The following is a 71,371-nucleotide window of genomic DNA, read 5'->3' as shown; positions in this document are numbered from 1 at the left end:
TGCTAGTAGGAAGTAACCTGCTTGCCAACGCAGGAGACATAAGAGACCCGGCTTCGATCCCTAGGTCTGGAAGATCCCCTGGAGGAGGGCATGGCAACCCACTCCAGTATCCTCGCCTGGAGAGTCCCGTGGACAGAGGAGCCTGGTGGGCTACAGTCCACAGTGTCACAGAGTCGGACACAACTGAAGCGGCTTAGCCCACACGCCTGGAGACAGTTAACTACAAATAAGGGTTTAGAGAGTCTCAGTTTAGTTCAGTTTAGTCGCTCAGTCGTGTCTGACTCTTGGTGACCACATGGACTGCAGCACACGAGGCCTTCCCTGTCCATCACCAACTCCCGGAGTTTACTCAAACTCATGTCCATCGAATCAGTGATGCCATCCAGCCATCTCATCCTCTGTCAGCCCCTTCTCCTGCCTTCAATCTTTCCCAGCACATCGGGGTCTTTTCCAGTGAGTCAGTTCTTCACATCAGGTGGCCGAAGTATTGGAGTTTCAGCTTCAGCATCAGTCCTTCCAATGAATATTCAGGACTGATTTCCTTTAGGATGCACTGGTTGGATCTCCTTGCAGTCCAAGGGACTCTCAAGAGTCTTCTCCAACACCACAGTTCAAAAGCATCAATTTTTCGGCACGCAGCTTTGTTTATAGTCCAACTCTCACATCCATACATGACTCTGGAAAAACCATAGCTACGTAGGGTCCATAGTCCATAGGGTCACAAAGAGTCGGACACAACTGAAGCACCTGAGCATGCGTGCATGGAGACAGTTAACAACAAATAAGGGTTTAGAGATTCTGGGTTGGCCCTATTACCTGTGGGCCTGTGTAAGTGGAGCAGGGTGTGGGGAAGGGACCCAGGACACTTGGTCCCTTCTGAGGAAAGCCCTGTGGCTTCAGGGCAGGAATTCTGCTTTTACTCTGCCCTTCACCCCTGTGACCCTAAATGAGTTCCTTAGCTGCTTGGTTTTGATTTCCTCATCTATTCAATGAGAATAATACTCCTGCCTTTTCCAAATACTCTCTGGTAATGCTTAAAAGCATGACCTTTGCAGCCAACTATTGGGATTCAAATCCAACTCCATCAGTTAGTATAGGCTTGGGCAAGTTTTCCTAAGCTGTCCCTGCTTCAGTGTCTTATCTGTGAAAAGTGAACGTGAAAGTCACAGAGCTGTTTCTTACTCTTTGCAACCCAGGCCAGAAAACTGGAGTGGGTAGCCTTTCCCTTCTCCAAGGGATCTTCCCAACCCAGGGATCAAACCCCAGGTCTCCAACATTGCAGGCGGGTTCTTTACCCGCTGAGCCACCAGGGAAGCCCATCTGTAGAAGGACGTAAATGATCATATCTACCTCAAAAGGGTATTGTGAGTATTCAAAAAATTACTTCATATAAAGTGCTTGGAATGATATTTGGCACTTCCCAACTGCAGTTGGGAATACCATTTTTATTGATGTGAAGATAAAAAGTACCATAAAGGCAGTGCCTCACAGAATAAACAGACCTCTCCTACTATTGATGTTTATTTATTCATTTTAAAATGCCCATTTTCATTTATTTATTATGAATAATTATTATAAGCTACCATAAATGGTTCATTTATCATAAGTTGTTTCTTTTATCCATGTGCAGCGCTGGGCTTCTTCGCTGCACGTGGGCTTTCTCTAGTTGCGAGCAGGGGCTACTCATCATTCAGCGTGTGGGCTCCTCACTGTGGTGGCTTCTCATTGCGGAGCACAGGCCCTGGAGCGCGGGCTTCAGTAATTGCGGTGTATGGGCTCAGTAGCGTTGGCATCCAGGCTTAGTTACTCCAGGGCATGTGGGATCTCCCCAGACCAGGGATCAAAGCCGAGTCCCCTGCATGGGCAGGTGGATTCTTAACCACTGGACCACCAGCAGACATCTCATACTATTACCTGAAATTCAAGGCCTGTATGTCCCCTAATGGGTGCCTGGTGAATGCCCTCTCACCTTTCCCACTGCAGAGAACCTCAGTCCATATAGAGTGCGTGCGTACAGTGAGCTGAGTACCAGCGCGTGGGATGCTGCAGCACTGGGCTGTCCCCAGTGAGAAGGCGCACAACCAGGGTGCTTAGGTTTTGGAGTTTAAAGCAGTGAAGTAGTGTTAGGGACTGAACTGTGTCCCCTAAATCCAGATGTTGAGATCCGACAACCCCTCGTGTCTCTGAATGTGCTCTGACTTGGAGATAGGGTCTTCACAGAGTTAAGCAAGTTAAACTGCAGTTATTAGAATGGGCCCTAATCAGGTATGACTGGTGTCCTTATATAAAAGGGAAATTTGGACATAGAGATGAATAGACACTGAGGGAAGAGGATGTGAAGAGACACAGCGAGGAGACATCCATCTGCGAGCCAAGGAGAGAAACCTGGGACAGACCCTTCCCTCCCTCGAAGGCCTCAGAAGGAACCAACCTTGCTGAGACCCTGATTTTGAACTTCTGGCCTCCCAAATTGTGAGATAATACATTTCTGTGGTTTAAGCCTCCCAGTCTGTGCTCCATTGTTCCAAATGCAAACTAATTTGGAAACTAGCAAGCTAATATGGCTAGGTTGGAGAGCTCCAGATTGGTAATAATGCCGACTGGATTCCTAGTCCCAGTTCAGCCTAGGGACACGGCCAGCAAAGGCCTGGAAAGGCAGCGAGGTCCAGAGCCTGAATCAGCCACTGCTTGTGGCCACTCTTGCCTTCATGCAGGAAAAGGGGAGGGCTATGTCTTCAGCACAGCCAGCCCATTACCGCTGATGAGCTCACTGGACAAGCTGTGTCTTCCATCTGGCCCAGCGCTGGGCTCCTGAGAGCAAACAAATAGTCCCCTGCTGGTGTGTAAGCGGGCTGCGGGGGAAGACCACCAGAAGTGTGTCATTTGAGGGGAACCAAAAGCTGAAAGCATGAGCCCACACACAGACGCTCACTTTTGCAGTAGCTGAAATTAACATAACTAAGGTGATTTCTTAGTGATCTTCTCTGGAAGACACTTTCTTTTTTTTCTTTTTTCTGGCTCCTTTGCGTGGCCTGCAGGGTCTTGTTCCCTGACCAGGGATTGAACATCTGAGGACACAGCAGTGACAGTTTCGAGTCCTAACCACTGGACCACCAGGGAATTCCCTGGAAGACGTATATTCTAGAAGCAGAAAATTTGAGTTGGGAGGGCCCTTCAAATCCTCTAGTCTGGGGGGAATTAAAGATGTTGTTTGACCCACAGAATTGTTTAAACATCAGGAGATTTCACGAAACATCCAGATCCTTAGCATCTCTTGAAGAGTTGAACGCCTGGGACAGCTTGGGTCGGGTCGGCAGCTCCATCAGGCAACAGCTGCCCATTTAGAGGGAGTCTGCATGTAACAGGACAACCCCGCCCTACTGAATTAACTCCTTTACTTTAATTGCCTGATCCTGTTGGCATACGACTTTGCAACCTGTAGTCCAGATATCCCTTTTTTAAAGGTGATAAAACTGAGGTCCCGAGAGGTCAAGTGGTTTGCTTGAGGTCACACAGTAAGTTAGCCACAGAGCCAAGACTAGAACTCAAGCCCAGAGCTCCTTCCTCCTGGATCCTGTGGAGCACCCCAGCCAGAGGCCATTCTGACGGCGCTGCGCTGGTTGCTAAATTTTGTTTTAAGTTACCCACGCATCGAGACACTGTTGGTACCATGGCAAACACAGCACAGTCCCAACTCTTGGGTCCCCCTACTGAAGAACCGATGAGAGGGGATGAAGCAGGAAGAATCAAGGCAGAGATCAGGAGGAACTTCCTGGCTCTTCAAATGAGAGCTGGCAAGAGGCCACCCTGAGGTCTCTTTTGCTTGAGACATACCTTATCTGCTTGGTCTGAGGAATCAGAACATCTTGTGAGTCCCTGTGACGGCACTTTGAAGCTGAAATGCCAATGCTTTGATCACCTGATGTGAAGAGCTGACTCATGTGAAAAGACCCTGATGCTGGGAAAGATTGAAGGCAGGAGGAGAAGGGGACGACAGAGGGATGAGACGGTTGGATGGGTATCACTGACTCAATGGACATGAGTTTGAGTAAACTCCAGGAGTTGGTGTTGGACAGGGAGGCCTGGCATGCTGCGATTCATGGGGTCGCAAAGAGTCGAACATGACTGAGCGACTGAACTGAACTGTGAGGGCTCTAGAGGAATCTGCTCTATGATCTCAAAAGAGCACTCTCAGGATTCAAACATTCCCCACGTGGCTTGAGCCTGCAGTGTTCCCAGCCTTTTGCCCTCTGTCCCCCCTCAGGTGAGGCACTGCTGAGTCACTCGTGAGTCTGAGTTTCAGGCAGTGGGATGTATGTTTCAGCACAGGCGCCCTGATTCACACCTATAGGAAACTGGGGAATTTCCCTCTCTGGCTCCCAGGCAGCTCTTAGCTGGTAGTGTTTAGTGGCTAAGTCGTGTCCAGTTCTTTTGCAACTCCAGGGACTGTAGCCCACCAGCCTCCTCTGCCCATAGGATTTTCCAGGCAAGAATACTGGTGTGGGTTGCCATTTCCTCCTCCAGGGGATCTTCCTGCCCCACGGATCGAATGCACAACTCTGCACTGCAGGCAGATTCTTTACTACTGAGCCATCAGGGAAGCCCTGAGCTGGTGAGGTGGGTTCTTTTTCACAACCCTGAAGCTTTAGCCTCTACAGTGTGAAGTACATGACAGTAAAGCCATGTGACCCAAATCCTCCTCACTTCTTGGTCAGGTAGAGGGCATGGCAACTGGCCTGGCACCTTTCCCAATGGCTCAGTACAGTGGGGAGTGTTCCTGGAAGCAGTGACAGCAAATAAGCTCTGAGACGAGCCTGAACATCAAGGGGGCTTCTAAAGAAGGGGTGGGGACTGCAAGCTAAACAGTCCGATTCTCTGCTCTGTCCGAGGAACTCAGACCCCAGCCAGCCTCTGGAAAGCAATTCTGGAGCCCATCAGGTCTATCCCAGGTCCTTTCTGTGGTCTGGTTTATCTCTGCCTCCATCAAGGGTTTCAAGGGACTAGGGCTCCGGGGAGCCTAACACACTGTCTGAACCACAGCCTAAATTGTAATGCATTTTGGTGTTGCCTCTTCCTCGTCCCCTTTCCCTCCATAGACTGCACCCCAGAATGCCATCCAAATCCTAGAGGCACTAAGATTTCTGCAGCAGAAATAAATCCATAAATGAATCTCACGTTCCAGCCTAGACAACGACATAGACTTTGGCTCAAGACTTGAGTAGAATTCCCAAGAAAGTGTTCACAGTTATTTGTTTCTGACTCTCTTTTATCCACGGACCAAGATGAGCCCTGGTAAGTGTTCTCAGAGAAGCAGCTTTCTTTATTCCAAACTTGGGTCTGTATGAGAGGAGGAGGAGGAGGAAAAACAAGACTCAGTAACTCCCTTGGAAGTACAAGAGTCCACTTCCATCTCCCCTGGCAAAGGAAGCTTTAGACCTGCAGACAAAAGAACCAAATAACAAGTTACAAGCACCTTGAACATGAGGGTTCATAGTCCCCACTTCAGATACGCTGCTCTACTGGGATAGAGCGGTGTTGTGATTCTAACTTCATGGTCAGCACCGAGCAACTGATCCTGTGCTTATCAGCAGCTGTGAAAGAGATCCTGGATATGAAAGCTCTCTGAAATTGATAAGTGGGTGGGAGGGCTTCTTATTGCCATTATCTACTTTTTGTTTCCTCCTGTAAATCATTCTCTGAAAGCCTCAGTCAAGTCCTTGGGGGCAGCAAGGCACAGGCCAGACAGAAACTCTCGTAAGCCATGAGCTCCCAGCACAGGGCCAGGCGGAGGGCAAACTCCAGGAACACGGAACAGTGTGTTGACTTCAGAAAAATGAGTTGTCTGGGGATACAGGATCTTTGGGGGGCAGTGTGGTGAGAAACTGGATTTTTTTTGTTGTTGTTCAACAAGACTGATTGACTGAATGTGTTTTATCATGTCTCCCTCCCCAGGCCATTCCAGTAAAATGACAATGAAGGATTAAAAAAAAGGGGTATTAACTCACAAGGTTAAGAGAGGACAAAAGCACAAGCAGGGAGATAAGATGGGATGAAAGATTTCAACAGAAAATATTAGGAGATGAAATATTGTTTCAACAAAAACAAGGAGTGGGGAGGGCTGATATTTTTATTATAAAGCTTTCAGTACTATTTGATTTTAAAGCAGATAGACATAAAATTTAAGAAAAGTTTTTTTATGAGGACTTCTTTGGAAAGACAGGAGAAGGGCCCCAGGGAGTCAGGAGACACCTGGGTGTCAAATCTTTCTTTGGTACTTCGTGAGAGCAGAGCTTATCACTGTTACTGTCTGAGCCCAAGCCCCTTCCTCTGAAGGAGCTGAACAAATCCCACAGTTGCCTTCTAGTCCTAACAATTCCCACTTCTTCTTCTTCTTCTTCTTTTTTTTTTTTAACAATTCCCACTTCTACAGGTAAGTTCTATGGGCATAACTGTTGTCCCCAGAAAAACCTGAACTTTGGAGTTAGTCCAAACTTGTCTCGAATTTCCCTTCTTGCAACTCCTAGCTGTGTGAACTGGCTGGGCTTCGGTTTACTCAGCTCACACACGAGGATACTGCCCATGTCTCGGAACTGGCAAGAGGATTCAATGACAGAAGTCAAGCAGCAAGTGTTCCTTTTCTCCACTGCTGCACCTCCCACCTTTAGGCAGGGATTCTGGCACCAGGCATTGACTTAGTTAAAACCCAGAGGGTTCAGAAATGAATTTGGTTTCGTTTTGGTTTAGTTGCTAAGTCGTGTCTGACTCTTTGCAACCCCGTGAACTGTAGCCTGCCAGGCTCCTCTGTCCATGGGATTCTCCAGGCAAGAACACTGGAGGGGGTTGCTATTTCCTTCTCCAGGGGATCTTCCTGACCCAGGAATCGAACCCCAGTCTCCTGCATTGCAGGCAGATTCTTCACCGACTGAGCTATGACAGAAATGAGTTACAGTGTATTCATTCTTGGGGCAGAGAGAACAGTGAAGCACCTCATTTCTGTTGATTGGATTATAGGCAAGGTCCAAGCGTGGATGTCAGAGCCTAGTGAATAATTCCTTTGGGGAGATGTCCTTAACTAAAGTGCAGACAAGGGAGAGCATTAATGAGAAGTTCTTTGACCTGGCATCTGCCCCACCTTCGCCCTCCATCCCTCCACCCCTCCTCTGTGGGAATCTCTTAGCAGAGTCCACATACCCAGCCCCAATCTAGAGTAGCCTCCTATTCAATTACTTGTGGTTCTGCTGAAAAGGTAAAGATGTTGTCCACAGGGATTTCCACTCTCTCGAGTGTCTCTGGACTTGCGCACTGATTTCCACACTATGGGCTCCCTTCCACACTAATTTTTTTTACATCACTTGAAACTTTAGCTGTATAGCATTCAAAAAAGTCATCCTTTTTGAATCTGGAGGCTGTCCCTGGGCACTTACAGCCGGAACCACATCTCAGTTCTCACAGCCTGATTCCCAATTTGTCTGAGCTAAGCAGAGGCCTATGAGGTGACTAAACAAGATAGAGGGTTAACCCAATCCAGGAAGAAAGAGAAGATTCACACATGAACATAGGAGTTCGGCATTGATCTTGACCTGAGAGTCAAGATCAAAAAAGGATCCAAATCTTTTCTAAGACGGACCCAAACCAGAGCCCTGGGTCCATCCCACGTGAGCCACAAGCATCATTCCTTCATTCATCCTTCAGTAAATATTTATTCAGTGCCTCCTATTCGCCAGACAAAATCCCCACCGTCAGGAAACTTACTGCCTCCCACTGTCTTCCTCTACGCCTACTGAAGCCCTCTGTTTAAACTTTCACTTATATATCCTTCTACTATTGTGCCCCCCACCCTTCCCCCCAGCCTCCACCCCCACCCTAATCTCTCCTAAGGCCCTTTGTGAGCTCCCATAGGTTTACTTTCCTGGTCGAAAGCATTCTGTGAGACTTAGAGGAGGAACTTACCGTTGCCAGGGGGAAGGAATAGTTAGGAAGTTTGGGATGGACATGTACACGCTGCTATGTGTAACATAGATAATCAGCAAGGACCGACTGTACAGCACAAGAAACTCTGCCCAATGTTATGTGGCAGCCTGGATGGGAGGGGAGTTTGGGGGAGAATGGAAACATGTACAAGTCCCTTCACTGTTCACCTGAAACTCTCCCGATACTGCTAATCGGCCATACTCCAATATAAAATTAAAAGTTTAAAAAAATTTCTGTGACTCCTCAATGTTTGTTGAGTCAAGAACCTTGATTCACTCATCGAACAAATGTTTACTGTGTATCTGCTGTGTGCCCAGCTCTGTTCTAGGTGCTAGGGATACATCACTGAGCAAGAGAAATAAAATCTTCTGTTCTCCTAGTGCTTATATTCCAGAGAGAAGATGACAGTCTGAGTAAAGATCTAAGATCGTGAACCCTGGGGATAGCAGAGGGAAGGCGGTTCCAGAAAGAGGGGCTGGCAAGTGCAGAGGCCCTGGGGTGAGAGCGCACTTGCCCAATAAGGGATGAGCAGAGAGGTCAGAATGAAGCCCAGTGGCTGGCGGAGAGTGAGGAGAGAATAGGGTTTGTTGGGATGTGAGATTTGAGATCTGATCGCTGCAGCTTTCTCTGGGTGGGGGGCCACTAGGGGTTTTTGAGCAGAAGAGTGACAAAGGGTGACTTGTTTTGCAGGATCACTCTGGCTGCTGTGTTTCAGGTGGAGAGAAAGGAGAAAGGGGCCAAGCAGAAGGATGAGTTGAAAGGCTCCTTGCTGGCCCTCATCTATCTGTCCAGTCGCATCTCTTACTATTCCATGCCCTGCCGCCCTAATCAACACTTCTTCCCTGAACATACTTTGCAGCTGCTGACCTATCACCCTTGATGAAGCGGCCTCTCCTTGAAATAATTGTCACAACCGGAATAATAGCTGCTGCTTATCCAGCATCCGTAATTCCATTCGATTTAAGTCTTGTCTAATTTCACTTACAGGCATGGTTTCATTTAATGTTTCTATTTTGTCCCTATTTATTGGGAAAGGTAAGGCTTTGTACAAGTAGTTACCAATGGGAAGGTCCCTGGGCCCAATTATAACATACAGAACCACTGACGCCCCTTTGTTCTCAAGTGAACCATTTGATTTCTTTGTGGGTCTCCAGAACGTGTGACCCTCTGAGCAATTCCTCACAGGAATGACGCACAAAGGGAAAGGAGGATGTTTAAGATGACCCTTCAAGATCAACATCAAATATCTGCATAGATAATCCAAAGCAAAAGACATTTTAGGCAAAGAGAATAGCACTGCAAAGTACCACACAGAATGGTCAGGAAGTTGCAGTTTGCTGGCATGTTTATAGGGAGGCATTAGGCAGGAAGCCATGACCAACCTAGACAGCATATTAAAAAGCACAGACATTACTTTACCAACAAAGGTCTGTCTAGTCAAGGCTATGGTTTTTCCAGTAGTCATGTAGGGATGTGAGGGTTGGACTATAAAAGAAAGCTGAGTGCCAAAGAATTGATGCTTTTGAACTGTGGTGTTGGAGAAGCTCTTGAGAGTCCCTTGGACTGCAAGGAGACCCAACCAGTCCACCCTAAAGGAGATCAGTCCTGGGTGTTCATTGGGAGGACTGATGCTGAAGCTGAAACTCCAATGCTTTGACCACCTGATGCAAAGAACTGACTCATTGGAAAAGCCCCTGATGCTGGGAAAGACTGAAGGTGGGAGAAGGGGACGACAGAGGATGAGATGGTTGGATGGCATCACCGACGCAATGGACATGAGTTTGAGCAAACTCTGGGAGTTGGTGATGGACAGGGAGGCTTGGAATGCTGCAGCCCATGGGGTCGCAAAGAGTCAGACACGACTGAGCGACTGAAATGAACTGAACTGAACTGAACTGATTAGGCAGGAAACAGAACTGAAAGGCCTTGAAGGTTATAGCAAACAGCTGGACTTTCTCTTGTTTACAGTGAGGGAGCATCAAAAGGTTTCGATAAACAAAAATATCATTTAATTTCTAGCAAGGTGGGAATGTAAAGGATGGTGGCGACCTGGAGAGCATGATTTCCTTTTAAAGGAAGCAGCCCAAGTCTAGCTGATGGTTGCTATACAGAAAGGCAGGCCCAGTTTTGCCCACTGGGAAATCCAGATGTGTACACAAAATCTTCCAACATTTTATATGTTTGCAACAAGGTTTTCAAAAATCTTAATTGCGTATAAACCGCCCCACGGGAGCTGCCCTTTGGGGACTACTGCCTGGAGTGTGAATACACTCCGCAGTGTTCTCAGTGCTTGCCACAGGGCCTGGCACACAGTCAGTGTTCAAACATTTGCTAAATGCGTGTGCATGGGTTACTTATTAGGATTCCCATTTTACACTTAGGAAACTGAGGCTCGTGGAGGGTAATAGATGACGTGGGAAAGGGCCACAGTCACATCCAAGTTCAAATCTCTGAACTTGGAAATCGACAGAATGTCTTGTAAGAAAGACGGCTTAAGAGTAGAAGAGTAGAAACAGCTCTTCATCAGACCCCTCCACCAGCTGCCAGCCCCTATCCAGGACGTGGGGACAGCTCCATGTCCTACGCGCACCTCCGCCTGGTTTCCACCCCCTGGGGAACTTCCCATCCCACTCTCTGGGGCTGTTTTCCCTCTTTTCTTGTTCAGACCTAGGAATCGGAGATGAGGCAGCCCACTCACCACCTGTGCCTCCTCAGCCCACTGACATCTGTAAAACATTGAGCTGCTAGCAGTAACAGTCTCTTTGGGGCCTTTCAGATCCAAACAAGGACCCATCAGATCTTGCTGGCCAGGGGTCTGGCCGACTAAATCTCTAGGGGTACCAGGTAGCCCCAAGGCTTTTCCTGCTCTCGTTCACTATTTACAAGCATTGACAGCAGAGCTGGGCATAACTGCTGCATACACAGAAATGAAAGTAGGTGGGGAAACAGGAGAGCCAGGGAAGGGGAATTTGGGGAAAGAGAATGTCAGTGTTGCAGGCTTCTAAAATCAGAGTCAGGATTTCTGCTGAGATGCGCTCAATTGACATAAAATCAATCCTCCCTTCCTTCCCTTCTTTCTTCCTCTCTTCCTCCCTCATCAGATCAGACCACAGGTTGGTTAGTCAATCAAAGAACATTTATTGTTCAGTGTTCAACAAATTCCCGTAATTGGCAGGTAATCATTTGAATGATGCCTATGACCTAAGTGTCACACTTTATTCACTTTTAATTTACTAAGAACGGATAACGTGAGAAGGAAACACTAGCATGTTTTACCAACTATTTCAGTTGGCGGGGGAAAGCTGTTGTTGTTCCCCTATGCGATTCTTAGACTAACCCGCCAGTTTCTGGACTCCTTCCAGAATCTCCTCTCTGAAGGCAGGGTCACGGCTCGGTGCTCTGCTTTCCCTACCAGAACCCCCTTCTGCTGCCTCGTTCGCCAGTCACTTCATCTTGCACACGTGCATTTTCCTTAAATGGATTTACTTTCAAGTCGGTCGGGGGGATTTTTCTTAAATTTAATTTTTAAAAGAGCCTTTCTTCTCCGAGGCCATTCAGCTGGGGTACATGGTGAGTAGGAAGCTGGCCAGGCCTGACCTGTCTGACCCCGTGCCCTTTCCATTAGGTCATGGAGGGGAGCCTGAGCTGCGGAATGTTAAATCTCGTCCTCAGGCCCGGAGTGATCTCCCGGACCATCTGTCTGTCCTGGGGGCGTGAAGAAGCCACGAGAGGCTCTGCCCTTGACCCAGAATGACTTGAACGCGGGGGCTGGGGCTGGGGCTTTTTAGGGGCCTGGGAACCTCTCTCTGAGGGTGTCAGTGTCTGCAGGCCCCGGGAGTTTCGGAGTTTCGGAGCGGGCCCGGCCGCCTCCCAGGTTCTCTCCTGCACTTGGCAAGTGCCAGCTCGCCTTCGGCTCCCGCCCAGCCCAGGAAACCAGAGGTATTTCTAGCTCAGGCCCAGACCCGTCCCGGCGGCCTGGATTCCACTGCCGAGGCAGGGCGCGCAGCAGTGCCCAGGGACCATCTCTCTCTGGTTTTTGTCACCGAGGAATTTCCATTCCAGCATTTCAGGGCGATGCAGGCAGCTGGGTGGCCACGGGGCTTCTCCCTCGAGCTACGGAGGGCTGGGGTGGACCGCAGGGCGACGAGACTTAAAGGGGAGGGAAGGGGAGCGCTAGACACTCCATTCCGGAGGCTGTTTCATCCCCAGGTCCAAGGCAAATAGAGGAGTCGGGAAGGCTGGACTGTCTGCCTGCCCCTCGGCCCAACCCTGAGTCTCGCCTCGGATCTGAAAGGAGGACCTTCCCACAGGAGGGTGGGAAAGAGGCTAGGTCTGGGCAGGTCCCGCGAGCCCCGATCCCATGGCCCGGGGGGAACACGCCCAGGCTCTCTGAGCTCTCTGGTAGAAGTCTCTGGGGGCAGGAAGCCCAGCCTCTGATATCACGGTGGGGGCGGAGTGGGGGGGGCGGTGGTGGTGCAAAGTTTGCATGTGCGCGTATGTGCACCTGTGAGTGTGTGTGTGTGTGTGTGTGTGTAAGCAACAGATAATCGGTTAGTGAATCCATGCACTTTTTGCTTGTCCGAAATTCATATTTAATTGAGTGTCCTCTACTTATCTGGCAACCCCAGTAGAGAGGGCAGGGTTCCGGAGAACTAGACTGAGACTGACACTCCATCCCCCTGGGTCTCCAATTTCAGGGAGGCAAAGGCCAGCGTCTGGACACATATCCCTGCCTTGACCTGCTCCCCACCCTGAAGCAAGAGAATTCCTTGGGCCCTGCCTTTCCCACAGGGCTGGGGCCCCTCGGACTTCAGACTACAGCTCTGCATCTACAGGGCCTTTCATGTCAGCTGGTATACAGCATCCTGGAGTCCCTTTGAAGATGAAAAGCTCTTCTGAGAAATGCACGGTTGTTGTAATTAATGTAATTAAAAGCAATTTTGCTCACAGCCCTGTAGGAAATTGGGGGACTTTGCTTTTCATAAGAAATACCTACCTCACTCTCCCAGGAGATGGCCAACCTCTTCTAATTCAGTGTTAGGGTAGATTTCCCCAGCCCCAGTCCCTGCTCCCACCTAACTTAATTTCATTGTTGTTTTGTTGCTCAGTCGTGTCAGCCTCTCTGTGACCGTATGGATTGTAGCCCGCCAGGCTACTCTGTCCATGGGATTCTCCAGGCAAGAATGCTGGAGTGGGTTGCCATTTCCTCTGCCAGGGGATCTTCCCAATCAAAAGATTGAAACTGCATCTTCTGCATTGGCAGGTGGGTGCTTTACCACTGAGCCACCAGGGAAGCCCCAACCTTTCTTAGACTGGTCTTTTACCTGTTCAGATGATTTTTCACTATAAGACACCTGACTGTCCGTGCACAGTAGCCAGCCTCTCTGTGGAGATATCTGTGCCTTTTTGATGATCGGTAAAGCCTGGAGCTAGCTACCCTAGCCCTGGACCAGAGAGAAGGGGTGCTAGCTGCTGCCATCTCTTTTCCCAACCCAAAAGCCCTGACCACTAGGAGCAGACTCTTCTTTGATTTCAGGAATTAGGTTCTTGCTGTGCCGCGTGACCATGCAGGAGGCGTGTAAGCATTTCCTTCTGAAGGAAACTAGTCATGCAATGGTAACCAGAGCAGCTAGAGGTCATGCCCAGAGTCTGTTGTCTTAATTATTTATTTCTAGAAGTGCATCCTTCTGCTTTCCCCAAGGAGGTGATCAACTCTTGCACAGGAAGAACCAGAGAGTTTCATCCCCTAAAGGTGTGGCATGGAGGAAAGACTCAGCATTACAAATTGGGTTGTGCCAAATGGAGGTTTGTGATAAACCAAAGGAGGGTGTCTGCCTCACTCTGAATTCCCAGGGCTCTTAGCAGCTAGCTTTGGGTTTCCTGGCATACCTACCGTATGATTTTTACCTGGCCTGTTGTATGATTGTAAAGACTTACAGAAATGTTTTCTGCTGTTACTGTTGACAGTGCAACCCTCTGCCCAAATTGGCTGAAGCTTCAAGAATTTAGACAGTCGACTCCGATGATGGCAAATTAGTGAGAGGTTATAAAATTCCCCTATCACCTCAAATCTGACTCCAACAGCTTCGTATTTGTCCTACGCCAGACTCTCTTAGGAGATCACAAGAAAGAAAACTACAGTCCTAGACCTCAGAGGAATATGGGGTCATTGCCTGGCCTTTACCGCCTGTTCCTCTCCCATATATGCACATACAGACAGACACACATGTACACACACAGACACGTGTACACACACAGAGACTCACATGTACACGCACACACACTCACCTGGGAGCAGCAGAGTCAACTCCTCCCTTCCCTTCCTGATTCACTCAGTTTAACACAGCGCTCAGCAACAGTGACGGCTCACTTTGAGCTTTGCAGATCTAGTCTCTGAGATTCAGAGTCCCAGGAGCATGTCGGGTGAATAAAGGGGAGCCTGAGGAGGCTCAGTGACAGATAGCTGTGGCAAGGCCACTGAAATGACCTTCACCATAAGGCAGTAGTGACCTAGGAGCCCATCAGAGGCAAGAGCTGGCTCTGGAAATAGCTTGAGGCTGATGCTGAAGCCTCCTTGCAACCCACCCACCTTGACTTATGGGCATGCCGAGGGAAATGACTATGCTCTTGTTAAGTGAAGAATTTGGGCCCTAAAGAGCTCCACTGGGAGCTAGTTGCATGCCTGAGAATGAGTATAAAAAATTGAGGGGAGCCGTGGGGAGGGCACAGGGAAGGCCAAGGAGAATGTCTGCACTTGTCCCCTGGAGCACAGCCAGGCTTTAGCAGTGACCGCTAATGAATGTAACCAGCAGTGTCTCTTCAGGCTGGGTCAGCATCATTGAGAGACTTGGTCATAACCAGGGGGAAGACTGGACTTCTTGTTAATCTGCTCATGGAGAAACTTGGTCTCTTAGTCCATCTGGGCTGCTACAACAGAATACCACAGACTGGCTGGCTTATAAAAAACAGACATTTATTTCTCATGGTTGAGACCTGGGAAGTCCAGGAAGATTTGGTGTCTCCTGAAGACTCTCTTCTAAGTTCTTAGAAGGCCATCTTCTTGCTGTGTCCTCCCATGGTGGAAGAGGTGAGGTCACTCTCTGAAGTTCCTTTTAAAATGGCACCAATCCCATTCATGAAGCCTCCACCATAAGGATCAAATCATTTCCCAGAGGCCCCAGTGCCTGCTAACATCATATTGCTGGTTAGGGTTTCAATGTATGGATTTGGTGGTGGTACTTCCCTTGTGGCTCAGCTGGTAAAGAATCTGCTTGCAATGTGGGAGACCTGGGTTTGATCCCTGGGTTGGGAAGATCCCCTGGAGGAGGGACTGGCTACCCACTCCAGTATTCTGGCCTGGAGAATTCCATGGACTGTAACAATCCATGGGGTCACAAAGAGTCAGACATGACTGAGTGACGTTCACTATCACTTTAGGTCCGGGGAGGGGGGGCGGTCAGTGCAGTGTGCAAGCGGGGACACAAACATTCAGTTCATTGTACTCAATGACTACGCTAAAGCCTTTGACTGTGTGGATCACAATCAACGGAAAATTCTGAAAGAGATGGGAATACCAGACCACCTTACCTGCCTCCTGAGAAACTTGCATGCAGGTCAAGAAGCAACACTTACAACTGGACTCAGAACAACAGAGTGGTTCCAAATTAGGAAAGGAGTACATCAAGGCTGTATATTGGCACATTACAACTGGACTCAGAACAACAGAGTGGTTCCAAATTAGGAAAGGAGTACATCAAGGCTGTATATTGGCACCTTGTTTATTTAACTTATATGCAGAGTACATCAGGTGAAATGCTGGACTGGATGAAGCACAAGCTGGAATCAAGATTGTTAAGAGAAATATCAGTAACCTCAGATATGCAGATGACACCACTCTTATGGCAGAAGGCAAAGAGGAACTAAAGAGCCTCTTGATGAAAGTTAAAAAGGAGAGTGAAAAATCTGGCTTAAAACTCAACGTTCAAAAAACTAAGATCATGGCACCTGTTCCCATCACTTCATGGCAAATAAATGGGAAAACAATGGAAACAGTGAGAGACTTTATTTTCTTGGGCTCCAAAATCACTGCAGATGGTGACTGTAGCCATGAAATTAAAAGACACTTGCTCCATGGAAGAAAGCTATGCCCAACCTAGACAGCATATTAAAAAGCAAAGACATTACTTTGCTGACAAAGGTCCATCTAGTCAAAGCTATGGTTTTTCCACTAGTCATGTATGGATGTGAGAGTTGGGCTATAAAGAAAGCTGAGTACTGAAGAATTGATGCTTTTGAAGTGTGGTGTTGGAGGAGACTCTTGAGAGTCACTTGGACAGCAAGGAGATCAAACTAGTCAATCAAAAAGGAAATCAGTCTTGAATATCCATTGAAAGGACAAATGCTGAAGCTGAAGCTCCAATATTTTGATCACCTGATGAGAAGAACAGACTCATTTGGAAAAGGCCCTGATGCTGGGAAAGATTGAAGGCGAGAGAAGAAGAGGATGAAAGAGGATGAGATGGTTGGATGGCATTACTGACTCAAAGGACATGAGTTTGAGTAAGCCCTGGGAGTTGGTGATGGACAGGGAAGCCTGAGGTGCTGCAGTCTATGGGGGTCACAAAGAGTCAGACATGACTGAGCGACTGAACTGAAATGACTCAGTGTCATCGGGAAACCTACTTTATAAGAGACTCAGTCCCTTTAGTTAAAGACAGAATCACAGGGACAACTTTGAAGAACAATTATTCTTCAGATTAGCATGTACCCTTTGTAGAAAATAAACCTTAACTATCTTTTCTAAAAGAAAAGGCTAGTATTTTCTTCATCTTTGAACAGGGCTACAAAACTCTCTAACTTTCTTTTCTTTTAATGATTCTTCATGGTCTTTTTGCTTTCAGAAGAACAAACACCGATTCCTGGGTGTATTCCTGGGAGAATGTCTTCTGTGGATCCTATCTGACAATGCTCAACACTTACCCATGTTGTCCTCATCTCCTTTCCTGCCTTATCCCAAATACAGTCATGTCATCCACCCCAGTCATCAAACGGACTGAAGTTACAGTCACTTTAGGCTTAGAGGACACAATGATCCAAAAGCGTTCATCTGGCTCAAAACAATCCCCTGTCCAGGCAGGGCTGGAGGAGCTCGAAGTTTGCAGAATGGGGATAGTCCCCCACTGTACTCGGTATTGGCTTACAAGCAGCTTTGCAATCTGCCTTTGTGGAATTTTCAGCGCAAGAATTTATGGTAAACTCATGAAGGACATATTTAGTTGCAAACCTTAAATTTTTTAGTTCTAGCCAGAATAAATGCACAGAGAGGAAAACAAGGACAAATAGAAAGCACAAGAAGATGCTAGAAAATCTTCTTCACGAAAAATGTATGGTGGTTAAATATGGGAAAGGCTAACATTCATGGGGCTTCACCATGTGAAGAAGAAAAGCTGCCCCTCAAATGAAAGGCAAATCATTGCCCAAGGAAAAAGATTAGGATCACTGAAGCCTCCCACACCAGACGTAATAGACTCCGCAGTTAAGCCTGTGATGGGAGGACCACACTGGGGAATGATTTGCTAACAGTCAAAGGTGGGACAACAAAGCAGCTGCTGTTGGTTTGGGCTAATAGGCAATTATAAACTCAATTTAATTCAAGATGGTTTTTTCATTTTTTTAAAGTAGGACCATAGCATATATCCCGAGGATTTTTCCCCACTTCTTTCCTTCTAAAAAAAAACATTCTCAAATTGTCATGTAGGTTAATTACCAGTGCTCAGAAGAGTTGTGAATTTCATGGGCAAAATGGCACATAAAAGATGAGCGAGAAAAAAAATGCATCACATTAAATCAGGCCATTGCCGGCTGGATTAATCATGCCTCTCTTCTCTCAGTGCATGGCTCATACTTTCATTTAAGAATTTATCATGTTGTGATGTCACAGAGAATCACTGGCTTCCAGACTTTGCCTTCCCTCTGGACTCCGAACTCCCTGAGGCCAGGGCCTTTGTTTCATTCTTTCTCATCAACTCCCTTGGCACTCAATTCATGCCCAGTGTGCAGGAGGGCACAATCAATGATTACTCAACAAATAAATACCCTCCAGGTCCTACACTAGCCCTATTGGCATATATGAAGCATAACCTTATTTTGTACTTACTATGTTACTGAGCTCCAAATCCAGATTCAGCTGAGTCCAATATCCTCGAGCTTAACCCCTTTGCAAACCTACCTTTCCTGAGAGGAATGGATCAGTAAGTGGGAGACAATATCAGCTTTCCTGTTCCCCCAATGGTTGCCCCGTCTCCATCACTTGCTGGATCCTCCTTATCTCCCCACCACCCCGAAATTTACAAGGCCCGAGGGCTCAGTTCTCAGGCTGTATTTACACAACGTGATCTCACTCGGTCTCATTCCCTTGCTGACCACTCCCATTTGGGTATCCTGGCATCCTGGACTCCCCCTCCCCCCCTGCCCCGCACCCTGAGTCCCAGATATGCACATATCCACCTCCTGAACTCTCCACTTGGACGTCTAATAGAAACCTCAAGCTTAATGTGTGACTTGAATGACATTTTTTTTTTGTCTACCAAGGTCATAGACGCTGTTTATGAAGTTTGCATACTGCTCCAGGATGTTAACACCCTACGAGCTTCAAAAAACCAAGTACGTTTACAGTAGGATTATTGGCCACTAAAATGATGGGAAAGGAAACTACAGTTGTGAGAATGCAAAAAAAACCATGTTCTCATCAAGGCAATATTGACCCAGACGGTCATTTAGTATCTGTCAGCATGGATACAGGGATCTCTGAGCCGCAGGAGCAAGCAGAGGGAGAACAGAAACAGTGATGGGGAGCAGGGCCCATTAGCTTGCACCCTAAGATCTCCTTATGGGGTATCCACGCCCTGCAAGGAACGAGCATGGATGGCGTGGATTTCATAGACTGAATTCACTTCAGTCTCAACTTAGGAGAGACGATCAGGAGAGACTAGAAATACTAGCTTCGAGAAACGTTGCCAAGTGGGAGGAAGCATTTTGGAGGTGGGCAGCATCAGGAGGGAACTAACTGGGACTTCCCCAGGAGTCCGGTGGTTAAGATTCCATCTGCCAGTGCAGGGGACACGGGTTCAATCCCTGGTCCGGGAAGATCCCACATGTTGCAGAGAGACCAAGCCCGTGACCCACAACGACTGAAGCCCCCGCACCTAGAGCCCGCCTGTGCAAGGAGAAGCCGCCGCAGTGAGAAGCCTGCGCACACAGCAAAGCGCAGCCCCTGCTCGCCGGAACTGGAGAAAGCCTGCACGCAGCAACGAGACCCCGCGCAGCCAAAAAGAAACTAACAAAATGTTGAGGAAAGACAGTGGACTAACTGCTCCAGGAAGGCGTCGGAAAGGAAGATTTAACATCTCGCCACCCGCACAGACATCATTGTGATTTCTCTAAAGTCCGCATCTGATCACAGAGCCCCCTTGCTTAAAATCCTTTAACAGTCCTTCACCTCTGCATAGAATTGGGCCTCAACTCCCCAGCAAGGAGTTTAGAAGACTGACTTCTCCCCTGCCCACGCCTCCCCTTCCACGCACCCACCTCAGCAACATGAACCACCAAGCAGTTCTCTAAACACATTTTCCCCACCTTGTTCATGCTGTTCCCTCTCCCTGGAACGTCCTTTCTCAGAATACTCTGACTCACTGCATCCTCTGTGCAACTCGCCATGACCTTTCCTCTTTCCTCCATGGCAAGATGAGCTTCCTTGTCTTCCGGATTCCTAAAAGCCTTTGCACAAGGGCATGGCAACCCACTCCAGTACTCTTGCTTGGAGAATCCCATGCACAGAGGAGCCCGGCGAGCTACAGTCCATGGGGTCACCAAGAGTCGGACACCACTGAGCGACTAACAGATCCCTTCGTACATACTTCTCATCCAGCTTTTAGTCCACGACAATATAATTATTTGCTAACTGCTTTGTCTCCCCCAACTAGACTATGAGGTCTTCAAGGGGAAAGTCCGAGGTCTGCCTCAATGCCTAATGTTGTAATAGGAACATGGTAACTGCTTAGAAAATGTTTGATTAATGAATGAATGTTTGCCTGCCGAGTCTTTGCCAGAAAATGTGAAAAACAAAAGTGTAGTTATACCATCGTTCCACTAGAGGGAGGGATAAAACTTTTATCCCCTCGAAGGATGAGAACTGAGTCTGTCCAGCTCTTTGCAACCCTCTGGACTATTGCCCTCCAGGTTCCTCTGTCCATGGAATTTTCAAGGCAGGAATGCTGGAGTGGGTTGCCATTTTCTACTCAAGGGATCTTTTTGACCCAGGAATTGAACCCATGTCTCTTGCATCTTCTTCACTGGCAGGCAGATTCTTTACCTCTGAGCCACCTGGGAAGTCCCTCCATCCCCTCTAGAGGAGCATTTTACCTTGTTCTCAATAAATGAATATAATCTGATTAAACATTTCGGTTTTAGGCTAGGTCTAATATAAACCAACCTCCGATAAGCTTGAGGAAGCATATTTAATAGTCATTCTGTGCCAGGCTCCGGGTTTGACAATGGTTAGTTATGGGAACAGATGAATAGAAAGGGTAGACACTACATACAGTGGTATTTTACATTTCCGAGTTATGTAGAGTGCACTGAAATGTGCTACAAAGCTTTCTCTTTTTTCAGAGATAATCTCGTTTTCTAAAATATGCTCCACCTAGAGAGCTCATTGCTCTTACACAATAAACGCTGAGGAATCCGATGACTACATAGCTTTCTAATTTCCTGTTGCCCTATATCCTTCATATCCTGTCTTAAACACACACACACATGCTGTTCATGAAGTCAGCAGAAGCAACTCCTACAGCCTAAGATTTAGAATCTAGAGTCATCTCAAGTTCAATACTGATGTTCAGTGAACGTGACAGATGGACAAATGCTCAACAGCCGCAGGTGACCCGCCGCCCCCGGCCCCCGACCCCCATGGGCCCCCGAACACCGACCTACCTGCTTCCTTAGCATCCAGCCTCTATCAGCATTTATCACGGTGTATCACAATGGTCTGCATACTTATCCATGCCTGGCTGAGGCTGAGAACTCCTTGAAGAGGCTGGCATGCACCCTCTTCTTTCTCCCAGCCTCAGCTGCTAGCCCAGCACCTGGTCCATGGTGTTTACTACTCTTTTTTAAATGAATAAACAAACTCATTTCATTAGAAGTGAGCACTTCTCAGGGAGAGGCTAGATTGTTTTCAGCTGTAAATAGACATGTGTGTGGACACGTGGTGGAGAAGCCAGTCTTATATGTAGAAAACTGTCTGGTTTGAGGCCTCTGGGAGGAGGCACACTCACCTTCTCCAGAATCCTCCCAAATCAGTAGCTGAGGTGTAAGAGTTTTCATCATTAGAGTCACACCTTTGGTATGGCTCCCTGTCAATACATCTTGAACCCATGTGCCTTTCTTATCACTGTGTTATCACGTACATTTCAAACCCCAAACATCCCCAGTATCTGATCTGTGTCCTCAAATTATGCTTCCCCAAGAGCTTTCCCTTCCTGCTCTGCTGAGCATCTCAGGTCGACTCCTGCTTACTTTTTGTGGTTTGCGTTAGAACATAGTTTGCCTTTTCAAATACATCACTATATATCAAATAAGCTCTTGTCAACCATATACACCACAATCTTTACAAGGGATTTAAACACATTGATTTGTGTAATTCCATGAGTTCACAATGATATTAAAAATTAAAAAAAAAAAAACTCGGTCAGCATTAGAAGATCTACAGAATTGATTCCTTACATTTGAAATTTGTGCAAGAAGGGAGGGAATCAAGCATTTTTCCTGCCTTTCCTATATAAACAGCTGTTGTTCAGTCGCCCAGTCATATCCAACTCTTTGCAACCCCACAGACTGCAGCACGCCAGGCTTCCCCCTCCCTCACCATCTCCCGCAGTTTGCCCAAGTTCATAGCCATTCCATCGGTGATGCCGTCCAGCCATCTCATCCTCTGATGCCAGCTTCTCTTTCTGCCCTCAATCTTTCCCAGCATCAGGGACCGTAAAGAAGGCAGAGTGCCAAAGAATTGATGGCTTCGGACTGTGGTGCTGGAGAAGACTCCCAAGAGTCCCTTGGACAGCAAGGAAATCAAACTAGTCAACCTTAAAGAAAATCAACTCTGAATATTCGTTGGAAGGACTGATGCTAAAGCTGAAGCTCCAGTATTTTGGTCATCTGATGTGAACAGTTGGCTCATTGGAGAAGTCCTGGATACAAACAGTACTGTTGGGTAAACAAAATTTAGGAGAAGGAAAAGCCCATTTTCAGAGAAATAGTGCAACAAGGAAGTGAAGAAGAAATGACAGAATTAGAATATCACCCCCTGTGATAGAATTAGAGTGCATCTCTAATGAATTAACAAATTTAAACACTGATTACCTACGACTGACACCATCATAAAATGAAAGACAGCCAGATGTTGTATGCCTCCTGATGGAAGTATAAAATACCAACTACAGTGAAGTGTGATCCAAATTCTAGATCCAACAATGTATTCATGAAAGAACATCAGAATACATTAATAGTGTAAAAAAAAAACATTTATGAGAAATTTGGACACTGAATATGTGATGATACTAAAAATTTTGGGAGTAAAATAGTACCATTGCGGCTATGTTAAAGAAAATAACTCTTATCTTTTAGATATTTAAAAATACATGTTTACAGATGGAATAATATGATGTCAGAGACTGGCTTTAAAAATAATACCATGTGGGGGTTGGAGGGGTCAGGGATAGAGGGTGGGTGATTGTATAAAACAAGATGGCCCTGTGTTGAAGCTGAGAGAAGGAAGCATGGGAGTGTATTATACTGTCTTGACTACTTTAGTATTTAATTGAAATTTTCCAAAGAAAAGGTTTTCAAACAAAGAAAAATGAACACCTTTCTGAGTATCCTAAGAATCTTGTCCTAAGGGGCAGTCATTCTTGTCTACCCCCAAGGATCAATATCCCAGGGAGTCTCCCCAGATGGAAAATACCCAGGGAACAGTACCACTGATTCATCAAGCTGGCTTTACAAACTAGTATAAAAGATTACTTCCTGCACTGTTTTCACCACTGAAAATACTGACTGCCTGAGGGGAAAGGTAAAAGAAAACCTTGGAGGAGGGGGAAGAAGAGACGGTGTGGGAAGAACACACTGCATTCATCACACTTCTCCCAGGGCCTTCACTAGTTGGCGCATTCATCTTCTTTGTGTGGGTTTTACTAAGAGAACTTTCACTGGGGGCAGGAAAAAAGTGTTTCAATTCTGAACTTTGGGGTTAAAACTGCACAAAGCACCCCCTTTTATGTTGTCAAAGGCTAATATAAATAAATATTTTCAGAAGCAACCTCACTGAGCCAACGATGAGACCGCTTGGGTGGAGCTAGGACACAGTTTTTTCTGGACCTGGGAACAGTCTGGACCTGCCCATAGGGCTACAATGACGTGGAAACCAGAATAGAGTAAGGAGTCACCTGAAGTGCTCAAGAGTATACCTTTTTATAGCAGATCTCTGGAAGAACACCAAGAAACTGGTTGCCTCTGGGGAGGGAAGCTGGGGCACTTGGAATAGGGTGGGAGGAAAAAAACAGTATGACTTTATTGTCATAGCCAGGTTATACTGTGGTTACTGCCTTAAAATATGTGATGACATTTTGCAAACAGCCTTTTGTTGACATAAGTGACTGTACTTTTTATCTTGGAATTAGACAGAAGACAGATGTCTGTTTGTTTATGGCTTCCTTGCCTGGGTCAGCTGCTGGCTTTACCTGCTGTTTGCATATTTTCTTGATTCTCCCTCCTCTCCCCACCCCTCTCACCCCAGCCTCCCAGAATTTAATTAGAAGTAGTAGATGGTCCCTAGAACCACAAGAATAGGATTCTAATAGTTCTGGTGCGACTTCCGTAGGTGTGACATGGAACTGTACAAAGTGCAAATGCTCCCACTGAAGCATCTGTAATAACAGAGTGAGTGAACACTGTCTTTAACGGCTCCTGTTTTACCTTAAATATTCAGGTGAATGCTGTGGTTTATAATTGATATGTTAAGTTACTATTAGGAAAAAAGTGTCTTTGTGTTTATCGAGCCATGTAGTTCTGCATATATGTTGCATGTCTCTTGAGTATTAAGTCCAGTTGCGTTTTTTGTTTTTTCCTCTGTTTATTGAGATTATTATTTACTTACATTAAAATGGACCCATTTTAAATGCACAGTTTGATAAATTTGGGTAATTGTATACAAGGTGTAACCAACCCCATGATCCAGGTGGAGAAAAGTCACTTCACCTTTAAAAATGTTCCGTCCTGCTTTGCCCCAGTTCGGTTTTGAGGCTCTTGATTTTTACTGCTTTCTCTATTATGATTCTCTGGGTGATTTAGGAAAGTCAGTTGACCTCTCTGGATGTTTCTGCTCTTGGAACATGAAAAAATATTGGAACAGATTTGTTACCAGGGGCCCTTGCAATACTTTCAGAAAATGAGGGGTAGGGTAAGGGCAAGGATCTCAGCCTTGTGTCCCCACTGTCCCTGTGTGAAGACACGGCGCAGGTATGTGACAGGTCTCGGTGGGAAAAGCCTGCGGTCTCATCAGACAGACTTCGGCTTCCATCTCCTCTCTTGTTAGTGTGCATGTAACCTTTTGAAAGCGTCAGCTTTCTCATCTCCAATATCAGGCTTATTAACAAGACGCATTTGTGTACCGTTATACGGATGAATCGAGACGAGCCAGCCCCCTTAAATGTTGGTTAGTATTTTTATTACGGCCTAATATAAAGCACTGCATTCACCCATCTCCGCTACTACACGTCCACGCAGGCTCATTCTCACAACCACAACGGATGCACAAAGTACAACCATCCATTGACCTATCTGGGGAAGCCCGCCTGCCTACTTTTGGCCGGTCTTCGTTTTACAGCCCAGAGATGGGCGTGCGAGCACGTGCTTCCAAAGACCCCCGCTAGGGGGCGAAACTGGAAACAGGAAATTCCAACGCCTGTCGCACAAGCGCGACGTAAAGCGGGTCTGCTTTATGGCACGCCCCTGCCGCCGTAAAGTGCTGCCGGCGGTCGCGCGTGAATGGGTCGACAGGTGTAGTTCCAGGCGTGAAGATAGTGGAAGTGGGCGGACTTGCGGTGCTCGCCATGGGCAAACGTGGGAGCCGGAGCCAGAGCCAGCTGCTCGGCTCCCTGACTAAAAAGCAGAAGAAGCATCTTCGGGATTTCGGCGAGGAGCACCCCTTCTATGACAGGTGTGGAGGGGCGCGGCGGGACCCACGCTGCCGGCCCCCTCTCCCAGAGGGAGCCCGCGTGTCCCGGCGTTGGGCCCGCGCGCGCCGCGGGGCAGTGACAGGGCGCCCCTGGCGCGTCCCCCGCTGCTCCGGGCTGGGCGTCCTGGCGACTTTCCCCCCGAGACGTGGTGTTCTCCGGTCTGCCTGCCTTTCGTTGAACCGGTCGCTTTCTGCCAGACCCCTACACCTTATGTGGGGGAGGGTGTTGGGCGGTGGTTTTTGTATGGTCAGGGATTTTTCTGAGATCGTTTTGTTTTTTATGGCTTTGAAGATTTGCTTGGGGCTACCCTGGTGGCTCAGACGGCAAAGAATCCGCCGGCAATGCGGGAGACCCGGGTTCCATCCCTGGGTCGGGAAGATCCCCTGGAGTAGGAAATGGCAACCCACTCTAGTACTCTTGCCTCAGAAGTCCCGTGGACGGAGGAGCCGGGGTGGGGCTACAGTCCAGGGGGTCGCAAAGAGTCGAGCACGACCGAGCGACTGACACACACATTTATGTTATAATGTATTTCTAGTCTGCCATGCTTATTTAAAGTTGTATCATTAGACTTTTTCCTAATTGGTGCCTACCAGTTAATTAGAGTTTAACATTACCTGTTTCTTCTCAGGGTTTCCAAAAAGGAAGCAAAACCACAGACTTGTCAACTGGTAATGCTTTATACCTTTCTTATTATAGTTGATTCTGGGCTGTTACTTCTCTGAGATTATATATAATAATAAAGTTTGGGTACATTTCCTCTCTTTTATTTTAGGTGTAAGCTATTATTTTCATAATATTGCTTAGTTCTGAATGTGGGTGTGTGTTTAAATTCCATTGTGATAACTAATACAGTACAGAGTTTGAAACTGTCCTGAGAGGTTAGCATTTTAGAACTTGTTAAGGAGGCATACCAGAGGGCTCTTGGTATTACTAAGAGGAAATATCTTGTGTGCTCAGCATAAAATAGAGTGGAAAATCATCAAAGGTCTTAAGTCATTAAAACAGACTCAGAAAAATTGCTACATTTTTTGTTGTTGTCGTTGCATTGTAGTTTTTTCTGTTGTTCCTTTAAAAGTGCCAAACGTCTGACAGGTGAGATTGCCTTATAACCTAAAGCTCAATGTCTGTAGTCGACTTTCTTCCCATATAGAAGATTAGCAGTTCAAAGAGGAAGAACTTTTAGAAGCATAGCTAGGTTAGCTATTTTAAATAAATTTGGTGCAAGGTTTGGTTGAATAGGTATTGCATATTTACAGAAAAGCTAATTTTAATTTAGAGAAATCTGAACTTGTTCCTCTGTGGACCTGATGGTAGTGATGGGGTAGCCATGAGAACAATATACTTCTTGTTTTTAAAATCCCTATTTTCCTTCCAGTCAGAGAGTTCAGATACTTCAAGTTCTGAAAGTGAAGCAGAGAGTGAACCAGAACAAGTGTCTGGTTACCATCGATTACTCGCCACATTAAAGAATGTTTCCAAGGAAGATGAGGAGGAGGAGGAAGAAGAAGAAGAAGAAGACAGTGTTATGGATGAGACAGAAACGAATCTTGAAGATGGCGATAGTGACATCAGTGAGGGGGAGGAGATGGCCGCAGCGTCTGCTGATGTGCAGAGCAGTAAGTGTCTCTGGTGTGGGCCTAGTGTCTTTGCTGGGACCGCAGACAGATTGCCGCGGTGGTGCAGTGCCCTGAGCTATATGAGCGGGGTGAGAGCAGATGAACTCAAGGCAGAGATTCTTAGCCCTGCTGGCCTTGGTGATAACTTTGAGGTCTGACAGAAAACACAGGATCCTCTGGCCATAAACATGGAGAAGTGACATTTTTGCTTATGATTTCCAGGACTTCAATCCTGGTTAAAGTTCCCCTGATTGGGAGGAAAGGGAACATTTTGTAGCAGTCTCAATTTATTAAAGAGATTACTGTCCCTCCCTTAGAGGAACCATGTGTAATGGAAGATAGACACGAAATATACAAAACATTCCAAGCAGCAGATCTGGATGGAACAGATAGATATAAGGTGATGAAGAGATGCTGCCAGGGTAAATGAGGGAAGGCTTCAGAGAAGAGCTGGGATTGAAACCTGAAGGGACTGCCTCACTCAGACATCTAGGTGACTTTTTAATTTAACTTTAAAATCAAGTTTATTGAGGTATGATTTACATACAATAAAGTATACCCATTTCAAGTATGTAATTCAGTAAGTTTCGACTAATGTGTATGTCTGTATTACCACCACCAAAATCAAGATACAGAACGTTTCCAATACCTACAAAAAGTTTTCTTCTTATCCCTTTACAGTCAGCTTCCCAGGCCTGGCATCAGGCAACCACTGACCAGCTTTCTTTCACTATATATTAGTTTTGTCTGTTCTAGAAATTCTTATGAGTGAGAGCGTACCATAAGTACCCTTTTGTGTCTGGCTTCTTTGGCTTCTCCTGTGTTTGTGATTCATCCATGTAGTTCATGTTAGTAATTCATTTCTTTTTGTTGCTGGAGTAGTAGTTCGTTGTCTGAATATGTCTGGGTAGCTTTTTGTACCCTGTTATCTTAGTACCTGTTTGCCTGACTATTGTGAAGATGAAAAGTTTTTTTTTTTTAATTGTAGAAGTAATATATATATATCTACTGTAAAAGTTTAAGAGGGTAATACAGTTAACCTATAATTGCACCACCCTGAGATGAACACCTTTAACATTGTATATAACCTTCCAGACTACTTTTTTATGGATGTATGAATGAATATGAGTCTATACATTTATTTGTGAGTATGTGTAGAATGGTCTCATATATTCATTCCTATAGCATACTTTTCTTCATTAATAATATAATGTTTGTAACTGTGGATTCACATTAGCTTAATCACGGAGTATTCCATTGTACCTACTGTGTGGTAATTTAATTAGTACCCAATCGATAGAAGTGATGAAATCATTTTTCCAGTTGTTTGTTATAATTAATGTTGCTTTGAACATCCTCGCATGTACTGGATCAACAGTCCAGCGTAATTTTAAAACTTCTGTCTTCCAACTTGAATTGGCTTAAAGGTAAATGATAGCGGTGAGTGTCAGTGTCAATATAGGCTGAGGAATTAAATTACATTTGTCAACAGAAGTATAATTGTATTCAAGAGCAGTAAATAATTTTATAAAATGTTTCCCAAAATTGTAGGTGTGGCCTCACCTGCTGACCCTGAGGGAAAAGATGGACATGGGCCACCGGGCACATCAGAGGAGTCCCCCGAGGAGTTTACAGACACAAAACATGAGTCACTCTTCAGCCTAGAAACCAATTTTCTCAAAGAGGAAAGTGGCGGTGACTCTTCTCCGAAAGCATCACAAGGTCAGAGCCTGGTGTACATTGTTTGAATTCACCTGGTGCTGCTGCTGCTGCTAAGTCACTTCAGTCGTGTCCGACTCTGTGCGACCCCATAGATGGCAGCCCACCAGGCTCCGCCGTCCCTGGGATTCTCCAGGCAAGAACACTGGAGTGGGTTGCCATTTCCTTCTCCAATGCATGAAGTGAAAAGTGAAAGTGAAATCTCTCAGACATGTCTGACTCTTCGCGACCCCATGGACTGCAGCCTACCAGGCTCCTCCGTCCATGGGATTTTCCAGGCAAGAGTACTGAGTGGGGTGCCATTGCCTTCCCTGGTCACCTGGTGCTAGGTAGGGGCTAGTGCTTGTTAAATCTCCTGATACTGGAATGGGCAGCGCTAAAAACAGATAGTTTAGCTGTTAGATGTAGATCTGGGGAGAAATGTTTCTCCACGGTATTTTGTATTTTTCAGGGCCTAGGCCGTGTTGGGAGTGGGGGGTTGTTCAGGAGAACAAACAGTTGAAGAATGATAGCAGGGAAGACCAGTTCCCCAGACCTGACGTTCCCACAGTTGGGGTCAGGGGAAGACCTCTGATTTCTTTTCCCAAGCAGAGAAGGAAGAGAATAGTACTTTGCATTTTTCTCTCTACCCGTCACTTCTCAATTCCTGTAAGCAGCAATTTTACAGGTTTGTGAGACCCAGAAGTGGCCGATCTAATTGGTCCTTATCACCAGGGAGCACCGCGGAAGCCAGAGCGCTCCGCCTCTCCCCTCAGTCTCTCTGCGTCTCTTGGACAAGGCCTGCCTGTGGATGGCTAAGGCGGGTCTCTGCCGTCTCTTGGGTTTCATGTCTCTGCATGCGCCTGGACGGGCAAGTCAGGCTGGTCTCAGTCCCGTGTCTGACTGCCTCTTTTGGTCCCAGTGCCATTCTTCAACCAGGTCTGCCACTGAAGTTGAAATTTTAATCCTCATTTGGTTCTCTTAGCTCTTCTGGAGAAGAGGGAGAAGTAGCAGGTAGAATTTAGGCTCGAACGCCATTCTGAACTTAAAAAAACCCTTAAAAAAAAAAAAAAAAAACCCTTATGTTTCATAAGGAAGCTTAACTATCGTAAAGTTTCTCTGGCGGTTTTGCCTGTACAAATATATTAACACCTTGAATTCTTATTTCCTGTTGTTCACACTTATCTTAGGTATTGTTGTTAGGTGCATTGCTTTTGAGGTTTTCCTGCCTGGGTCCTGAATAGGTCGTTGAACTTTGCTTCTGAAATGAGAAGGCTGGCTGCCAGCACAGAGCACTGAGGGTGACCCTGAGCGCAGGTGGTACCGTTTGAGCCTTTGTTCGCCTCGGTTGAGTGTCGAGCATGTATAGATGTCTTCAGTGCAAGTTAAATCAGACATGAAACCCGCCCTCAGGGATCTTGAGGTCTAGTTAGATGAGGTAGGACATACGCACATGTGTGTTGGGGTGGATGGTGGGGGACTTGAGAGTGATGACTGTCTGTAGGGGACCAGAGGCAGCCTGTTAGTGGGGCCAGCCCCGTACCTGGGACTAGTTGTTTACTATGAGTCAGGGCTAACACTCAACTGATCATGTTTGGATGTACAAAAATGAGGTGAAGGAGAGGATAGAATTTTCAGTTAAAGGAAGGAAAACCACAGTGGCAGAAGCATTTGAGAGTCATGTCATTCAAAAATTACGTTGGAGAAGTAGGTTAGAGATGTATATTGAATTTAAGACAGAGAAGTTTCTTCAAAGGTTTTTGAGCTTGGAAATAATGTGGTTAAAGAAACGCTTTAGGGAAATGAATGTGTCAGAAACTTTGAAGCTCTGGACTGGAATAAATGATGGGGGAAGTAGATGGGGAAAAAAGGTGAGTTATCATCATGAAGAACACCATGTCATTAAAAGGAAAGACTAAAAAATCCCTGTCATTTGCTCTAACTGTTCTAATCTTCTTTTCTAAATTAGATCCATTTGTACAACATGTGAACACAAAATTGAAAGAAAAAGAAATCCAGGCTGTTGCCACAAATCCCAAGACTACCGAACAGCTAAAAGTAAGCATTGTTCCATCATCACAGTCACAAATGGAGAAAAGCAGTGATTTTGGGCTCTAGTGGTCTCCCTAAATGTGTGATACACATCGGTGGCAGATGACTTGGTGGGGAGCGGGACATAGGAAGGCTGGAAGAGCCTGTGTGTGTGCTCACTCGCCCAGCCACGTCCGACTCTTCATGACCCCGTGGACTGTAGCCTGCCAGGCTCCGTGTTCGTTGAAATTTTTATTGAGATAGTTCTTAGAGATGCGGTTGTAAGAAACAATGCAAAGATACCCATACGCTCTTTGCCTAGTTTACCCCAGTGGTAACATCCTGCAGAACTGTAGCACAGTATCGCAGTTAGGAGATTTCCATTGATCCAGTCTCCTTGTCTCACTCAGGTTTCCTTGGTGTAGCTACTGTTGATTTGTGTGTGTTACTTAGTTCTGCACTGTTTTATCACATGTGTCGGTTCCCATTTCCACCACCACAGCCAACATGCAGAGCATTCCCAGCTCTGTGAAGATCCCTCCTCTTCTCTGGTGCTATTTCATGACCGCAACCACCTCCTTCCCCCCTTCCCGAACCCTTGGTAATGACCACTCATCTGTTCTCCATTTCTGTCATCTTGTTGTCTGAAAAGTGTTCTAGAAATACAATCATACAGGTTGGCTTTTTTCACTTAGGATAGTTCCCTGGAAATTCATCCTACTTGCTGGCATATATTTAGTAGTTAATTCTTTTTTATTGCAGAGGTCATCCTTTATTGCTAAGATCAACTGTTTCATTAGAGTGCAAGCATCCCTTCCACTCCCCCAAAAAAAATCCCAACAAAAACCTCATTCAAAAAAAACACCTTGCTCCATGCCCAGGCAAATTTGGAAAACTCTGGGTTAAACAAAGGGGAACAGAGTCCTTGTCACAGGACTCAGCAGAACCTTCATATCTATTCTGCCGCGACTCTCCCTGAGGGGGATTAGGTTTTGTAGTGTTTATCAAAGTTACTTGACCATTGAGTCCTTTTTTTTTGTCTAGAATAAATTTTGACTTCCTACAGTGTGGTCCACAGCACAGTCTGTGACCCACTGATTGGCTGAGAGCTTACAAGTTTTCTAAAGTCAGAAACCTTGCGCTCTGACCCGTGGCTCTGTTCTCTTCTGTCTGTCTGAATTCTGTAACCTCTGAATCTCCACATTTCCTGAACTGTAAGAAGAGCATTATAGTGTTTACCTTGCACGGTTGTTGTTAGGATTAAGTGAGAGAATCTGTAAGTCATCAGAGGCCTAGGTAAGTTATGAAGTACCGTATGAAGGTGAGGTACTGTCATTCATTTCTAACTTCTTGATTCTTTCTCCCTCAGTGGCCCATCCTGGGCCAGGTTGTCTTCTCATCCAAGTTTCAGAAGTTGGAAACCTTTAAACCCCCAAAGGACATTGACTTAAAGTCAGTTCATCTTCAAAAGCCCCTGGAATCCACCTGGATCAAGACCAACAGCCAGTTCCTCTCTGGTCCCCAAAAATCAAGTAGCCCCTTCACACCCCTCCAGAAAGAGCTCTTCTTAATTATGAATTCTTACCGGGACCTGTTCTACCCGGAAAGGACCGCCCTGAAGAATGGGGAAGAGATCCGCCACGTGTACTGCCTGCACATAATAAATCACGTCCTCAAAGCCAACGCACAGGTGCTTGGCAACAACAGCCGACGCCGAAGCCAGAAACTCGGGGTGGGTGACGACGACGACTTCAGGGACCAAGGGCTGACCAGGCCCAAGGTGAGTGGCGGCAGACTTTGCCCTCCAGGAGGCCGGGAGGCGCTGCCGTGTAGGCCCTGGCACTGAGCGGGTTCTCAGGGGCTTTAATAATCGGAGCACCGAGTAAGTCCAGGCCTGAGCGTGTTCGCCGGGCGACGTTAGAGCGGTGCTGCAGACGGCTCAGTGGGCTGGCTCTAACGGTGGGTCTACCTGAAGATGTGAGTAGGAGGTACCTCCGTGATAATTCTCCTTGGAGATAAACCTGATCCTCTGCGTAAGTAGCACTCCACTGTACATCTCGTCTTTGTGACTGTCAGAGCTGGGTGGGTCCTTAGGGAACTTTTTACTTGGTCCCTGCATATTACATCTGTGGACACAGACCTAGATTCATAAAGGGCCTTGTCAGAGAGAACCAGGGAGAGAGTAGCACAGACAGGACTAAAACCAAGGCTTCTCTTCACTAAGCCACGTACCTATGTAAACCTTGGGAAGCAAAACCCCTGTTTTCCCATTGTATCATTATTGCAACTTAAAGTGATGATTACATGTGTGTGGGCTCCTAGGCTTAAGCGCCAGTGGTTTGAGGGCTTACATAGAAAATGTCTTCTGACTTGCTACATTTTTCATGATGTCGTGTAGCTAGATACTGTACCTCCCATCCCCCTCACCCCTTCACCCATGTCTCTGTATTGAACAGGCCTCATCTTCTTAGATCCTTCTCATTGAGCTTAATAGGATTCTTAATAGGATGATGCGGCTCTTAAGAGATTTCTTAGTCCAGCCCTCTTGTTCGATAGCTGGGGAAAACCACTAGACTCTTAGTGTCCCAGCAGGGCAGTAACTGCCCTCGTCAAAAGTGATCCGTCATCCCCACGCTGTACCAAGCTGAGTCAGTGCACCCCTCTGGCTGTGCTGGATGCCCTTCTGGGAAACCACCTCAGAATCTTGAACATCAGGATAGACTGATTATCTGTTTCCATTTAGAACTGCAAAACAGGGTATGAGGTAGAACACCCAAGTGAAACTGATCTGACTGGGGTTATTTCCACTGATTGTATTGTTTACAGACTGTATTGTTTACACAGGGTTGAGTTGTTTAGTCACTAAGTCGTGTCTAACTCTTTTGGTTCCCCTTGGACTATAGTCCGCCAGGCTCCTCTGTCCATGGGATTCCCCAGGCAAGAATACTGTGGTGGGTTGCCATTCCCTCCGCCAAGGGATCTTCCCAACTCAGGGATTGAACCCATAACTCCTATATTGCAGGCAGATTCTTTACCATTGAGTCACCAGGGAAGCCGCAGCGAAGTGTAGTTAGAAAAAAACCCATGTACACAAGGGTAGTTAGAAATTATTTGTTAAGCATCTTCTGTTTTGTTTTTTTTTCCTCAACAGTTAATACTAAGCATTTTTAGAAATGTTAGGAAAACTGATTCCTATATTTCCCATTGAAATATGATCTTATTTCAGAAATACTTTATCGTCATTTCTGAAAAGTGTACCAGGAAATGTACTAGAGAAGTAATGATAGTTTAGTCCTTACTAGCTTAATTTGTTCTCTGCTAATACATCTGATTCTTTATTCAGCATATTCCTTGGCTGAAATCATGATGAAATACATGAAATCACGATGCTGAATGAGTTCTGTAGGAGACAGAAATGAGTAACATTTCTTGTCTTCAGAGAGCTTTGTCTGTTTATGTCCTTGGGCTTTTGCTGGTGCATACCGCTGTTAAAGGCATAGAGTTACCCTAAAAGGTATTCCCGCATTCTGCTTAAGAATGTCCCCCACGGGGCCATGAGATTGAAGTCCATAGGACACGGTGCTGTGGGTCTGAAAGATACCCAGCCTGCAGTACTGAGCCAGGGCGTCCCTGCCCGGGGCTGCGGATCAGGGGACTCGTTAGCTCCAGGTCCCCCGCGGGCTCACCTCGAGCTGCCCTTCCTTCCGCTAGCCCCCAAGGCTGCCCACCTCTCCATCAACAGGTGCTGGTCGTGGTGCCGTTCCGGGAAGCTGCCTTGCGGGTGGTGCAGCTCTTCATCAGCCTCCTGGAGGGCGACAGCAAGAAGAAAATCATTGTCAGCAACAAAAAGAGGTTTAATGGAGAGTACGGCTCCGATCCCGAGGAGCGACCGCCCAACCTGAAGAGGCCTGAGGACTACGAAGCTGTGTTTGTGGGAAACATCGATGACCACTTCCGGATTGGTAATTGCCCCTTGTCCAGACTGAGACCCCGAGGGGCTGGGTGTGAGGCACGCATAGCTGGGAGCCAGAAGCCTGGAATTAGACATTCTCTCAGAGGGTCACTGCTAGACTCCTGGCAGAACCAGGTGCATCTGAGGCATCTCTTCTGCCCGGGGAGAGCCTTGCTTTGGCTAATGGGGTGGACGCTTGGCTGATGAAATGGAGCGTCTCCAAAGGCATACATGAAAAGCGTATGTACATATGTAACATGTACATGTGTAATGAACGTCTCGGCTCACCCATAGCTGGTAGCTCCTAGTGCTACAGGAGTCCAAGGGAGCTGGAGGTGAAGGGGCTGAGTGGGTCAGTCGGGAAGGTGAATTAACTGAAGGGCTTGTGCATAGTGGACTCCCCCCCTGCCTGCTGTGTGGAGTTATCTCTACCCCGGACTTACTGACTCCCGCCCGACTTTTCGCATTTTTGCTTGTCACATTCTGCTCCCGTGTATTTGGTTGGTTGTACATGGAAAAATTTCTTGGAGAATATTTATTATCACATACACTCATTTACTGATTATTTAGCATCTACTGTGTTAAGCACTGTGAAGTAGCTGGGGATATAGGATTAGAAGGATTAAAAGTTACTCTTAAGGAAGTCCAGCCCAAAGGCAAATCAGACAGTATGAGATGGAAGATGTGTTATGGTTAGAGGATGCAGTGGCTGTTTTAAGTATTTAAAGCAGATATCCATACTCACAGTGGACACAGGACTGTTTGGGAAGATCTGCTGCTGGAAGTACTGTCTGTACTATGTCGAAACCTGGATAGGATTTAGCCAGTTACAAAGTAGAGAGATCTGAGTGAGGGAAAGAGTTTCAGACAGGAAACTGTGCGGAGGCATGAGGATGAATAAATAGTATGACCTCAGACTCAAGAGGCTTTAGCACGGCTGGAGTGTGAGGTGCAGGGGGTGAGAGTCGATGTTTAGTTTTAAACATGTGCAGGTGGTCCGCGAACAGCTGATAAATCACTCTTTTTTTTAATTGATGTATAATTGACATGCTAGTTTCAGATTTACAGCATAGAGATTCATTGTCTATATACCTTACAAACTGATCACACAAAAAGTATAGTTACCATTTGTTGCCATACAGAGTTAATACAGTGTTATTGACTATGTTCCCCATTGGCATACATTGGATCCATGGCATACGTTGGTGGTCTGTTCACTTCTTAAGTGAATGTTTTGTACCTCTTGATCACCGCCCAGCCCAACCCATGTTGCCCACCCTCCAACCCCTGCCCCCATTTTCTGGCAGCCACCGATCTGTTCCCTGTATCAGTCTGGTTTTTTGTTTGTTTTGTTTCTTAGATCCACATCTAAGAGATATCATATGGTATTGATAATTGTCTATCTGATTTATTTCACTTATGGTAATACCTTCAAGGTCCATCATTGTTGTTGCAGATGGCTAGATTTCATTTACTTATGACTGAGTAATATTCCATTGTGTGTGTGTGTGTGTGTGTGTGTGTGTGTGTCTGTATACCACAGCTTTATCCATTCGTCTACCTGTGGACTCTTAGGTGGCCTCCATACCTTGGCTATTTTAAATACTGCAGTGAACATAGGAGTGCATATATCTTTTTGAATTAGTGTTTTTGTTTTCTTTGGATCAGTACCCGGAAGTGAACTTGCTCAGTTGTATGGTGGTTTTTCTGTTTTCTCTTTTGGTGATGGTCCTGTTTTTAATTTTTGAGGCACCTCTGTACTGTTTTCCATGGTGGCTACACCAGTTTACATTCGCATTAACCGTGCACAAGGGTTCCCTTTTCTCCACGTCCTTGTCAGCACTTGTTATTTCTTGTCTTTTTGATGAAACCTCTTCTGACAGGTGTGAGGTGATATTTCATTGTGTTCTGTTTTCCCCTGTGCTTTGGTTTATTCAAATGTAAAATGAGGCTAATACCAACTTACATGGTGGCTGCAAGAACTCTAACTCAGTGTCACAGTCTATTTGTTATTTCATTTTGATCATCGCACTTACTAGCCACCTGATACATTATTTGTTTTTTAAAAAAATTGAAGCATGGTTGATCTGCAATGTTGTGCTGATTTCAGCTGTACGACAAAAGTGACTCCGTTATACATATATTCTTTTTAATATTCTTTTCCACTGTGACTTACCCCAGGAGATAGAATATAGTTCCTTGTGCTATGCAGGAGGACGCTGTTGCTCATTCATTCTAAATGTAATGGTTTGCATCAACTAATTGCAAACCTCCAGTCCATCCCTATCCCTTCCCCCCCAGCAGCTGCAGGTCTGTTCTCTATGCCTGTGAGTCTCTTTCTGTTTTGTAGACAGGTTCATTTGTGCCTTATTTTAGTTTGCACATGTAAGTGATATCATACGGTATTTGCCTTTCTCTTTCTGACTTTCTTCATTCTTCACTTCGTATGATAATCTCTGGTTGTATTCATGTTGCTGCAGATGGCATTGGTTTGCTCTTTTTGTGGCTGAATAGTATCCCATCACACACACTGAGTAGTATTCCTATATATCTATATTTATTCATATATATACACATACATACGGACACACAGCCTGCATTATTGTGCTCTTCTTATGGCTGAGCAGTACTCCATCACACACGCACACGCACACGCACACACACACACACATACCCGCCCCGCATCTCCTTTATTCATTCTTCTGTTGATGGATATTTAGGTGGTTTCCATCTCACACACACACACACACACCCGCCCCGCATCTCCTTTATGCACTCTTCTGTTGATGGATATTTAGGTGGTTTCCATCACACACACACACACACACACCCGCCCCGCATCTCCTTTATTCACTCTTCTGTTGATGAATATTTAGGTGGTTTCCATCACTCACACACACACACACACACACACACACACTCCCGCCCCGCATCTCCTTTATTCACTCTTCTGTTGATGAATATTTAGGTGGTTTCCATCACACACACAGACACACACACACACACACACACACACACACACACACACACACACACACACACACACACCCCGCATCTCCTTTATTCACTCTTCTGTTGATGAATATTTAGGTGGTTTCCATCACACACACACACACACACACACCCGCCCCGCATCTCCTTTATTCACTCTTCTGTTGATGGATATGTAGGTGGTTTCCATCACTCACACACACACACACACACACACACACCCGCCCCGCATCTCCTTTATTCACTCTTCTGTTGATGAATATTTAGGTGGTTTCCAACACACACACACACACCCGCCCCGCATCTCCTTTATTCACTCTTCTGTTGATGAATATTTAGGTGGTTTCCAACATAAACACACACACACACACACACACACACACACCTGCCCCGCATCTCCTTTATTCACTCTTCTGTTGATGGATATTTAGGTGGTTTCCATCACACACACACACACACACACACACACACCCGCCCCTCATCTCCTTTATTCACTCTTCTGTTGATGGATATTTAGGTGGTTCCATGTCTTGGCTATTGGGAACAGTGCTGCTACGAATATAGGGGTAGGTGTGTCTTTTTGAATTGTAGTTTTGGCCAACTATATCCCCAGCAGTGGGACTACTGGGTCATATGGTAATCTTGTCTTTAGTTTTCCGAGGAACCTCCATTCTGTCTCCATTAGTGGCTGTACTGGCTCGCATTCCCACCAGCAGTGTTGGAGGGCTCCCTTTTCTCCACCCCTCTCCAGCACTTGTTGTTGGCAGACTTTTTAATGATGGCCTTTCTAACTGGAGTAGGATAGTACCTCATTGTACTGTTGATTTTTTTCCTTGTGGCTTTGGTTTGCATTTCCCTGATCTTTAGTGATGTTGAGCATCTCTACATATGCCTGTTGGTCATCCCTATGACTTTGAGAAAATGTCTGTTCAGATCCTCAGCCCACTTTTATTGTTTGTTTTTCTGATAATGTGTCACCATAATTCTTTATATATTTTGGATATTAACCCCTTACCACATATGCAAATATCTTCTCTAGTTCAGTAGATCGCCTTTTTGTTTTGTTGTTGGTTTCCATTGCTGTGCCGAATATTTTTAGCTTGAAGTAGTCCGGGAGAAATACCAATAACCTCAGATATGCAGATGACACCACCCTTATGGCAGAAAGTGAAGAGTAACTAAAAAGCCTCTTGATGAAAGTGAAAGAGGAGAGTGAAAAAGTTGGCTTAAAGCTCAACATTCAGAAAACTAAGATCATGGCATCTGGTCCCATCACTTCATGGGAAATAGATGGGGAAACAGTGGAAACAGTGTCAAGATTTTATTTTGGGGGGCTCCAAAATCACTGCAGATGGTGATGGCAACCATGAAATTAAAAGACGCTTACTCCTTGGAAGGAAAGTTGTGACCGACCTAGATAGCATATTAAAAAGCAGAGACATTACATTGCCAACAAAGGTCCGTCTAGTCAAAGCTATGGTTTTTCCAGTGGTCATGTATGGATGTGAGAGTTGGACTGTTGAGAAAGCTGAGCGCCGAAAATTGGTGCTTTTGAACTGTGGTGTTGGAGAAGACTCTTGAGAGTCCCTTGGATTGAAAGGAGATCCAACCAGTCCATCTTAAAGTAGATCAGTCCTGGGTGTTCATTGGAAGGACTGGTGCTAAAGTTAAAACTCCAATACTTTGGCCACCTCATGTGAAGAGTTGACTCATTGGAAAAGACCCTGATGCTGGGAGGGGTTCGGGGAAGGAGGAGAAGGGGACGACAGAGGATGAGATGGCTGGATGGCATCACCGACTCAATGGGCATGAGTTTGAGTAAACTCTGGGAGTTTGTGATGGACAGGGAGGCCTGGTGTGCTGCAATTCATGAGGTTGCAAAGAGTTGGACACACTGAGTGACTGAATTGAACTAAACTGACTGAGTCACATTTAATTTTGCTTTCATTGCCCTTGCTGGTGGAGCAGATCCAAAAAAATATCACTAAGACTGATGTCAAGAAAGTTGCTGCCTGTGTTTTCCTCTAGGGGTTTTGTGGTTTTTCAGGTCTTACGTTCAAGTCTTTAATTCATTTTGAGTTGATTTTTGTAGTTGGTGTAAGCTCATGGTCCAGTTTCATTCTTTGCATGCAGCTCTCCAGTTTTCCCAGCACCATTTGTTCATGAGACCATCTTTTCCACATTGTATATTTTTGTCTCCTTTTCATAGATTAATTAGCTATAGAAATATGGGTTTATATCTGGGCTCTCTATTTCTGTTCTGTTTGTGCTAGTACCATACAGTTTTGAATACTGTAGACTTTTAGTGTAGTTTAAAATCAGGGAGCAGGATACCTCCAGCTTTGTTCTTCTTTCTTATGATCAGTTTAGATATTCAAGGTCTTTTGTAGCTCTAAACATACTTTACGATTATTCTAGTTCTGTAAAATATATCATGGGTATTTTGATAGGAATTGCATTGAATCTGTAGTTTTCTTGGGTACTGTGGACATTTTAACAATGCTGATTTTTCCAGTCTCTGAGCATGGTATATTTTGCATTTGTTTATGTCATCTTCAGTTTCTTTTAAGACCTTATAATTTCCAACTACAAGTCTTTTACCTTTTTGGCTAGATTAATTCTTAGGTATTTTATTCTTTTTGATGCAGTTGTAAATGGGATTGTTTTCTTAATTTCTCTTTCTGATAGTTCATTATGAATGTATAGAAATGCACCAGATTTCTGTATGTTAATTTTGTATCTTGCAGCTTTACTAAATTTATTTGTTCTAACTGTTTTTTGGTGGAGTCTTTAGGGTTTTCTCCATAAAATACCATGTCTTTGTGCTTCCTGGACCTGAATGTCTGTTTCCTTCACTGGGTTAGGGAAATTTTCAGCCATTGTTTCTTCAAATAAGTTTTCTGCCCCTTTCTGTCTTCTCCTCCCTCTCCTGGGTCACCCATAATGTAGATGTTAATGACTCTTTCTCTCTCTCCTCCTTCTGGGACTTGTTAATGCTGATGATAGAAACCTTGATGCTGTCCCTTAAACTGTCCTCATTTAAAGAAAAATTTTTTATTTTCTCTTTGCCATTCTCTTGGGGTCATTTCCACTGCCCTGTCTTTCAGGTCACTGACACTCTTTCATATCGTCTAGTCTGTGGATTCCCTCTAGTGTATTTCTCAGCTCAGTTATATTCTTCAGCTCTCTGAGTTCTTTTAGAACTCACTCAATATTTTCTCTTTATTGAGTTTCTCATGTGTTTGTTTATTCATTATCTCCCAAGTTTGGTGAGCGTTTTGATGACCATGACTTGGACTTCTTTATCAAATAAACTGCTTACATCTGTCTCATTCAGTTTTTTTCTGGGGTTCTGTCTTGTTCCTTCAGTTGAAACATGTTCCCCTGCTTCCTCATTTTGCTTGGCTGTTTGTTTCTGTATATTATGCAAGCCAGTTATGGCTCCCTGTCTTGAAGGAGTGGCTCTGTGTGGGAGATGAACTGTATTGTTTAACCTTTTCCTAGTTCTTGGTTGTCCCACAAACTCTCTGCTTGTTTCACTCCTTTGGAGTCCAGAAACGCAGCCTCCCCGCCACCTGCCTGAGCCTGGCACTCAAGGGATGTCCCCATGTGGGCTGCACGCGATCGTTGGCTCTGGTGGTGCCCTGCGAGTGGCGTGGGAGGGGGTCGGCGGGGCTGCTTGCTGTCCGTGTCTGCCAGCGCTGCCCGCCAGCAGTGCAGGGCAGTGGGATGGGGGGTGTTCACCCACTACTGTGGGTGTGCTAAGAGTGAGTGTGCAGAAATGGTGCCCACCAGTGTCATCAAGGTAGAGGGCGTTTGTAAAAGTGCTTTCCACCAGCATTCTACCCCCAGAGAGTCCCCAGCAGTCTTTTGCCCCTCTGGTACATGCTTTCAGATAAGCAGTCTCCTTCACGTACCACTTGGGCTCTTTACAAACTGCTGCTTTTTGCTTCGGAATGAGACGTGGGCAGGAAATATAAAATTTTGTGACAGTAGTGTTAAGACCATCATTAGTGAATATATCTATCCAGAGCTTTATGCAGAGTGAAAGAGAGCTTGCAGGTGAATCCAGGGATTTGTAGAAGAGCTGTCTGAATCTGGAAAGATAGATAAGGACCACCAGTCAGTGATAAGAGAACCAAGTGTTGAAGTCATGGAAACCACCAGTAAGGAAAAGAACATTTCAAGGAGGATGTGCTTATACATTAAAGACAAGAAGCACCAAAGAGCTTTTGGTGACCTTTAGCAAGAGCTATGTCAGTGGCGTCCTAAGAATCAGAGGCAGACTGCAGTGCATTGAGAGTGAGGAGGAAATTTTAAAAGTAGAGACGATTTTCTGGAAGATTTGCCATTGAAGAAAAGGAAGAGAGAGTGGGGGCTAGCAGGGACCATCAATGTAAAGGAGGGGTGATGATAATTTTAATAATGAAAGCAGTTTGAGTACAGTTACATGCTATGGGGGAAGCTATGGAAGGTATAAGGGGAGGTGGCACTTTGAGAAGGTGGAAGCTGATGGCTTGGTGGTGACTAAAGAACTGACATGTCCTTGGCTGTTTGTGTAGGAGTGGCGATTCTGCAGAGGAGCATCCGACTTTACGCCCCCTTCTATTCCTCGGACATCCTCATCGCCTCCCCTCTGGGCTTGAGGACCATCATTGGTGGAGAAGGAGAGAAGAAGAGAGATTTTGACTTTCTGTCTTCTATTGAGCTGCTCATCATTGATCAAGCTGACATTTACTTGATGCAGAACTGGGAGCATGTCCTGGTAATGTTGGTCATTCACATTTAAAGGCAAGAAGCTCAGTGGGTTGAGTCTAAAAAGATTATTAAAGTCCAGATTAAAACTCAGTTAGTTTGGAAATGAAAATGTTCCACATTTTCCAGTTTGAAAATGCGAAGTGTCCCCTCTGCTATCCACAGGTTGGTCAGTATCCAGAAAGATAAAAACTCTTGTTGATCTTTTCAAATCTCCAGATAAGAGTTCTTCCACTTAGAAAGGTGGCTTCTGCTAATAGACTGCTTTAATGTGGTTGGTTGGTTGAAATCCCTCCTCACTGAGGATGTCTTTATCTAAAATAATTCCTCCTGCAGTTTATGCTCATTCTCTTTTATTCAGTCTTCCTTGGGAAAAGATTGCTCATGATTTCTTTATGTGTGATGTTTTACTGATAAATGTGAGTTGTTTTTGTCCTCCTACCATAATTAGTGCTGTGATTTTTTTTTCTCCCTCTCCACATACTCTGCAATGTCTTTGAGTTTAACAGTCCTCATCATGGAACCATAGGTTTATTTTGACAGTATAAGGCAAGTGAGAACTTACCTCTTCTACAACTCCAGGACTTAGATTAAGTTTGCAACTAATAAAAGGGAGTACTTATAAAGTAAGGAATAAATTTATAGTATTTGTAACCCTTCAGTACACAAGGTAAAAATATGATTAACGTAGAAAAGGCCTGTTGATGGTTGTGGTGGTGGTTTACTTGCTAAGTTGTGTGCAGTTCTTGTGACCCAGTGGACTGTAGCCTGCCAGGCTCCTCTGTCCATGGGATTCTCCAGCAAGAATACTGGAGTGAGTTGCAATTTCCTTCTGCAGGGGATCTTCCCGACCCAGAAATTGAACCCAGGTCTTCTTCATTGTAGTTAGGTTGTTTACCGACTGAGCTATGAGGGAAGCTGATGGTTGAGTCATATTTAATTGGATGACGTGTAGTCACTCAGGGAGTCTCCTAATGTTTTAAGAACTAGATCATGGAAGGACAGCAGTTCTGTTTTCGGTGTCATTTTCCTTCTTGTCCAAGTCTGGAACCAAGTTGCTTATATGAGTAAGCAGGGTGGCATTTCAGAAATACTCTGTATAGGTACTATCTTGATTCTTTTTGAAAGATCCACAAGGTGGCCAGTTTGAGCTTTATCTTCGCATTGGGAATGTTCACTTGCCTAAGGACAAGTCACTCTCCTGCCTGACCTGCAGTTTTCTTGCTGTAACTTGGGAGATGATAGTATGCGTTTCTCGGGGTTAAGTAAGACAGAAGGCTGATGGAATGCTTAGCAGTGCCTTCCAGGTAAGTGCTCAGTATTAATGGAGTATTATTTCTGCTCGCAGCATTTGATGAACCACATGAACCTGCTGCCCTTGGACTCACATGGGGTGGACTTCTCTCGGGTGCGAATGTGGAGCCTCAACAATTGGTCCAAGTACTATCGCCAGACCCTGCTGTTCGGGGCCCTGCAGGATGCCCAGATCAACTCGGTGTTCAGCAAGTACTGCGTCAACGTGCAAGGCCAGGTGGGGTCTCCCCTTCTCTGAACCTGCGGGAAGTGTCATGTGTTGTTTGGGTCGTGAGGCAGAAGGGGAGGATTACATTTGGTCAGCAGCGGGGATAGCTCACCTCCTGACGCGCTCCCTGACTCCTGGCAGGTGGCCGTGAGGAACGTCCCGATGACAGGCTCCATCAGTCAGGTCCTGGTGCAGCTCCCGCACGTCTTCCAGAGGATGGAAGCGGAAAGCCTTGCTTCCGTGATTGATGCCAGGTACCCACATCCCCTGCCTTCCCACTGAACCCTGGGAGTCCCAGAGAGGGCTTTTACCTGGCTGTTCAAACTTAGAATTGGACTCCACGTTGGCTTTATTGATGACCGTTTACCAGATGAAATGAGGTGATGCACCTCCGTCATGGCATTGACAGAGGACAGGGAAGCGATGCCTCTTCCTAGGTCTGATACCTAGTTAGTGCAGCGTTGGTGGATCAGGGGTTCTTTCCCCTAGATGGTGGCATTTTAAAATTACATTAATAGCTTAATGCTGCATGTCAGCAACTTAATTCTAAGCCCTTCGGGGCAAGAACTCTGTTTTCCAATTTTCTATGTTATTTTCTTCTGTTTGCTCATTGTGTTAGTCAGGGGACCCTTGGTAGCAGAATGGTGCTTATTATATGGTAGGTGTTCAGTAAATGTTTGTTGACTGACAACTGAATGAATGAGTGATATGGTTTATACTTCCTAGAATAATTCTCTGGGATATACCGGTGTCACGTCCACACTCTGTGATGAGTAGTGTTAGCACTTTCCAAAGTGTTGAACAAGTCTAGTCTCTTTGCGGTGCGGTAGACCAGATTGGCCTCTTAGGGGAGGTAGAGGGAGATGAGACTCGCCCGGGGTCATGTAGTTAGCACTCATCCTTTGGGCTCACTTCCAGACCGCTGACTTTGCCCTTTGCCTTTCCAAATCAGGTTCAACTTTTTCGTGAACAAGATTTTGCCTCAGTATCGGGATGCAGTCATGTCCCACACGCTTATCTATGTCCCCTCCTACTTTGACTTTGTGCGTCTCCGAAATTACTTCAAGAAGGAGGAGCTGAACTTCACTCATATCTGCGAGTACACCCAGAAGTCTGGGGTCTCCAGGGCCAGACACTTCTTCCTTCAGGGAGAGAAGCAGTTCCTGCTGCTCACCGAGCGCTTCCACTTCTACAAAAGGTGAGAAGTAGGGCCGGGCTTCAGGCGTCCTCTCTGGAGGGCCTGCTTCTGAGTGTACGGGGGGCTTTGCAATGCTGTGGTCCTCCCTATTCCATCTCCTGGAGGGCCGCCAGAGTTCTAGGGGCTGGACAGGCTTTTCTTGATGGGTAGTTTGGTTTTCTTCCAACATGGATGTTGCTGGAAAAGGTTGTAGAAATGAATGAGTGACTGCAGCATGTTATATATAGATGTGGAGTGGATCCATACTTAGGGTACTTCCTAAGTAGCTTTCTTGAGGGTATGTCCCTCAAGAAAGATGTTACAGAGTCTAGCAGCTTTCGACAGGGACAACTCATGTCAGTAGAGCAAAGGGAGGATGGAGCCTGTCACAGAAGCACGGATGAAATATTGGGGACTGTGTGGAGATGGACGCTGAGCGCAGTGTCAGTGTTCCGGAAGTTCCCGTGTGTCCAGAGGTGGTGTGCACACACTCCATCACCAGAGAGAACAGGGACCAAGGGCCCCTTGATGTTTATGAAGAGCAAAAGCTGAGGCCCTTAGAGGTGGATATTTAAGAGCTTCAGCATTTGCTTAGCTTCCCCACCATGTGACTTTGACAAAATTGTTGGGTTGAGCTGTTGTTTTTTTTTAATTAGAGCGATAGTAATATTGATCCTTCTATTACTGTTTGAGATAGCTGCAGCCCTTTGTGCACCCAGACCACAGTTATTTTATTGTTTTGCTAATTCTGTCTACTGCCAAATGTAAAAGCCTCCTTTAAGCCCTTACCTAGAGAGAGATGGAAATTGCATCCTATAACCTTTTCTTTCCTGATTCACAATAATGTTCAGTGAATTTAAGTTCTGACTTTACTCGGCCATATACTACTGAGGGACACATTTCCTCAGAGAACCTCTAACAGCTAAGCCAGAAATCTTCTAGGCTTTGGAGCTTATTAGTTGGTGCACCTTGGCATTGCGTTGCCTTTTAGTTTATGCTGGTATTGGATGGTGTTCCCCAGAAACCCTCTCCTCAGCAGGAAGACCCAGCAGCCTGCCGGGTGAAGCAGGCCGGCACGGCATGACCTCTGCATTCTGCTGACAAGGGTTGTCTTCCAGCCGAGAGGCGAGGCATGACTGCATCTGTGTTGACCAGGCTTCATTCTTGGCTGTTTGGCCCAAGAGTTTTAACAAATGCCTGCTTCCCAGCATCATTATTTGCTTCCTTCCAGTAAACTGTTGTTTTCATTCGTGTTGGAAAGTGGTATTTTGGGGGGAATTTGCATTCAGCAGGTCTTAAGAGCCCTTAGTTTTCCAGAAGCTTGACACATCAAAACAAGTCCTTTGAATGAAGTGGATGAATTGGAAAACTTCCCAGCGTGATTGTCTCGCACAATTGTGAATTAAGCTGGGATGAGGACTGCTCTCAAAGAGCAGCTCTTCAAGGAGAAGGCGTGGTGTTAAGAGGAGCCCCTTCTCTTAAGTAGGTGGGACAGTCTCCTGTCTTACACTGTTCATTTACTGACCAGACAGCTTTGTCCCCAAAGTCACGGTGAAGACAAACCTGACATGTGTCATTTGCCTTATACCCTGGATCCAGTTTCTGGGTGTTAAATGTGAATCTAAGTAACTTGCAACTGCCAATTTTCTCAAGGTTCCCAACTGTAGAATTTTTTTGCTTGAGAGGTCACCAACTCTCAATTGGTGATGATAGGTATTTTGATCTGCAATGTCTTTGTGATTTGATTCTTTTAATTTGACCAGGGGGAAAAGTACATGTATTTCAAACTTTAGTAACCAACTCTAAAATTCTCTGTCTGTATTCTCTGAGGAAGTAGGCGGTGTTAGACATACTGCAGTTCATTTGTGAGCTAATGAAAAGTTTTCAACCTGAAGATTTGTCTTCTTTGGGGAGATGAAACCAGTAGAATCATAGGGCTGGATTGGCCTTTGGTCATGATACTCCTGAGGTAAGGACAGTTCGCAGCTCCTTCTCTGAACATTATCAATGGGTAAGCACAGCATGAAGGATTGGCACTCAGAAGCTCTGGAGATGGGATTTCTGGAGTTGGGAAAGGCCGCCTGGGGTGTTTCTGGGTGCTCCTTGCCCCAGTGAGAACCCCCTCTGCAGAAGAAGCAGAACGAGTCTTTATAGACTATGGAGGAACCAGCCTTTCAAGTCAGTTGTGGGTGCCTCGTTTACCATTGACAGTTGGCAGGTAGCATAGATGTCTGGAATGTCGTTAGTTTTAGGTCCTGTCAGAGCGTTAGGCCATACTTGTTGGGGTCATGGAAGACACAGAACATGTGCAAGAGAGGAGGAATGCAGGGGAAGGGGTGCAGAAGATTACAGGAGTTGGTGCTGCCTGCCCCTCTGAAGAGGCCCTGCTCAGCTTCTCTGATTTCCAGAAGATACCTCGTCTCTGTTGTACTGTTAGTCGCTAAGTCATGTCTGACTTTGAGGCCCCATGGACTGTGGTCTGCCAGGCTCCTTTGTCCATGGGATTTTCCAGGAAAGAATACTGGAGTGGGTAGCCATCTCCTTCTCCAGGGATCTTCCCCGCCCAGGTGTCTCTACTGTAGATAAATTGGTACTAAGAGATTTTCTTAGTTATTAAGTATACCTATTGGAGTTGGTTTTGTTGTTTTATTTTGTTTTAAAAATACTCTCATTATAAGAGTGTTATTGTTAGAGAACCTGGAAAATCTAGGTTAAAAAAAATGAAATCACCTATAATCCCACTGATACAAATACTCATTTTGGTATATTTCTTTCCTGACTTTTTAATGTCAAAAAACTTGTGTACATGCACACAGACACAGGCAATTAAAAAAAAAACAAAAACCAAAGTTGAGATCCCAATATACATATAGGGATTTTTTTTTCTTTTATATTAAGTGTTTTATGTGTTCATTGAAAAAAAATCAAGTTAGCCTTTTGACATGTATACCTGTGTGTTATGGATATGTATTTTTAAGTTTATATATGGTTCTGTCACATCCTCCCCCCACCAACTTTTTATTTGGTAAGATTTCATTTCAAAAGACATTGTAAAGCTATCGCAGTGAACGTCTCTAACTCCTTCCAGGTAGACTTGGCCAGCTGTTAGCATTCTTCCCCATTCACATGCACTCACATTCTGTCTCTCCTCTCTCTCCACCATATCTCTTATTTTTTTTCTTCCTGAACCATTTGACAGTAAATTATAGGAGGCTTCATGACACTTAACTCCTAGATCTTTCAGCATGTAAAGTGGCTAAAAACAAATTTCTTTCATTTATTGACATTCCACTTGACATCATTGTGATAACATCATCTGATATTTAGTCTGTGTTCAGATTTTCCTAGTTGTTCCCCAGTGACTATTACAGCTGTCCGCCACCAGCAATCCAGGATTTAGGATTTAGTTGAGTATCATACATTGCATTTGGTTAACATGTTTCTTAAGTTTATTTTAGCAGTTCTTAAGCTGGGAATAGTTTTGCTCCCCAAGGGACAATTGGAAATATCTGGAGACATTTCTGGTAGTTACAGCTGGAGGGTTATTCTAGTGGCTCACGCAGGTCAAAGCCTGAGTGCTGCTGAACACCCGGAGAGTATCTGGCTTAAAATGTCAGCAGTACTGCGGTTAAGAAACCGTCATCTGGAATAATTCTCTTCCTTTTTGTTCTTTGTCATAATACTGACATTTTTTTTTAGAAGTCCAGTCCAGTTTCCCGTAGAACGTCCCACAGTCTGGAGTTGCCCATTTTCTTATTATTTAGATCAGTGTTCTCAAACTTTACTACACATTGGAATCCCCTAGTAGAGTTTTTAAAAAATCTCATGTCATACCCCAATATCAATTACATAGTGTTGGAGATGGGGACCAATTATATAGTAGATATTTTTAAAAAACAAATAGGTGATTCAACAGGCATCCAAGTTTGGAGATCACAGACTTAAACATTATTTTGGTAATAATTCTGCATGGAGGCACAGGGTGTCAGTTTATCCCATTTTGGGTGATGCTAAATGTAATCACTTGGTCAAAGTAGGTCCGCTAGATCTCTGCCTTATAAAAATACCTTTTATGTTTAATTATAAGTAATCTATGAGGTGTACATAGCATCCATTTTAATGGTTACTTAGTGTTACATACTTTGAGTGGGTATATAATTAACCCAGTTTCTGTTTTAACGGGCATGTAGATTTGTTGTTTTCTGCTATTACGTACAATAATGCCACGAGCATCTGTATGTGTGGCCGATGGCATAGTTGCCTAGGTATTTCCTTAGGATAAATTTGGAAAGGAAAACTTGTTTGTTCCAAAACTGTACACAGTTTAAAATTTGCTATACGTTGCCGCTCCCATCTTCTCCCTTTCCCCCCCAAAATACATACAGTAACTTACACTCCATTAACCTATCTCTGTAAACCCCTACTTGTTGCCAGGAATGATTTGATAGTCAAAATGGAACCTCATGGTTTTACTGTCTTTTTCTTTCCTTCCTTTGTTTTCTGTAGTTATCAGTTGAATGGAGCGCCTGAGTGGGTAGTTGGCCTGGACACACCTCTTGCGTCAGGTCACTAGAGTGGGAGTTGTGAGTCTGGTGAGGATGTGGTTGTTGCCATGGTTACCATCCAGGTACCACAGACTGCAGTTCCTCCAGCAGACAGCGGCCCGGCGCTGGCCCTGCCCCCCTCTCAGCTTTCCCCCGGCCCTGCACCCCTGCGCCCGGGGAGAGCCCCTCCCCGCACTCTTGTCCGTTCCCCCACTCCAGCCACTCCTGCTCGCTCCTCCACACAGGCTTGAAGTGGGGCAGGGGCCCTCCGACCAGTCCAGCTGAGATGCAAGCAGCTCCTCTCCACCCTGGGCTTTCTCAGGGTTCCTGCACCACCCTATGTGGTGGGAAGACCTCTCTCTGCCTTGTTCTGTGAGCGTCTTGGAAAGAGTTTCCTGCTTCTCCCCACTGGCCGCAAACCTCTGCTTGTATCAGCGCAGGCTCTTGGGCTCCATAGGCTTCATGCCCTTTCCTTAGGGACAGACTGCTCTTGTTTTTCACTGGGTGTGAGTCTTATGGTGGGGAGGGACGAGGTGAAGGGGTTAATGCCCCTCCCTTGAAAGTGAAAGTCGCTTAGTCGTGTCCCACTCTTTGCAACCCATGAACTGTACAGTCCATAGAATTTTCCAGGCCAGAATACTGGAGTGGGTAGCCTTTCCCTTCTGCAAGGGATCTTCCCAACCCAGGAATCGAATCCAGGTCTCCTGTATTGCAGGCAGATTCTTTACCAGCTGAGCCACAAGGGAAACCCCGCTCCCTTAGGGTAGCGGATTTTTGCTTCATCTGACCCCACCCAGCAGTTGACCTTTGTCCCGTTCATTGGCTTCAGGCTTTAGCTTCATACACAGTATGGGTCTGGGGAAAGAGAGTTTTCCTGTCCGCACTGCCCGCGGGGTCTCTTAGGTCTTCTGCCATGTCTTCAGGGCTCCCAGTGGAGGCCTGTGGAAAAGACCTCGTGAAAATGAAGTGAAGGTGTGTCCGGAAACCCCAGGAATCCTGAACTCGCATGCAGACCCATAAGCGCCCTTTGAGAGCGTGTTGGGAGTGCAGCGGTTTCTTCCTTCCCACCTTCATGGCAGCTGCCCCCTTCCCCACCGCGCCCGGCCTGAGGGGAAGTGTCCTGGCTTTCTTCAGACGAGCTTGTCACTCTGGGATTCAGTCAGTGATGGGCTGAAGCCGGCTCATTCCTGCTCTTGAGATCTGGTCGCACGTCTCTTCTCATTTCCAAGTTCAGGAGCGTGACACTGGTCGCTTGAAACGAAGGGTTTGCACCACAGACATTGGCAAGTGCTTCAGATCAGCGCCGTCCCTCCCCCGCCGAGAGCCGGTTACACACACACCAGGGCGCCTCTGAATCCCTTCACCTGGGGCCTCGCGGCGTCGCTGTCTAGGCTCAGGAAGGGGACTGCTGCTGTGGACTGTCTTTTTCCTGTAGCGTGGGAGCAGTGTCCTCTTGCATTTTCTCCATACTAAGCAGAAGCGAGACTCCGCGTTTGGGTGTGTTTGTTTTGCTCACTGCTGAGGCAGCACTGTGTCTGTCAGCTTCGTTCGTTAGCCGTTAGAATTCCTTTATGGAAAGGGGATGTGGAAAAGTGAACAAAGTAATGGACTGCAGTTACATTCTGGAAGAGGAGGGTCTCGAGAGATAAGGCTGGGCCACGGGATAAAAAGACAAGGGAAACTTATCCTCCATGAATAAAATTCCCGAGGAAGTCTAACACCAGCTGTGTCTGAGAGAGGCTGACGAAAAATCAGAACCTTATCAGCCTGTGAAATCTTTTGTTAGGAGGGAATGATTGACCTCAACCTAACCACAAGGCGAGTCCTTAGGATGTGCCTTCCCACCACCACGGTGCAGCCCTGTGGGGCAGGGGAAGCGTGGGGAAGCTCTTGAAACTAATTGCCTTCCCAGAATGCCTGATGGTCCTTGGGCAGAATGTTGTAAATGGATGAACTTGGGACACCTGCCATGGAGTTAACATGTTGTCAAAGTGGTAAGAAAAGACTTAACGAGAGAGCATTTGCAGTTTATTCTATGTACTGGATCTGACCTCGTCTCCATTATAGAACATTGTTTTCCCTGATTATAAGGATAGGTTAAATTGGAAGTCATCTGCTTTTTAAATTTTTGGCTACTGATTTTTAGCTCTTGTCTTCTATTCTCCCCCAGCCTACCTCACTCTGCTCAGAGCAGGCTCAAGAAAGGCAAATTCATTTTATCATTATCTGAAACCAAACAGTAGGAATTCAAACATGTTGTCACAAAAAAATGAGCCCTTCCAGCTCAAATTAGAGTTACCGTTGGTCTGTCTGTCACTGTTCTTCCTCCTGGAGCGTGAAACGGTATGAGTGACGGTGTCCCTGTAAAATTCCGAGGCGGCTTCTCCATGAGTTTCTCCCGTAGACATAGCCTCTCTTTCTCCTTCTGGCAGATACACAATAAAAGGCATCAGGAACCTGATTTTCTATGAGCTGCCAACATACCCGCACTTCTACAGTGACGTCTGTAACATGCTGCGGGCCACGAGCAGAGGCGAGGAGGCCGCCTGGACCTGCACCGTCCTCTACTCCAGGTACGATGCCCAGCACCTGGCCGCCGTGGTCGGGGTGGAGCGGGCTGCCCAGATGCTGCAGTCCAAGAAGAACGTCCATCTCTTCATTACCGGGGAAAGATGAGAACTGGCTGGACGGGAAGCAGTGTTGGCGTGACACATGATGCTCGATTCTGCACCGCTTGGACCCGATTCTGATCGCTTCTACAAAGAAGCTGCCAGCAGGAAGGGCACCCGGCAGCGTCTTCTCAGACACGTCTTCCTTTTCGGGTCATACATCCCTGAAACGTTCGGCGTAGACCAGATTTTGGTACAGCCTATCTTTGAGGGGTCAGGAGGAGCTCGTGGGGGCTCTGAGAAGTCGATAGAAGGAATCCTCGACTTGTGAATCTTTTTGTAAGCTATAAACTGTTTATTGTGGTTTTTACCTCGAATTTATCCTGCTCGGTTAAGTCTGTCAGATTTGCCTGTTTCTGGTTGACACCTTCTTACACTGAGCATACATTTCTGTGCTTCTGAGAACTGGTGGTGAGAAACTGGGATCCTTCTTGCTGTTGAACATCATCTTTTGGATCGCACAGGTTTTGCAAAACTGTTACTTCTCCCCAGCCAAACTTTTTTTTCAGCCAAACTTTTTTAAACCTTACATATTCTATTTTAATTCAACCTAGAAGAGTATATTCATTCACTGATCTTTCTTTAACTCATAATAGTAAATGTTTTGGTTAAAATACGTACCTAAGAATCATATTATATAAAATAACAATTTCTACTCCAAGAAATAATTTTGTGATGCTCTTGATGCTACAGATTCATCTTCATCACATGTCTTCATCATCGCCATAGTCACTTGTCTGTGACACTGAGAAGTTGCACTTTTAAAAGCAGTTTTAGGGAATTTGTCCGGTGTTTAGGGCTCAGCGCTTTCACTGGCGTGGCCTGGGTTCGGTCCCTGTTGAGGGAACTAAGATCCTGTGCGCTGCGTGGCGTGTGATTCCCCTTGTCTCATCACTGTTACCCTGACCCACCACTTGTTCAAGGTGGTGCTCACCAGCCTCTTTCACTGTAGGGTCACTCATTCCTAGTTTACTTAGTAGTTTATATTATACTACGAGTATGGAATCGTTTCATTTTTTTATACAGTGGGTTATAACTGATTATTTTTGTTATTCCTCTAGATGCTTGAATCATCTCAGGTATGGCCAGCAGGAACCCCTTCAAGCTGACTCCCGTGTCTTCTTGACATGTCCCCCGTATGCTTGGCATTTTATTTCTGACACCGTAGCACAGTCCAGGCTTGCCTTGCCCTTGCCGTTACTCCGGCCTTACTCTCCTTAGTGGAACCCTATCTTAAAACTGAGATTTGAGCTCTAGGCATGCTCAGCACTGTTGTGGAGCCGCTGGCCCCAGGCCATCCCAGCGGTCAGAGTTTGGGAATATTTGCATGTGTGTACGTGTGTGTACGTGTGTGCACATACCTGTGTGCCCGTAACACCTAAATTTATTTCCGTATCCATATTGAAAACCACGAATTTATCCCGTGCCTCCATTTCAAACTAACAGCCCAGGGTTCCTTCTGTTTTCTCCCTTTCCACGTTTGTAATTCTCTCCTCAGATAGTGAGACTTGGGGCTCCCGTTACCCTCAGTGGAACAATCCATAGTTGGAACCAATTTTGTTCCTCTTGGACATGCTTAAAATTTCTTATTTAAAAAAAGTGAAATTACTTTTGGGGTACTTTTACTGCTAACTATTTATATAGCCATTTTTATCTCTTTCCCCAGTGTGGAGAGTACATTTATTCACTCCATATATAGATGCGTTCCTAAAGTTTTGCAAATTTGTAGTCCTAAACCAGCCAAACTCATACTACAGAGGACTTTTTTTTTAAGACATATATTTTAAATTTTTATTGGAGTATAGTTGATTTAAAAGTGAAAGTGAGAGTCGCTCAGTCATGTTCGATGCTTTGCGACCCCATGGATTATACAGTCTCTGGAATTCTCCAGGCCAGAATACTGGAGTGAGTGACCTTCGCCTTCTCCAGGGGATCTTCCCCACCCAGAGATGGAACCCAGGTCTCCACATTGCAGGTGATTCTTTACCAGCTGAGCCACGAGGTCAGTTTACAGTGTTTTGTTAGTTTCAGGTGTACGGCATAGTGAACCAGTTACACATACACACTTATCTACAAAGAACTGTTTTATCCACAGAGTGCCCTGTGGTTATGGGCATATTTGTGCCGCTGTTTACCCTGGAGCCTGTGTATTATGAGAAAAGAAATGAATTATTTGCCTGGCTCAGAGAAACAAGGAAGAAGGGACTCTGATTACCCTCACCTTCTGTTTTCACATTCTTTTCCCTGTGAATTGTAGCCGATCTGTGGCTTTCATTATCACTGGTCACAAGACTCCCAGTCTCTGTCTTCTCTGGATCTCCACTCACACGCGAGCCCGGGTTTCAAGTCTGTGACGTAGCCCCAGGAAGACACACTTTATTAAGCTTTCCTACTGATTTTAATGCTGGCTTACAGCCAGCTGACTGCTCCTCACCCACAGAGAACTCCGAGAGGGTCACGTGTGGGCAAAGCCGCATGCTTCTGTTCTCGGCTCAGCACCTGGGAGAGAAGGGAAGTTAGCCTGTGCAGTGACCCTGGCTCCTCGGCTGATTGCAGAGAGCGGAATCTGGCGTGGTTTCATTACAAGGATACCTTCACATCAGGTCTCCCATAAAAAATAAGGGAGAGGAGAGAGTCTCCTGAACTCTGGATAAAAACACCTGAGCTGGAATTATACACGATCTTGACATTTCTTTGCAAGGCTCACCTTGAGCAAACGAGCGCCTGTACAGTGCTGGCAGAAAACAGAACATGGGATGGTCCCAATCCTGGGAAGAGGTAGAATTTTAAGGGAGGAAAAGGAACTTAACCTGAAAGTAAGAGTTTTAAACTTTTTTTTCCAATCTTCCCGTGGTAATAAAACTAGCTTAGCACTTTTCTTTTTGAGGGGAAAAGAGCTTTGAATCATGAATGCTTTCTACAGCTGGCTGCACCATATGCAGTATTCAAAAGACAAGAACTAGCTAATCATAGAGAACCAGCGGCAGCTAAACAGCCCTCTGCCGTCTTCCAAAGGGCTCGTAATTGAGTGCAGATGGCCCCGGCGGGGTGGGTGCATGTTCCTGCTGACTCCTCACACCCCAGAGGGCCATGGGGGATTCGTGGAGCCTCCGCCCTGATGGTGCCCTTGTGGGAGCCGCTGGGGACGGAGGGGGAGGTGGGCGGTGTGGGAGCCTGCTTGGCTGCCTGCTGCCCAGCCCGCCCTCGGCCACGAGAGCAGACCTTCAGGCCGCAGAGCGTAGCTTTGATGAATCTAGGATCTCAAGGTGACAGAAGACCGGGGAAAAGGGAGCAGGGTTGGGAGTTCTTTATAATCATCCGAAGAGCCTCACTGTGCAGTCTGCAGGTGGCTGCGGGGTGCCCAGCCTCCCGGAGGAAGAGTTTGCGGGAAATGCACAGCCCGCTCCTTGCAGGGAGCCGCCTCTCAGGTGGGGCCCGCCGCTGGCCCGCCCTCTCCTTCCCATCTCTTCCCCAGCGTCTCTCTTCAAAGGCCTTCTGGTCGTCATCTTCATACCATTCAAAAAAGCCTTTCTGACTTTTCTAGCTAAATAGAAATCTAAACAAACTTCAGTCTCACACACAAATGCTTTTCCAGCTGAACAGAATTCTAAACAAGTTTCAGTCTGCTTTTAATATCAGAGCTGGTGAACCAGGAGTAGATGACACAGATAATCCAAAATTGATGTAGTCTTTGGAAGGTGAAAGAACCCCACACACACCTCTTTTCGTCCCTAGTCATTCCTTCCACGTGCATCCACCATGTCCAGCTGACAGTGGGAAATCCGTGTCTTGCTAAAGACTTGTGTCTCTTCCTCTTACACTATATGCTCAAGACAGAGCTGCAATAAAATTCTATGCAATACATTTTATGTCTTTTTTTTTTCCCTGAAGCTGGACGTGTGTTCCTATCCCCTCATGGTTTTCCTTCCTTCCCTGAGGACCCGCCTTTCTTTAGATGCGCGCTGCTGGCTTTTCAGACTCATTCCTGGATTCCGCTTTACACCTCTGGCCTCGGCCGTCTTTTCTGTGGGACACCAGGACGTGGAAGAACAGCTCCAGGCCTCTACCACACAAACAGGCTGCCATCTCTGGCTGGAGTCCCGTGCCCCAAAGGAGTTAGGGCCGAGATCGGACCGCCACGAGGCTTGCTCGCCCTGCACAGGGACATGTGAAACCGGTGGGCCTCTCCACCCAGGTGCGTCCCCCTCGCTGCGGAGGACCCCCTGCACTCGCTGGTCCTCGCGCTGGCCTCCACGGCGGGCGGGGAGTGGCACGGTCCTGGCCAAGCTGTCAGGGGCTGCAGGTCCTCTGCCGCTGGCTGGGACCCAGTGGGAACCGTAACCTTGGCTGACACAGGGAGGGAAGACAGGTTTGCCGCCTGGCTGCTCTGGAAGCTGTGCTGAATCCCTGCCCATCTGTTCTCCCAGCTGAGCCGAGGCCAGAGCCGTTGAGCTCTTGCCAACCAGGGGATGACAGGGAGCCCGGAGTCCTGCGGCCCCTCATCTGCCAGTTGGACGCCCCTCAGGGAGCTGGCCCCGGCTCACACCTGCTGTTGGTCCACAGATGTTCGTGAGTCTCTGCCTTCTGTGTTCCTCGTTTTCCAAACGCGGCCCGAGCTGGGTGCCGGCCCCATCACCACCGCCGCGCCGTGGCTCTCCGCGGGTCCTGCGGGCCGCCTCAGCTGTCTCGTCTTTAATATAGAGTGGGGGACAAGCCCTGCCATCTGACGCGGACACGAGCAACGGGGGCAGACACTGCTGCTGGTCGTCCTGTACTCGCCTCCTGCCTCCCTGGAAGCGGGACCCTGGGCTTTACTGGGGACAGAGTACCCGATCCCCGTGGCGGTAAGGTGCGGCCAGAGAAGCGAGCACTCAACTTTGGAGCAGATTCTTAGGAGAGCACTCTGAGAGGAACACCTGTTTTTGCCTCCTGCGCTTCCCTGTTTCCTGCCTGGAGGACAGAAGTGATGGTCGAAGCTTCCCGGGACAGACGATGTCCGGTGCCCAGAGGAGGGTGGCGCCGAGAGGCAGCAGGAGCCTGGCTCCCTGGCCGCATCCTGAAGCTGCCGTCACAGCTCTGCACGTCCTTCTCTCTGCACCCTCTGCTGGGAAAACCTGAACCCTCGTTTGTTTCAGCCACCGAGGCCAGGCTCTGTCGTCCCCAACTCCTGACTGCTACAGAGGACAGAAACGGGATCACGGGTCCCGAGGTCCAAAGGCCCTGCCTCTTCTTTCCTTCTCCTCTCTGCAGTAACCAGCATAGGGACTGAGCCTCAGGGCTGGTGTCTGGCGCTTGGTGATGGTGGGATGTGAGTGCTAAGGTATCGCTGGTTTTTGGGCCATCGCTTCCATCTTCTCCAGTCCAATTGGGTCCTTAAGAATGAGGGAGCACACGTGTCTTCTCATAGGGTTTATGGAAACACGGTAGGACAAAAATACCTGGCCAGAAAACAGACTTCAGTTCTCTGCAAGTTGGTGATCACCTGTTTTTTCATTTCTTCAGGTGTATTTCAGAGCAAAATTAGGAAATGAAAAATTAGGAATAGAGAGGTCTTATGATCCAATCTGCCACTTGACCCGTGAGTTGCCCATTCCTTTTCTCTTAGAGGTGTTCTCCAGCTTCCAGTGAATGTTTCAAGGATGAGCTACTCACTGTGGCTTTTCAATCACCTTTGCTCACTAGAGATCACTTCTACCCATCAGTCCTCGCTCTGAAGTGCAGGTCTTTCTCTTCCACTTGGTAGCTCTCAGCAATTTGAAGATATTTCAGTTTGAAGTGAAATGACAATTTGAAGGGTGTCCTCCATGAGACTTCTTTTTCCCAGTCAATCGTCCTTAGTTCCTTCAATGAACTTTTTTTCCTGTTAACCTTTAGTTTTGGTCGTTTTAGAAAACAACCCATGCTTATTCGGCAGACAAGTCAAACAGGGAAAAACAATGAAAGTGCACCTACTTGGTGGCGATGATTACCATCTTGGTATGTTTCCTCTCAGATTCCTTTCTGCATTAATAATTTTAACAGACAACAGTTTATAGAGAGAGACCCTTGCCTTAAAAGGTGGTTTTGTCACTAATCTGTTTAGCATGGCGCCTGGCACGTTACACGACAAGGTAACATTTTTGGAAGCGCTTATTACGTACTAAAAACTTCTGAACTCTTTACGTGTATTAATCAGTTCATCCTCACACACTCTTCTGAAGTAGGCACCATCATTTTCCCTATGCTGCAAGGGAAATTAAGGCCTAGATATGTGAAGGAACTTGTGCAGTCAATAACAGCTAGGATTTGAGCCCAGGTAGTACGATTCCCCCAAATCCACATTATTTTTCACTAGATCATTGCTTCTCTAAAACAAAAACCAAGAAAAAGCACTCAGTAGACTATAGCTATTGTTATTATTGCCCTTTTAAAGGAGAGATTTGAAATTGTTGAACTCTTAGAAAGACTAAGGAGAATATAATACTTTCCTAACTGGGGTGCGGGGAGGTGTTATAAACAAACACTAATGAAGTTGTTCTTTATACCATCCTTCTGGGTTGTATGACATTCTAAAGGGCAATCTATGCTTCTGAGAAGCTTAATGTCTCATATAGCAGAGGATTATTGAAGGCATTATTTTTTACCTTGTTTGCTGCTCCTGTCTATCCTTGGTCCATCAAACTTCACCCAGAGAAATTAAATTTTTAATATCAGGCCAAATAAAAACTAAGAAGATACCTTTTCTTGAAACATGCACTTGCATGGAAAAGCAGTATTCCAGTGGTTAAAATCATGGGCAGTGGAACAAGGCTGCCTGGCCTCCAATCTTTGCCAATTTCTAGTTGTGTGATTTTTGGCAAATTCCTTAAACACTCTGAGTCTCAGTTGCTGCATCTGTAAAATGGGCATGTTAATAATAATACCTGTCTCTAGAGTTGTTATAATAGTTAAGTTACTCAATCCATGCCAGCACACTTAGAACACTCCCTGGCACATAGTCACTGCTCAGTCAGTCTTAACTTCTGTTACAAACAGACCTTCCCTCCCACATTTACACGAAGCTAAAAGGAGACAAAAGTCGTTGCGCGTCAGCTGTCATTTCGGTTTACAAGCCTTACTCTTTTTAAGTGAATGACAAAGAGATCTTGAGAGAGGGAGTGCTTCAGAAAGTTGTGGGGATTTTACGCAGCCAATTTCAGGGCTTAAGGAAGAGGAGGCATTAGAGTTTAATGAGTTATAGACACCAGGTGGCGCTGTAAACAAGTTCAGTAACAGGCTCTTTGCCTCCCTTCTGACGCCTCTGAGAGGCTGCTGTCCAGTGAGACGGAAAAACCCAGGCCTCTTTACAAAAAAAAAAAAATTTACAACACAGAGTAAATATGGAAATTCAAAACAATTTTTAAAAATCTTGTGCTATAATTTAATTGTTTATGAGTTAACACCTTTTAAAAATGATCCCACAAATAGCATATTTATGTCAGGAACTAGGTTTTATAAAGCAGTGCACATTATGTTTTAAGAAATGGAAAATCACTGCCAGGTGTAATCCATAATTAAACTCACAAATAACGCTTTAAGCACAAACCCCAAATTATAATAACTTGGCGAATAACTTCCTCTGGAAATACAACCAAATCTGTATATATGAGGCCCAAGTCACTTGGTCCCCTGCTTCTCCTTCAGCAGGCTCTGGTGGATTGAGCACAAGATTTAGGATTCCGGTGACTTGTTGGAACCTTCCTTCTAGAGGGTCAGAGTTTTCCTTGGTGAGGAAACCGCAGGGTACTTTCCTAGCCTCTTACCCACCCACCTCTTCCAGGCCTGGCTTGTCCCTCCCTTCCTTCTTGAGACTGTCCGCTTCCCTACCCGCCCAAGAGCAGATGGCCTCTTTACGCTTCCTCCCTCTTTGGTCCTCCTCTCAGGAGCCGTATTTCCCAGATGCAAAGACAGCAGGAGGCCACGGGGAAAGGAGAAGGGAGTTAACACTTATTGAACACCTCCTGTGGGCCAGGAACTGGCCTGGGTGCTTTACCCGCATCATCTCACAACTGTAAAGCTGGTATCCATCCCCATATTGTGGGGGGAACATGCATTGCGAAGATAGATATCTAAGTCTTCCGAAGTGAACCAGCTCCTTAGTGGCCAATGCCACGTGTTTTCTCTGTCATCCCCACGTGATTGAGAAGGTCAGGGCCAGTGGCTCAGATGGAGGTGAAACTGCAGAGGATTCTCTCTTCCAGCCTGTGGCCATGTCTGGTTCACTCTGCCAGCACAACACCTCTTAGGCGTGACTGCAGCTCCCTTCCCACAGCTTTACTTAGTTCAAGCCTCTGTTAGCCTCTCCTGGTATAGCCCAGACTTTGGAACCTGCTAGCTTAGGCTTCAGTCCCAGATTTACCTTTTACTGGGTGTGTGACCTTTGGCAAGTTGCTTGCCATTGTCTTACCTCCGTTTCCTTATTTGTAATATGGAGATAATGCCGTCCTTCTTGGGAATTACAAGTGGAATGACAAGGATGAAATGACGTAAGTACTTGTAGACCTTATCAGAGTCCTCTTCCCTCCCTTTTGCTTGGACTGCCTGTTGATTCATCCATGGTACACATATGCACCGTGCACCCTCCATGTGCCAGGATAGACCTGCTTCCTACATTCAGGGAATTAGAGTGCATGAGGGAGACAGAAAAGAAACAACTAGAAGCTAGATAAAAATATAATTTCAGGTGGTGCTAAATGCTGGAAGAAAATAGAGCAAGGTCAAAAGGCTGAGCTCTTTGGCCATCCTGTTTCCTTTGCACAGAATGCCCGGTCACTGTTGAACTCGTACTCATCTTTCAAGTCCCCCGTCAAATGATCATCTCAGTGAAATCGTCACAATTCACTGTCAGATTCGATCATGGCCTCTCTGTGAGGCTGAGGACAACCACTGTCTTACTCCTTGTTGCGTTTTCCAAACCACCACCCGCACCCAAGAGAAGCTCCTTGGATATTCCGCAGAGGAAAGCTGACCCTGTCACCCCGAGTAACTACCACTTGTGCGAGTTTGAGAGTGGCAGGTCCTCGGGTGGGCTTGGAGAGAGAGAAGAGAAGGGGAGCAGCTATACAGGGGCCAAAGGCACAAGCTTCCAAACAGATGACGCAATGAGGCATCCACACTGTGTGTGTGTTAGAGGCAGGGATGAAGGCCAACAGGAGGGACCGACAGTGGTTAGGAATGTGCCTTCTGCAAGGGAAGCAGGTTCCATCCCTGGTCCGGGAACTAAGATTCCACATGCCACGGGGCAGCTAAGCCTATGTGATGCAACTACTGAATCCGTGCGCCACAGCTAGAGAGCCTGCACACCGCAGTGAAGACCCACCACAGCCAAAAAAACAAACAAACAAAAAACCCAGCAAGAACACCCAGACATTTATTTTCAATTCTGGAAGCTAAACATCCCAAATCAAGGTGTGTGCAGCGTTGGTGTCTTCTGAGGCCTCTCTGTTGGGCTTGTGGGTGGCTTTTTTCTCTCTGTGACTTCATGTGGCCCGTCTGTGCCATGTCCTGATCTCTTCTTCCTATGAGGACGTAAATCATAGCAGATTAGCGCCCACCCCGATAAAACCCATTTTACCTTCACCAGCTTTTTAAAGTCTCCGTCTCCAAGTTGGTTATATTTTAAAGTACAAGGGTTTAGGCCTGCAACATATGGATTTGAGGGGAAACACAATTCAGCCCATAGCAGGTGGTCACACCCACTTTCTGCCCAGACCTTAATCCACATATAGATTCACCAGACTACCTGGAAGGGGCCACACCTCCGGGAGAAAATAGCCCCTGGGAGGAATAAATACAGGCCTCTGCAGGCATCCTTACTAGAAGGGGAAGCTGAGAACCTGTCTCTTTTCAACAGGTACTCTTGCCACTTCCTGCACTGGCCGTGGGCTTCCCAGGTGGCGCTGGTGGTAAAGAAAGCATCTGCCAATGCAGGAGACGTAAGAGATGCAGACTCTATCCCTGGGTCGGGAAGACCCCTGGAGGAGGGTGTGGCACCCACTCCAGTGTTCTTGCCTGAAGAATCCCATGGACAGAGGAGCCTGGTGGGCTACAGTCCATGGAGTCACAAAGAGCTGGACCCGACCAAGGCGACTTGGCACGCTGGGCCTCAGCGTGAGGGCGAGCAGCTCAGCCCTGTTGGTCTCCGTCCGCCCGCCTCCACCCTGTTCTTCGTGATTAGCCTGGGAGAAACATTCTCATGTTTTTGTATTCTTTCTCTAACTCTTCTAAAAGCAAGTTTGTGGTTGCAAAAGACTGCAAGTATTTTGCTGCAGAAAAGTAACCAAGTAAGAAAACAATCATTAAGAAACTACCTTATTAAGCCAATAGTGGGAAAAGCTGGGTCCTAAAAGATGGGCCCTGGGGTGGGGTTGTCACATGAGCACCAGGAAAGGGGGAAAGGCTCAACTGGTCCACATGATTGAGTCTGGATGGACATCTGTGGCCTCCTCAGCGGGCGTCTCAGGCTTTCCCGTGGGCGCCGATGACGGGGAGTCGCAGCAGATGGGAAATGACCGGGAGAAAGCACCCCCTCTCCCGGCTCCTCCCTGGTGGGCTGCTGGGAGGCCGGGGCTGCTTTGGCTCTGAAAATCACAGCTCCCGTTGGCCACCCTCTGCTGCCAGCTCACTCTCTGGATTCCCTCCGCTTGTCCACGGGACACTCCACCTTGTTAGTTTCCCCTTTCTACATCTTTGGGAATAGACATTTCATTAATTTCTCCTTCAGGAGAAATCATCTAGGGCTTCCAATGCAGGAGAAGCAAGAGACACGGGTTCGATCCCTGAGTCGGAAAGATCCACTGGAGAAGGAAAGGGCAGCCCACTCCAGTATTCCTAGCTGGAAAATTCCAAGCAGACACACACACACATGACTCATCTAAATGTCGCATGGTTTCCTCTCACAACTCAGAACTCACTCACGCTCAGTCTTGTCCGACTCTTTGCAATCCTTCGGACTGTAGCCCACCAGGCTCCTCTGTCCATGGGTTTCTCCAGGCAAGAATACTGGAGTGGGAAAAAAAAAAAAGAATACTGGAGTGGTTTGCCATGACCTCCTCCAGGGAATCTTCCCCACCCAGGGGTTGAACCCAGGTCTCCCACATTGCAGGCAGATTCTTTACTGTCTGAGCCACTAGGGAAGCCCCTCCTATGTGCTAGGTACTACTGTAAAGATAAATGTACATCCTCTCTCTTTTTAAAAAACTTTATTGAGATAGAGTTATACCATACAATTCACTCACTTAAAGTATGCAATTCAGTTGATTTTTAGAATATTCACGGTTATAGGGAAACATCACCGTGGTCATCTTAGTACATTTCGTCAACTTTACAAAAAATCCCATATCTTTTAGCTATAAACTCCTTTAGCAACCTCCATCTCTCAGCCCTAAGCAACCACTAATCTACCCTCTGTAGATTTCCCTATTCTGGACATTTCATATGAAAAGATTATACAGTATGTGGGCTTTTGTGATTGGCTTCTTTTGTGTAGTATAATGTTTTCAAGATTCTTCCACATTACAGGATGTGTCGATACTCCATCTGTTTTTGTGGCTGAATAATACCTCATTATGTGGTTCTACCACATTTTGTTTATCCACTTGTCAGTTGATAGACATTTAGACAGTTTCCATGTTTTGCTATTATGAATAGTGCTTCTGTAAATCCCCTGGAGAGGGAAATGGCAACCCACTCGCGTATTCCTGCCTGGGAAATCCCATGGACAGAGGGAGCCTGGAGGGTTGCAGTCCGCGTGGTTGCAAAGAGTTAGCAACTAAACAACAAACATTCAGGTACAAGGTATTGTGTTTTCATTTCTCTTAGAGTAGAATTTCTGAGACGTGTGGTAAATCTATGTTTAACCATCTGAAGAACTGCCAGACTGTTTTCTAAAACAGCTACCCCATCTCACACCACATTCGGATGGAATGTGATCAGATTTCTCTGCATCCTCACCAGCAGTTGTTATTATCTGAACTTTCAATTCTAGCCATCCGGGTGTGAAGTAGAAGCTTCTTGTGGTTTTGATTTGCGTTTATCTTGTACCCAATGATGCCATACCCTCTTCACTGTGCTTATTCGCATATGTATCTTCTTTTATGCTCACACTACTTTGTGAAGTAAGTAGATTATTATCTCCATTTTACAGATGATAAGACTGAGGCACAATGAGGTGAAGGGACTTACCTAACGTATACAGCTGATGAGGATTAGACTAGGAGATGAACTCCAGCAGGCAGCCTTCATGTCCCTAAACCACTGTACCACACTGCCTTTGTATAAAAGAGCAAGAGGATTTAGGAGCTAGCAGGGCAGTAGGGCAGAGTGGCCAAGGGACTTTAAGAAGAGACTTTAAGAATATCCACTACTCAGTTTTAAATAGTTTCTATTGCTGCCTGTAAATCTCTCTTATCTCCTTGTGTGAATGGCTATTTTATGGAAAGGGGGCCAAGTTCTTCTTCCATGTTTGGGTTAGAGCTGGGTGAAGATGAAGGAACAGTCATAAGCGGTAGGGCAGACATCACGAACTCAGCAGGGGCAGAGAGTGAGAGCCAGAGATGGACAAGAGCATAAGAATTCACAGAAGTCTGGGGGGGGGGCTCCCACTTTGGAATAATGCAGACATTTCAAACAGACCTTATCTGGATCTGAAGGGACTGGGAGACCCCAGCTAGGTTTCATTGATAAAGTTGTTTAATGGAAGTATGGCCAAAAGTTTCTCTGGTGTCTCTGCCTCCTCCCCACTTAACCCCACCCAGTTCTTAGCCTCTCATCCAAATGGACATGTGGGTGCCAAAGCCCACCCTCCACCCCTTCTCTGTTTGCTTCAACAATGAACACACTGGCCTTTGTTTCTGACCTTGAAGAGACTGTACAGTCAGCATCATACTCTAAAACCTTTCTAAAAGAGGGACCTATAAAAATTCAGAGAGGTTAGACGACACCCCATTTAGAAGCTTTCTTCCTTCAAATTCAAACCAGGAATCTTCTCCCTTTGAGTCAAGGTGCTCCCATCCCTACCTTACACACACACACACACACACACACACACACACACACACACACCTCCTGATTCACTGCCAGACTGCCTGGTGATTCTCTCTGATGTCAGAAGCCAAGCAAGGTAACAAGAAGGAAGGAATGAGTCTGTGAATCAGGTGATATTTTCTGAATTTCCATCTGTATCCCCAGCATCTGTCTGTTGATCTATCAAGAGGACCAGCGACGGTTTAGGGATGATGGACAGTCCTCTGAGGAAGCAGTGCCAGGGGCATGATGAGCAGAAATGCTGAACAAGATGCTCGCTGGAGGGGAAATCAATCTCTCAGGCCGATGAGTTGGGCGAGAGCCAAGAGAGGCAGAAACTTGTCACAGCCACACTCATCTTTCTTGCTACCTTTTTTCTGGATCCTTGAGTAAAATTAGATTAGCCTCAGAGCTCAAGGTAGCTAGCTGGTCTGAGCTTATCACAGGCATGTCTCAATGCTGATGACTATTTAAAAATGCATAAGATTCGTCTCTTCAACTGATCTGTGAGATACCTAAGGAAAGAGCTCCGATCTTTCTTCTGTAATTCATGGAGTAACCAGTACAGCACTGGACCCAAAATGTCACTAAGGAACCTGCTGAAGTGAATTAGCTTCATAGTAGAAATAAAAGGAACTTTCATTTTTTAAAAAAACAAAAAACTTTTCTCTGAACTGCCAGCTGAGAAATGAAAGCCAGATGAGTCCAATTTATGTTATACCTCGAGTAAGATGGATAATTACAAACAGGGAAGCCCACAGTGAATTTTGGAGGGGGGCGGGATTCTATAAAATGTATGGCAAAAACCACTACAATATTGTAAATAATTAGCCTCCAATTAAAATAAATTAATTAATTACAAAAAAAAACCAAGATTCTCATAGAGACATATAGTCAAAGATTTATGTAATTCATTAGTGAGACCATCAGCAGGATGGCAAAGCCCAATCAAAGGGGAATATAGGGGACTGTTTCAGATGATCCTTAAAAGAAAGGATGTGGAAGTAAGTTTGCACAGTAGATAAAGCTAGTTAATGTCACATGTGGTAATAAGATCAGACCTTTTGGGGTTACATTTTCTAGCTGACAGAGTTCATTTGCATTTCTACTGAATACAAGCCATTTGTAGCCTAGCAATATTCTGAAGTTAATGTCTCCTAGAGAATCTGGGCCTGGATCATTAATAATTTGTAAGTCTAACTAGGTTACCTCTCTTCGAGCATCAGACAACACTTAGGTCGGCTTGTTAGACAGTGTGATGGCATGATACTAAAGGGCACATGTAATATTTTTTGTCTTATTTCCAAGTTTTAGGTAATTTTTCTTAACAGACTCTTCATATCATTTGCATAGAAATAAACTCACCACATATGATCATGGGTAAGCCTAGAAGTTATCCAACATTCCCAGAAGTTATCCAACCCAAGAAACTTCCCTGGTGGAAAATGGCTAAGATTTCATGCTTCCAATGGAGGGGGGTCAGGTTCAATCCTTAGCCAGGAAACTAGATCATCTGGATATACCACAACTAGAGATCCTATGTGCTGCAGCTAGGGCCAGGCACAGCCAAATACATAAATAGTCTATATTTTAAATAAATATTTTATTTAATATAAAATAGATGTATAAAGAATATATATATAATATATATATAAGAATTTATATATAAAGAATATATATGTATATATAAGTGAAGTGAATGAAAGTTGGTCAGTCGTGTCTCCAACTCTTTACCACCCCATGGACTATACAGTCCAGGGAATTCTCCAGGCCAGAATACTGGAGTAAGTAGCCTTTCCCTTCTCCAGGGAATGTTCCCAACCCAGGGATTGAACCCAGGTCTCCCGCATTGCAGGCAGAGTCTTTACCAGCTGAGCCACAAGGGAAGCCCATATATGTATATGCATATAAAGAAGTTAAATCTAACCCAAACTGCAGACACTGCCTGCTTTCCCTGCCCTCAATCTTTTGCCGTTTTTACACCTCCCTCTATGGTCTTTAGTTTGTGGCAGTAACAACTCAAGTGGAGTGAAAAACTTATTTTAAGCCCTATTTATGAGCCAATATGTCCTACTATAAACGGGAATCACGGTTGTTAAGCAAGTGTTTGTTCTCTTTCGCTTTTCCCCTCACAGGCCAAAAGCCTTTCCTTTGGATCCCACTCAAGTTTAGGTTGGCTGTGCCAATACCATCACCTACATTGACTATATTTATAGGCAGTGGCATCAGACAGTGAGGGAATTGCTTGCTAGATGACTTGGAGTTTATCCCTGCCCTATTGAACCAGGGTTAATGAACTCAACAGCAGAGCTTGGGAGGCTTAACTGTCCACATCAGAGGATATGACTTGGGAAGAGTCCAGACTCACCCTCTACGGCAATCTCACGCCAGTCGAGGCAGGTGGGGGATTGGCAGTAGTCATGCACAGTGCTACCTGCTCTTCTGACCAGGGTTAGAAACAATAGCATTTCACCTTTTTAGCCCCATTTGCTACTATGAACCCTCCAGCCTCATCAGAGTCCCCCCAGTGGTTCTAGGGGTCCCCAAGGGGCATTTCACGTGCACACAGAAAGGAGTCCTCTGGGTGATCACCAACATCCATCGTTTTTCTCCAGGCCTGCCCCAGCCTGCTGGGCTGGGTTCTGTGAGAGAGCTCGCATGTGCCCATGAAGCTGCCTGGAGGCAACCACACCAACACTCATGCCAAAGCCTCCTGCAGTGGGGTCACAAATCCCATCTGCCTTACACCTTCGGCACCCTGCCAGGTGCTGTGGAACTCACTCACTTAGGGTTTGTTGTTGTTATTTTTTTGACTGCACCAGGTGGCATATGGGATCTTAGTTCCCAGACCAGGGATCGAACTTGTGCCCCCTGCAATAGAAGCACGGAGTCCTAACCACTGGACCGCCAGGGAAATCTCACTCACTTAGTTTTAATTCCTTCCTTATTGCAGCCTTTCTCTCTAGAGCTCGGCCAGGTGTTCTGATTACCTGGAGGGAAAAACACCTGTGTTTTCTATCCCTCCCACGTGGACCCAGATTTGTGCAACTCCACCCTTTGCTCCTTATGCATGCATGCTAAGTCGCTTCAGTCGTGTTCAACTCTGTGCGACCCTATGGTCTGTAGCCCGGCAGGCTCCTCTGTCCATGGGATTTCCCAGGCAAGAATACTGGAGTGGATTACCATGCTCTTCTCCAGGGGATCTTCCCGACCCAGGGATGGAACCCATGACTCTTACATCTCCTCCATTGGCAGGCAGTTTCTTTACCACTAGCACCACCTGGGAAGCCCATGAGGTGAACTCTTTTCTGGGAGGCCATGCTGTGATTCTCCAAACTCTAAGCCCTCTTAGGAGGCCCAGGGTTGTGATTCTCCAAACATGGCCACATTGTCCGAATCCGGGGTGGACAGAGTTCAGGTTCAGGTAGAAACCCCGCCACTGCTTCGGACGGACAAGCGTGGGAAAAGAGGACATCACGTGACAGCTCTGAGAGGCCCAGGGATGTCTCCCTGGCAAAGCAGAGGAACTCGCAGCAGTTTTCTGGCTCTTCTGAATCAAATCTCCAAAGTGAGTTCTTGTTATTCAGGTGAAGGAAGAGTGAGATAATGAAGAAGATGACACGGGGGAGTGGAGACTCAGAGCGTGCTGTTAACGAGCCGTTTCCTCTCCCTCGCCTCCGTGCCCTTGCCTGTAAAATTAGAGTGGCGCTCAGTCTAGATCAGGGGCCAGCAAACCTTTTCTGTAAAGGGCCAGGTAAGTATTTCAGGCTTGATGGGTCACACGGTCTCTGTCGTAATGATTCAACTCTGCAGTTGTCGCACAAAACAATGCGTGGCTGTGTTACAGCAAAACCTGATTTATAGAAACAAGTGGTAGACGGAATTTGACACCCAGGCCATAGTCAACCCCAGGTCTAGGTGATCTCCAAAGTCTCTTTAAGTTTCAACAGTTCCTTTAGGTTAGAAGTGAGTTACTTGGATACCAGATACACAATACATTTAAACGTAAGATCCCAAGTGTAAGAACTCCAGTAGTCTACTTGTTCTCCCAGATCACATTTTTTATCTTCCCCAGTGATGAGCTGAGTCTCAGTTGCTTTTATTGAGAGCCTGGAATGTGCCCAGGGCTGCTCTTGCTGGAGGGGAATCTCACCATAGAGTGATGAAATTGTACACCTCAAGTTATTCACCGTGTAATGAAAGACATAAACAATTACATGATTACAAAACATTACAATTATTGTGCTATCATCAACTGTGGAGACTTAAATCAAGTTCCACTGCATTTCAGTTTCAGAGACTAGAGGGGACCACGTTCAAGGACATCGCAATGCCATATGTGTGGGATCTACAGGAATTTGGCTGGACCATCTGAAACGTGTGCCTGTGAGAATTGGAGGTCGTGAATTCTCAACACAACCCTGACTCATGCTAGGACTGATCCACAGAGCAATGCCGTGGCGGATTGCACTCGAGGCCTGACTGACAGCCAGAGAAAAAGCCGATCTAAAAAAACAAGTAAACTGCTGGTAAGATCCAGGATCTTACGTTTAATGTATTGTGTATCTGGTATCCAAGTAATTCACTTCTAACCTAAAGGAACTGTTGAAATTTAAAGAGATTTTGGGAATCACCTAGACTTGGGGTTGGCAAACTATGGCCTGGGGGTCGCCAGTGAAGGTGAAAGTCAGACTCTTGGTCGATTGCAGAGAAGTGAGGAGGAGCCCGGGGTGCGGAAACTGTGAAGGGAACCTCTCATTCTGGAATGTGTCTGTGACATTGCATGTGAAAGGGGCCAACAGGGGGTGTATCGACCCTCACACGGCACGGTCCCCAGCTCCACAGAGCTGTGTATTTCTTGTTATAGTTCTTTTTTCAGGGAGATGAAGTTTTGGTAGAGGAGAGGCTTAAACCACAAGCAGTCCTGTGCCAGGATTTCTGTCTTTGACATATTTATTTTTAAAACGTTATCATAATTTGATATATTCTTTCCATAAAACCTGCAGTAAACTTAGCGTTCCTTGGACAATGTGGCTGGATGGATCTGAAGGCTTATCTTAGCCAAGTCTTGAGTGGCCACATAGATGTCATTGGAAGAGCCACAGTGCAGATAATTAAAAACACTCGCTACTGAAAAGGGAACCCTCCTACAGCGTTGGTGGGAATGTAAGTTGGTACAGCTACTATGGAGAACAGGATGGAGCTTCCTTAAAAAACCAGAAAGAGAACTACCATGTGACCCAGTAATCCCACTCCTGGGCATGTACCCAGAGAAGACCGTAATTCAAAAAGATATAGGCTTCCCAATGTTCATTACAGCTCTGTTTACAATAGCCAGGACATGGAAGCAACCTAAATGTCCATCAAAAGGTGAATGGATAAAACAGATGTGGTACATATATACAATGGACTATTGCTCAGTTGTAAAAAGGAATGAAATTGTGCCACTTGCAGCCACGGATGGACCTAGAGACTGGCACACAGAGTGAAGTAAGTCAGAAAGAAAAAACAAATATTGAATATTAATACATATATGTGAAATCTAGAAAAATGGTACAGAATAACCGATTTGCAAAGAAGAAATAGAGACACAGATATAGAGCACAAACATATGGATACCCGGGGGAAAGGGAAGTGGGATGAACTGGGAGATTGGGGTTGACATATATCCACTATTGATGCTATATGTATAAACTAAGTAAGTAATGAGAACCTACTGGATAGCACAGGAAACTCTCCTCAGTGCTGTGTGGTGACCTGAAAGGGAAGCAAATCCAAGAAAGAGGGGATATCTATACATTCAGCTGATTCACTTCACCGTACGGTAGAAAGTAACACAACCTTGTACAGCAACTATACTCCAAAAAAAACCCTCAACCCATTTCTACTTGACTTTGGGCTGTAGTGCATGTATGCAGGAGTAAATGTCTATTCTTCCTATTTTATGGAATGACTGAAGCACATGACTTTACCAGAGCCCTTCGTTTTACAGATCCTGAAAGTCAAGCTTAGGGAAGGGATGTTAGGTACTTGCTTCTGGTCGCATAGTTAATGCTGTGCTTAGTCACTCAGTCATGTCCAGCTCTTTGCAACCCCCTGGACTGTAGCCCTGT

General features: G+C 46.0%; 1 protein-coding gene across 2 annotated transcripts; it reads left to right on the top strand.

Moving 5' to 3' along the window:
* Positions 1 to 25,046: 25,046 nt before the first annotated feature.
* UTP25 (UTP25 small subunit processome component) lies at positions 25,047 to 70,006 on the top strand. Of its 2 annotated transcripts, none has more exons than XM_065936281.1 (12): positions 25,047 to 25,243; positions 25,891 to 25,930; positions 26,638 to 26,878; positions 28,430 to 28,600; positions 30,546 to 30,634; positions 31,977 to 32,387; positions 34,350 to 34,569; positions 42,113 to 42,315; positions 43,654 to 43,836; positions 43,969 to 44,081; positions 44,780 to 45,025; positions 69,550 to 70,006. In XM_065936281.1, exons 1-12 carry the CDS (start codon positions 25,137 to 25,139, stop codon positions 69,560 to 69,562), a joined length of 2,037 nt encoding a protein of 678 aa, XP_065792353.1. In that variant the 5' UTR covers positions 25,047 to 25,136; the 3' UTR covers positions 69,563 to 70,006. The 2 variants fall into 2 exon arrangements, with proteins under 2 accessions (XP_065792353.1, XP_065792352.1); XM_065936280.1 differs by lacking the exon at positions 69,550 to 70,006 and adding an exon at positions 51,981 to 56,064.
* The last annotated feature ends 1,365 nt before the right edge of the window (positions 70,007 to 71,371 follow it).

This window comes from Muntiacus reevesi, chromosome 5 (assembly GCF_963930625.1).
Source record: "Muntiacus reevesi chromosome 5, mMunRee1.1, whole genome shotgun sequence".
Classification (NCBI taxonomy): domain Eukaryota; kingdom Metazoa; phylum Chordata; class Mammalia; order Artiodactyla; family Cervidae; genus Muntiacus; species Muntiacus reevesi.
Note: the sequence above shows the minus strand (reverse complement) of the source record. Positions and strands in the feature narration are given on the sequence as shown.

Excerpts from the sequence above, each read along its gene's own strand:
- UTP25 (XM_065936280.1), top strand. The coding sequence starts at position 25,137 with ATGGGCAAACGTGGGAGCCGGAGCCAGAGCCAGCTGCTCGGCTCCCTG. Across the intron at positions 32,388-34,349 it reads AAGGGCTGACCAGGCCCAAG|GTGCTGGTCGTGGTGCCGTT; the intron begins GTGAGTGGCGGC and ends CTCCATCAACAG. Across the intron at positions 44,082-44,779 it reads GCTTCCGTGATTGATGCCAG|GTTCAACTTTTTCGTGAACA; the intron begins GTACCCACATCC and ends TTTCCAAATCAG.